The sequence below is a fragment of the Sciurus carolinensis genome, chromosome 2 (genome assembly GCF_902686445.1).
Source record: "Sciurus carolinensis chromosome 2, mSciCar1.2, whole genome shotgun sequence".
NCBI classification, from domain to species: domain Eukaryota; kingdom Metazoa; phylum Chordata; class Mammalia; order Rodentia; family Sciuridae; genus Sciurus; species Sciurus carolinensis.
Genome location: NC_062214.1, coordinates 25,697,661 through 25,758,608, shown reverse-complemented (window position 1 = coordinate 25,758,608; position 60,948 = coordinate 25,697,661). Strand labels below are relative to the sequence as shown.

Here is a 60,948-nt window from a genome sequence, read left to right as displayed (position 1 = left end):
ACATGCCTTTCAGATACTTAAAGACAGAGGCTTTGACTACGCTCAGCTCATGACTGCTTCTCAGGCTAACGAGGCCTCTCCTTCCATCGTTACTCAAACAGAATCCTCTGGGGCACAATGTTCTTTCTGTTTACCTCTGAGGACAGGTAAACCAGATCTGAATTAGACCTCACTTCTCACCTGGCCCTGCACAACCCTGAGCAAATCTCACCTGCCTACCAGGGGTCTTGTGAGGCTCCACGGGACCCTGGACCTAATACCTAGAATAGTTGGTGATAGGGCAAATTCAGTCCTGGACAAGGTCCAGATCCTAAGGTCAAAACCAAGTCTTCCCAACCCCATCAGAGTCCCTGCCGTCTGCTTACAGAAAGAGGGGAGTCCAACAAAATACTGAACCCACAAAAAAGGCATAAAAAGACCAAGAGACAAGACCAAGAACCCCCCTCAAAATCCAGCAGCCCCACAGACAGCTTTCCTAAAGGAAACCAGGTAGTAGCCTCTTCTCCACCCTATTGTTTGGGGATGGAGTGGATGAAAGGCCCAGAAATGGCCAGTATTAAGAATTCAGTGGCACACGTTAGGACGAACATGCAGAGTTGAAAAGAGCAGAACTACAAGCTGGGTAGTGGGGGCTTCCACCACTGTGGTTTCTCTCTTGCCCACCGTGCCACCCCAGGGGACCCTTCTTCACCCCAGGAGTGCCTTCCCTTGGCTGAGAAGAGCCAGCCCTGAGACCTCTGGGGACACGTGTGCACCCCGTGCTCCCGACACTTGCTCGTGGCACGCTCAGGACCTGTAGGAATGACAGCCGTCCCGGCCTTCAGGGGCCTCACTGTTGAAAGTCGTCCCCTTCAGTCTGATGGGAGAATGGACTAGAAAACACTGAGCCCCAAGGCACCGTGAAACACCCCGTGCAGAGAGAAAGGAGCAGACCACTCAGGAGAGGGGCAGGCTCCCCACGGGCGGGGCAGGAACGCCTGGATCTGTTTCCTCCACGGAGACCGTCCCCTTCCAGAGGTCCAGAGCAGGACCCTGGACACCGGCTCATCAGCTGCAGCTCTGGCCTGCAGGCTAACCGTCTGGGTGGTGTAGCTCTGCATTCTCTGATTTATTGTCTGTGACTCAGCCCTACCTCGGTCAATAAAACCCTGAGTGCAAACCCAGCTGCCGCAGCAGGCTCAGCATGCTGCCGGACCGCTCCTCGGCTCCCTCAGGAAACATTAAACTCTTGCTCCTGGCCTTAGCTGTCCTTGTGGTCCTGGCGCAGGCTTCCCCAGGTAACCGGATCTGGGGAGAGAAGGGGAAAGGGAGTAAGAGTGGGGTTCTCCCGAGAATCGTGGGAAAACCCAATGTGTGTAGGAGGAAGGCCGGCCCACAGGGATGGTGTGATCAGGTGGACGGTCTTGGGAGGAACGTGCCCTTGGGATGGGCGGCGTAGTCACTGGTAGAGTGTTTGCCCATCACGCAGGGGGCCCTGGGTCCAATCTCCAGTAACTGCAGAAAAAAAAAAAAGAAAAAGAATCTGCCCTCCTAAGGGAAGCACCGGCCCATACTGATGCTTCTCATCAGGAAGCCTGGAGAAACCCAGCAGAGGCCGGGGTGTCTCATCTGAGGTCCCTGCATATGCCCACCCACCCTAGTGTCCTTAATGCCTCTGACCCAAATGTCAACAGTCTCATCCCACCTACCTGTTGCTTTGATCCCACTTCCTGGTGACAGTATTTCTTGCGGTGACCAATGTCTTCATTTCACTTCTCCATTCTTGTTTGGCTTTGCACGTTCGCTTATTTATTTGTTTATTTTTCTGTGTGTTTTTTCCTTTTTCTTCTCTCTGTCCCCCGCCACACACATACTGGTTGAGCCCAGGGGTGCTTTACCACTGAGTTACATCCCCAGCCCTTTTTAATTCTAATTTTTTTTTTTTTTTTAATTTTGAGACAGAGTCTTGCCAATTTGCCCAGGTTGGCCTTGACCTTGCAATAGCCCTGCCTCAGCCTCCTCCTGAGTTACTGGCTTGAATGCTCCTCTAAAGCAAGCACAGGAAGTATCTTGCTCTTCTCTTAGAATAAATGGTGAAGGAACCGGGGATGTGACTCAGTGGTACAGCACTTGCCTGGCGTGTGTGAGGCTGTGAGTTTGGTCCCTGGCATACAAAAAAAAAAAAAAAAAAAAAAAAAGTGATAAAAAAAATTTAGGTGGATGTTGGGTATCTACAGATTTATACAAATAGGCTCAAGATGTGCATCTGGGTTTGGAGCAGGAGATTCTTCATTATAGACTGAATGTGGTCAAAGCTCTCCAGCAATAAAGCAGGCTTCACAGCTTGGTGGTAAATAACTTTCTAATGGAAATGTTTCCCCTTAGATTTCCCGGAGGCTCCAAAGGTAATGATTTTTAATTCTGTGATTTCCTTTGGGTCACTGCTGTTGGAAGTCAGAGCCTATCCTGCATCAGTTTTACAAGCTGAAAGTCATTGTTAATAACTCAGTTGTTCTAGAATTTTTAAAAAAGGTTATTCTGGGCTGAGTTTGAATTGGTTGCAGCCTGCCTTAAACTCTGGTGAGTGAAATTGGAGTGGTGGATGTGAGAAAGATTTTGGAGAAAGAATCAAGATATTGGCTCATGGAATAATGGAATGGAAAAGCAAGTCAATGTGACTTTGATTTTTCCAGTCTGAATGTCCTGGTGAGAGAGAATTGAGATTATATCTTAGGAGAGGATCTGGCGAAAGGGTCAGTGGAAAGAATCTGTAAAGAAAACCAACTCACCATGATTTCTCAACTGATCTCCCAATGGGCTGGGCCAGCTGGATCTGCGCTCAGCATTTTATTGACCTCTCTAGGGCTAAGTCACAGACAAGAAGTCAGAAAAAGGCAGAGTGTTACACTACCCGGGATGTCAGCCTGAAGGTCAGCTCTGTAAGACCCTCGGGAGCAAGTTCCTAGAACTTTGCCTGGTACACCATAGATTCCCAACACACTGCTGTTGAATGAAGAATGAATGGAGAGGGAAAAGCAGATCGTTGGAAGCTCAGACCCACTCGTTGGCAAGCTCCCAGATTTGGAGAGGAAGGAGAACTAGTTGGTGAGTCTGTCAGTAATAAGAGAGAAGGAAACATCGTCAGCAGGGGAACAAAATTCAGTGTTCATTGTCGGACGGGAAAAAGGACTCATGTCCACCACATGTCAAGACCCGCACTCGGTATTCTCCATGCACAGAATTAGGGCATTTCCAAGGTGCTAGTCGCTGACAAGATCAGTGCTCATGCCAAACGTCACCACCATGGCCACTACCAATGCCTGTAGTGTCCTACTCTCTGCTTTCTTTGTGTACTTACCTATCTCTTTGATTATTTTGATAGACGGATGGCTTAAGAAGTGTGCTTATGGACTGGGCAAATGCAGGAAAGCATGTAAAGCAGACGAGAGGAAGAAAGAAAAATGTGGGAGATCTCTTTCTTGCTGCATCTCTTCAACAAAGGCCAAACTATCACACTCCCCCAAGAAAAATAATGGAACAGGTGAGGGTCTATATCGCTATGAGATTTCTGAATTCAGAAGATTTATCATATGTGTTTATATTTTAAGACTCATTATATATATGCATATTTTTATATATAAAATTTTAGAGTCATTATAATGAGTCAAAGAATGTGTGTCTAGGGCAACTGCATGGTTCTTAGATCCCTTGTGGGGCTTCAGAGGATCCACTAAAATATGTCCATTTCAGTTATCAATATGCCTCTTCAGTTGCCGATTGCCCGACAACTGTCAAGGCTGTCCTGGGATGTGACTCATGGTAAGAGAATGTTAGGGGATCTGGATCCTGGATTCCAGAGCCTTCCTTCCTTCCTTTTTTAAAATTTTTTAAATTGTTTTTTTCTTTTTGGTACCAGGGATTAAACCCCAGGGGTGCTTTGCCACTGAGCCACATCCCAATCCCTTTTAAAATATTTTATTTAGAGACAGGGTCTCAGCGAGTTGCTTAGGGCCTTGGTAAGTTGCCAGAACTGGTTTTGAATTTGTGATCCTCCTGCCTCAGCCTCCAGAGCTACTGAGATTACAGGCATGTGCCAGCATGCCCAGCTTCCTGAGCTTTTGACTGGGTTCCTAATTATAGAATCTTCCTAGGTTAGTGTATACTGTACCTTGGTCACAAACTCGTATGTAATATCTCATCCTGGAAAGTTGAGCTAGGTGGATGGGATCCGGAAGGTCTCCTCTCACCTCTTTATCTCGAGGTTTAACTCTAGGCTCTGTTTATGGCCTCTGTTTTGGAATTTATCCCTTACCCCAGGTCCTAATTACACTTGACTTTCCAAAGCTTGGCCTGTCCGCTGACCCAAAGGGGACCACTCCTGCCCAAACCAAACAGGAGGGAAAAATAGTAAAACAGTAAAAGTCCCCACAGGTATGGAAGACGTTACGTACGAGATCTTGTCCTGAGCACCTTACAGACATAAACTCACTTTGTTCTAACAGATCTACAAGATAGGAGCTAATATTATGTCCCTTTGCCAAAAGAGGATATTAAGTTGTGGAGAGTTTGAGTGACTTGCCCCACGTGGCAGAGATAGCCAGTTCAGCAACAGAACTTGGAACCTCAGTGTCTGAATCCAGACACAGCCCTTCCTCCAAGTGGAAAATAATTGTTGAGTTAGGAAGAACTTCAATTCACTCTTCCCACCTGGAACCAACCTTAATGTGGAAGGTGGGCTGAAGGAAGAGCTTTGTGTGCTCTCTGACATTAAATGGGTGACACACCCAGCCCTACCCCATCTATGCAGGCACTTCAGGGGAAGTGGGTCCCATTTTGCAGACAGCCTCTGTTCAGAGGCCAGTGTCAATCAGGTCTAAAGTTGAAAATTATCCCTAGCCTCTGTCAACAGAATTACCTAGAGAGCACAGTTAAGGTGCTCTCTAGATTTGGGTTTTAACATAAATTTTGGGAGTAGCAATATAGCAATCATCACAAAGATGGCAGCCACTGACCGACCCATTCTCAAAGTACGTTGACATCGGTGCTCTCGTTTCACCGCTGAAAATACTTCAAGGCAGCATTCACGTCCTGAACTTACAGAACGTCCCTGGGATAGCCTGAGAGTGGACCAGAGACAGGGTCACGGCTTATCTAAACCGTGGTTCCAGTCACTACTTCAACGGGAGTCATGCCAATGACTGCAGAATATCTTTAGAAGCACCATGTTCTTGAGTCAAGAGTTTGTATGGACTTTGGCTAGAGAATTTCATCCCAGATGAACCCAGGTGGCTTACAGAGTTGTGTCAACATGACTCCAGCCCCACAGTCCCAAAGAAGCGAGAAGGGTGCAGAGAAAATTCACAGGTATTAATAGGATATGACTAAGTCATGGAGGGAGGCTCCCTGCTCAGCCTCAGTTTGACCACCTCCAAATGGAAGTGTCGGGCTGGATTATCAGCTCCATATGCCTTTCAATCCTAAGACCGCCTTAGTTTTTTAAATTATGGTGTAAATAAATCCATTTCTTTGACTTCAGAAGATGCTCTTAGAGGGTAAAGAGAGGGACGAAGAGAGAGGGAGAGAGAGAGAGAGAGAGAGAGAGAGACTGGGAAATAAGAAAATGGCCTTCAACCTAAGTACTCAAGTCATGACCTTAAGACACACAGCAGAAACTTCCCGTTCCCACTTCCTGTTCCCCATGGCATCTCACACCAGCCCGAGGCCTTCAGGTCTGCCTCCATAGCTCCTGTTCTCCTTCCTGTGTCTTCTATTGTAGTTCAGCCATAATCTTTCCTGGATGATCACAGTGGAGTGAATCTTGTTGCCTACTCCCAAAATTTATGTTAAAACCCAAATCTCCAGTACCTCAAAATGTGAGTGCGTTTGGAGATGAGGCCTTTAAGGAGGTGAGGCTAAAACGGGCCACCTCGGGGCCTAATTCCATATGACTGGCATCCTTGTAAGAAGCTACTAGGACATAATTATTTTTCAAATAATTACAGAGTCGTGTAAACAGCAACCCAAGATGATAGCATCTGCCAGCCAAGGAGAGGGGCCTGGGAAGAACTCAACATGACTGATATTTTGATCTTGGACTTGGAGACTCCAGAATTGTGAGAGAATAAATTTCTGTTGTTTAAGCCACCCACCTCGTAGTACTTTGTTACGATAGCCCCAGACAAGGAATGCAAACCGGCCGTAACACCTGCAGCTGCAAGCTATCCTTAAATCCATGTGTTTTCAACATTTGGGAAATATTTCCAAAGCAATCCAATTTTTCTTTTCAAACTCTTCAAAAGCTATACAACCCCCACCGGAAGCGCTTCTGAGCAACTCTCATTTATAACCCCCGTCCACCTCTGTAATCTCACCTGCACCCCTCCTCCCTTCCCGTTCCCCCCATGGACCACACACACAGCTTGTGTTCTTGGGAAATTATCAATCCAATGTCTTGCCCTTCTTTTTATAGGCTGCTCCTTCTGTCTGGAGGGTTCTTCTCGCAAATCGGTCTATCCCAGCCCCTCCGCTAAGAGGTGACACGGGGAAGAAAATCATATTGATAGAATATTTATTAACAAAGCAAACACTTATGGAACGGGTGTCCCCCCAACACCCCACTCCCGTTACCTTATTATCTTCCTTATTACTCTCTCCCAAGTCCAGAAATCAATGGCTGCATTGGACCGACCGTGAAACTCCAAAATTGCTCTGCAAATTATCACTAAGTGACATCGGAACATATCTTAACAGGCAAGATTTTTCTCCAGATGTTAATAGTCACGTTACCAAGTTGCTCTCATCTCACAGAAAGCCATCGATAATGAGGGCCAGTCAGAATTGTAGTCATTAAACATGGAAGAAGAGAAAATTGGCAAGAATTATGATGCAATAGTTACTTTGAAAACATCGTTTGACTAACAAAACCTAAGTGAAAATCTTTATTTTTAATGAGAAAACATTGGAGGTTAGAATGTTTTTTTTTTTTTGCAAATAATTATGATTATGCAAAACAAGGTAAACCTATGGCGAAGTATTTCATATCATGCTACAAGAGTGCTTTTTAGAAAATTAAAAATACACAAATAAACAATTCCATGCCAGAGTAGTTTGAGTATTTTAATACAAAACATGCATACGGAAGAGTGCCCAAATTACGAATGTAGGTTTCTGTGGAATTTCATCATCTCACACCCCGGCAGGCAAGAAAAAGAACATTACGAGCAGTCTGATGCTCCCTGCACTCTTCACACCTAGGAGCTAACTACGATCCTCACTTCTTCTTATTAAACTCTTTGCTTTTATTTTTGTTGAAGAGGTATTAATTGCACATATTAATGGGGTCCATTGTGGTGTTTCCATGCATACACGTGCACTGATCAAATCCAGCCTTCCTTTGTTCTCCTCCCTGCTCTTTCTCATCTCATGTAATTACTATTCTGCATTCAGGTTGACCTTTATTTTAGCTTCCACAGGGGAGAGAGAACATCTGGTACTTGTCTTTCTGTGTCTGGCTTATTTCACTTAACATAATATCATCCAGTTCCATCCATTTCATTCCTCTTCATGGCTGAATAGTACTCCATTGTGTATATGTTCCACATTGTCTTTATTCATTCATCTGTGAATGGGTGCCCCGGCTAATTCCAACTTTAGTTCTTGTGAATAATGTTACAATAAATATGGGCATGCAAGTGTCTCTTTATGATGCTGATTTAATTTCCTTTGGATATGCACCCAGAAGCGGGATAACTAGGTCATGTGGTAGATCTGCTTTTAGTCTATTGAGAATCCTTGGACCTGTCCCCGTAAAGATTGCATTAATCTACATTCAATGCAGATTAACAACAGTGCATTTGCATTCTTTCCCCCACCCCTTTACTTGTTTGCTAATAGCTGTTCTAACTGGGGTAAGATGGTATCTCCTTGTAGTTTGATTTTGGCTAATAGCAGGAGCATTGTTTCATGTATTTGTTGACCTCTTGGATTTATTCTTTGGAGATGCATCACTTCAGGTCATTTGCCCATTTTTTAATTGGATTTTTAAATCGTCTGTTGTTACTGATTTTTTTTCAAGTGCTTACCTATTCTGGCTTTTAGCTCTGTCCAGAGGAAGAGTCGGCAGACATTGTCCCCCATCCCCCATGTTGTCTCTTCTCCCTGCTGATGCTTCCTGTGTTGGGCAGATGCTTTTCAATTTGATTTCACCCCATTGGTCAATTTTGCTCTTCTTTTCTGTGCTTTTGGGGTTCTAGCTAGAAAATCATCACCTGCACCAATGTCTTGAAACGTTTCCCTTGTTTTCTTCTAATACTTCCAGAATTTCAGATCTGACATCAAGGTCTTCCATCCACTTCTAGTTGGCATCTGTAGAGTTTAGGAGACAGGGGTCAAAGTTCCAGTGTACCCACTTTCCCCACCACCCCATGAAGTCCTTTCTCTGATATATGTTTTTGGCTTCTTTGCCCAATCAGTTGGCTGCAGACGCATGGACTTATTTCTGGATCTTTGTTCCATCCCATTGGTCTGTCTGTTTTTAGCCAATGCCATGCTGTTTTGATTCCTATGGCTCTGTAGTTGTCTTGAAATCGGGTATTGTGACGCCTCCAGCTTTGTTCAAAAAGTTCAGGATTGCTTTGGCCATTGGGGTCTTCTATGCTTCCCTAAACATTTTAGGATTGTTTTTCCTAGCCCTGCGAAGAATTTCATTGGTATTTTGATGGGGATTGCATTGGCTCTGTAGATTGCTTTGGGTAATATGGACATTTTAACAATGTAAACTATTCCAATCCATGAACTGCAGCCAGGAGCCATCGTGAGCTGGGAGCTCTTGTCTGAATCTGACTGTTCATGGAGTCAGAGACCCTGCCATGCTCCCAACTCTGGGAGTCCAGAGACGTTCCCCTGCACTGGCTCACCAACAGTGTGGCCCAGCAGAGTGCCTGTGACTCAAGTCCCCTGGTGCCCTACGCTGTGTGGAGGACTGTGTTGCTGCATTGAGGGGAATGGAGAGCACTGCCCTTAAGTACCCGGAGATCAGGGGCTTGCCCTCTGAGACCAAGGGTGTGGCCCCCCATGTGCGGACTCGGGCAGTACCAGGACTGAAGGTGGCACCCACACAGCGCCACCACCCCGCTCCCTGTTATGCACCTGTTACGAGCAGGGCGCCGAGGGAACACTGCAGCTGCAGCCTCCCCACTACCCACAGGAGCATGCCGAGGGGGACTTAAGCAACTCCGGCAGACCTGGCTGTCACTCCGCCCTGGGGCATGCATGGTACGGTGGCCGACAGCAACTCTGTCCTCCTCTCACTGTTGTGGTCCCACTCCGGTTGGGCGGTACAGCTGAAGGAGTCAGGGGAGAAGAGTCCCTGCCTTTGGCCCACCTCCAGGTATGCACGAAGGTCCGTGCCAGGTGCCGGCTGAGGTGCCACTCCTGGGGCATTGCCACCGAGGCGGCAGAGAGGACCGCTACAGCTCCTGCCACCACGCACCTGTGTGGATCTTGCCACTGCCCTTGACTTTCTGAGTCTGGCTTATTTTGCTTCATATAAAGTCCATCTATTTTCCTGCATTTACATGATTTCATTCTTCTTTATAGATGAACAAAACTCCATGGTGAATACAGATCACATTTTCTTTACCCATTTATCTGTCGATGGATACCTAGGCCGATCCCATACTTGGCTACCGTGAGTTGCTCTGCTATAAATGTGGGCATGCATGTCTCACTATATTTGCTGACTTTAATTCTTTTGGAGAAAGACTGAGGAGTGTATAGCTGGACCATATGGTGGTTCCATTCCTAGTCTTTTGCAGAACCTCCACATTGATTTCCATAGTGGTTGTACTAATTTACAGTTCCACCCACAGTGTGAGTGTTCCTTTTTCTCCACATCCTCCCCAGCATTTATTGTTACTCATATTCTTGATAATTGCCACTCTAACTGAAGTGCAATGAAATCTCAATGTAATCCTCCCCCCAGTAGTGGTAATCAAACTCAGTGAGCTATATGCCTAGCACTTTTTATTTTTTATTTTGACACAAGGTCTCACTAAACTGTTGAGGCTGACTTCAAACTTGCGATCCTCCTACCTCAGCCTCCCAAGTCATTGGAGATTACAGGTGTTCACCACCATGCCTAGCCTCAGTGTAGTTTTGATTTGTGTTTCCCTGATTGCTAAGGATGCTCAACATTTTTTAAATTATTTGTTAGCCATTTCTTATTTCTTGTTTTGAGAAGCATCTGTTTGGTTCATTTGCCCATTTATTAATCGAATTATTTGTGGGGTTTTTGGTAGTAAGTTTTTTGAGTTCTTTAAATATTCAGAATATCAATCCTCTGTCAGAAAAGTAGCTGACAAAAATCATCTCCCATTTTGTAGATTCTCCTTTTATGCTCCTAATTGTTTCTTTTGCTGTGCAGAAGGTTTTTAATTTTAATTATTGTGTTTTTTCCTGATCTTTAGAAATACTATGGAGGAAATCATTACCTGTGACTATGTTTTGGAGTAATGACCCTGTTTTCTTCTAGCAGTTGCAAAGTATCTGTTATAATTCCCAGGTCTTTGATCTGTTTTGAGTTGATTTTTGTGCAGGGTGAGGGACAGGAATTGTTATGGTTTAGATGTGAGGTGTCCCCCAAAAACTCACGTGTGAGACAATGCGAGAAGGTTTAGAGGTGAAATGATGGTTATGAGAATCTTAACCTGATCAGTGAATTAGTCTCCTGGAGGGGATTAACTGAGTGGCAACTGAAGGCAGGTAGGGTGTGGCTGGAGGAGGTGGATCCCTGGGGACCTGCCTTTGGGTTATATATTTGTATCTGGCAAGTGGAGTCTCTCTCTGCTTCCTGATCATGTCCTGAGTCACTTCCCTCCACCACTCTCTTCTGTCATGATGTCCTGCCTCACCTTGAGCCCCAAGGAATGGAGTTGACCATCTATGGACTGAGACCTCTGAAACTGTGAGCCCCAAATAAACTTTTCCTCCTCTAAAATTGTTCTTATCAGGTCTTTTGATCAAGCAGTGAAAAAACTGACTAAAACAGGGATCTAGTTTTATTCTTCTCCTTCTGAATGTCCAGTTTTCCCAGCACCATTGGATAACAGGCTGTCTTTTCTCTAATGTATGTTTTTGGCACCTTTGTCAAAATCAGATGACTATTTGGGTGGGTTTCTCTCTGTCTTCTTTCTGCTTTCTCTTATCTATTGTTGAAGTTGTCAATTGCATTTTTCATTTCATTTATTGAATTCTTCAGCTCCAAGATTTCTTTCTTTTGTATGATACTTATCTCTTTGCCAAATTTCTCGTTCCATTTATGAATAATTTTTCTGGTTTCATTGTTTATCTGCATTCTTTCATATCTCCCTTAGCTTCCTTGAGATCATTATTTAAAATGCCTTTTCTGGCACTTTGTAAATTCCCTTCTTATTGCAGTCTGTCACTGGAGAACGGTTGGGTTCCTCTGGAGGTGTCAGGTCACCTTGCTTTTTCACATTTCTCATGTCACTGTGTTGGTATTTGTGCATCTCATGTGACAGCTCTCTTCACTGATTTTATAGAGTGGCTTTCATTTCTGGTCTCTGTTTTTGCTGTTTGTGGGTGTAGCTTCCTGCACACAGATGCTAGGATGCCGGCTGGCACCGTGCAACGGCTTGGGCTCCAGGCGGAGGCAGCACTGTGGTCTCTGTGCAGCATCTTTAGCTGCGATTCCGGTCAGTCATGTCTGCGTGTCTGTGGCCTAGGTTCCAGGAATCCATGGCAGTTGCAGGAGTTTGTTGAACAAGGAACTGGGCTAGTTCTTGGGTTCAGAGGTTGTGCACAGGGCAGGTTTTCTGGCCAAGGGGGAAGTCACCCGGGATAAGGGTCACCAATCTAGCTCTTGCACTAACGTCACATGTCCACAGTAGGTCAGCTGGCCAAGGGTCGGCTTCCTCCCATGCAGGATCTTCTTTTCTTTGGATGAATTGGAAACTGGGGTCATGGTCACTCTGCTGATCATAGACTTTGAGTAACTGGGGTCAGAGCATTGCAACCACCTGTGTAGGTATGCGGGAATAGTGGGGTGACCTTAGAGATGCACCGTGGGCTCCTTCTCTGGAGCAATACAACCACATGGACTCAGGCAAGTCCCCAAACTGAACTGGAAGCTTTTCAGGAATGCAGGGCTTCCCTGTAGCAGGGACTAAAGCTATCTTCCCTGGGAAAGGGGCTGCCAGGAGCCTCACTCTGGGCCCATCCGCTGGAGAGCTGGGCAGGGCGCATTGCCGCCCCCTGCGTGCCGCCGCCGTTTCACACCCCGCGGGGACTGCATCGCCTCTTTGCTGCCTCCAACACCCTCCTTCAGTCCCTCCAGGGGCACTTCGGTTGTTGATTCGGCGTTTCGGTCCTTCTTTCTGAGGAGCGCCAGGCACCTCCCGTCAGTCATTTTGCTCTTCCTGACATTCTTCTCACTCAACAATTTCTTCTTTAGAGCGTCACAGACTGGATTTCTGGAAAACTTCCTCTCAAGCCATGATCCAGGGGTATGATGGCTTTGCATCATGTGACTCCAACATCTCAGAAAAATTTACTTCACCAGGAAAGAAGCATGTCTCAAAGAAGCAGGCATCGTTCTCCCGCTACCCGGGGTCAGAATTCAATGTATCGCCCCAGCCTAACCACGGGAGAAGGAGGATGTCGCCTTGTAGGTGCTCAGAATAACAAATGGGATTGGCGAGTGACGGTGCGTTGCAGGATATGACCGCTGCAATCTTCAGGTTACAGTGACCCTGATTAGACTCACCAGAGCTTAACCACACCCACCACCACCACCTCCCGCATTCGAAGCAAGAGGAATACTCACCTGACATAAATGATAACGAAGTCCTAATAACACCCATCATGACTGTTTGTGACCTTTTGAAATATGAAGAGATGATCTCTTTTCGCCCTCCAGAAACACCTTTTATTATTTTCATGCTCCTGCTGTGCCAGAACCCTAAGACTATAGTGCACATTGGCATCGAAGCTCTGTTATTTCCATTTGTCTTTTCTTCCTATCCAACAAACGTTAGGGAGAACCTGATAGAACAACAGACGGCTAGGATTGGCATCTGCCTTTTGGTGGAAGTGTATTACCAGGGTCAGAAGCTTGAATTCTTATTTTCTCACCAGACGCTACCAGATCCCCGTATTCATTAGCAACTTCTGTCTTAAATACACACACACACACACACACACACACACACACACACTCCATAAAACATAGAGGCTTGAATCAGTCATTTTATTTAGTTCACAACTCTGTGGACTGATTTGGCAGTTCTTCTGGCCTGAGCGTGTCTGGAGGATCTCTCCTGGATTCTCTCATGTGTTTGCTCAGCCAGCAGGTGACCGCTGGTTGGTTGATCCAGGACAGCCTTGCTCACCTGCCTGGCATTTGGATGTCACACAGGATATCTTAGTTCTCCTTTATACAGGCTAGTTTGGATCCTTCTATTAGTTGATTCAGGGTCATAAGTGCAACACTAGTGGGAGACCCATGCCCAAGAGCTCTTCCAGTTTATGCTTGCCCTCGCTGGCTAAAATCCAGTGGCCTAAGTAAGTCACCTGAGTCACATCAAGGAGTGACAAGAAGGCATTACCTTTTAACGGATCAGCCAGAGTCCACGTCAAGGTCACTGTGCAGAGACGAAAAGAATTTGTAATCCTCTCACAATCTTTGACAGAGTTTTCTTCATCATCATCCTCACTTTAATTGATAGGCTATTTTTATTAATAGATCGTTTGGGGGTCTCAATTCCTGAGGGATAAATAATGAATTTGTTATAATGTCATTGTAGGTTACCTCAGCATAGCCTGGATTGGCCAGAAAGTTGCAGGAGTTAGCCTCCCTCTCCTGGATAGAATGTCTGACTGACATCCACACTGAGAAGCTGCAGAAAGATCATGCCCTTGAAGAACAGGACTGTAACAACAGAGGTCAGCATGTAGGCACAGCAGGGCAGAGTCCTGGCTGCAGTGCTCAGCCCCGCTCCCCCTTTACAACCACATTCATTGAAGTATAACATCTTTAAAAAGTACAAAAATCACAAGGTCATAATCATAAACTACCACAAGATGAAAAAACCCATTTAACCATTGCTCAGGTCAAAAATAGTGCAGTGACAACATTGCGAAGTTCATAATGAGGAAGGAGATTAGCCAAATCATGTTATGTGCATGTATAAATATTGCATAGTGAACCTCACAGTTATGTGTAACTATAAAGCACCAAAAAAAAGGATAAAAAGGAAAAAAAATAGATTTGTTAATGACCTAGAAATTTTTAAAAATTTTACCTCTTTTCCCTTTGTAGAAGTTACCAATATCCTGATCTCTAATTCCACATAACTCTTTTTCTTTTGAAACTATACAGAAAGAAATCATGTCTTTCTTCACTCACAATTCTATTTGTGAGATTGATCCATGTCTCCTGTGGAGAGAGTCTTGTTTTTAAGGCAGTGGAGATAGGTGTCGTCCTGTTGATGTCCTTTATAGCTGAGGTTCACGGTGCTTCTGGGAAGACTCTTGTGCATGCCTTTTGGTGAAAATACACACTGGTTCTTAATGTATATGCTTACAAGTGGATTTTGTGACTCATATTGAAGGCGTATGTACAATGTTTCTTTCAGACACTTTCCAGTCCTATGAGCACGGCAGTTCCAGTCTCTGGCAAAACATCAAATTTCACATGTGCAGCCATTTTGGCATTTTGAGTAATATCTCATTGAGCTTCTAATTGACTTTTCCCTGGTAGCTAATGAGTACTGGCAACCTGTTGTCTGTTTAATGGTCAATTAGATACCCCAATTTTTTGAAGTGTCCACTGACATCTTTTTTCCCTTTGTGCAGACACCAAGGTAAAATATAACCTCCCTCCCTCTGGACTCTCTCCATCTTCTGAGATACCTCAATATTTTATTTTCTTTGTTGAAGACTTCTGAAACAATTTTTATGGTTGTTGCCCACATCTCTCCTTCAATCATGAGTCTTCTTAAATAAGAGACAGATACAGGAGGTGGACACACATTTTATGGTACAGGTATTTGAGAAAGAAGACTTCCTGAAGAAAGGAAAGGGCGGGGAACCCTCAGAAATAAAGTGCGCTTATGGCCTCAGATTCACTTAAGGTGCCAGCATAAGTAACATCGCTAGATGTCTGACTAATGGCAGTGGGGAGCGCGGTCACACAGCATTTTTTGCTATTCACACAGTAGTTCATTTCCGTCTCGTGTTTTCTGCATTTCCATCTGCACGATCCTTGGTTCTCCGCACACATAATCTTGTGCGCCTTCGGTCTTGAGGGGAATTCCTTCATGCCACCTGGGGAAGACATGGCCAAGGTTAGTCTCTATGCAATCATAATAGGCTATGGCATATGAAGCGCAAAAGAAACCGGAGTCGAAATTATCAGAAACCGGGGTTCTGTTGTTTACTATGCACATCTCCCGCTTTGGGGCGCTAACCTTCAGGGGTCTGTTCCTTCACGCACCTCCTCAGTACAAAGGGCATAATAAAAGAGATCCTGACTATTAAATGAGATAATGTAGATAAAGTGTTGGAAATAATGTCTTGCATTTAGTAAGAAGAAACTAAATGACAACCTGTGTTGCTGTTATTCTTGCTGCTTATATTATTAAAGGTCTTTTCCTAAGAGTTCAGAGTTGTAACGGTTGCCTCTGTGAGCACCGTTGGACACGCCATGGACCTGCACAGATGCGTTTCCTATTTTTGACTCATGGGACACAGCCAGGGTCTGCTCCGAGGTGGGACATACACACACCAGTGCACCTGCGTATCAGTGCCTCCGTGCTTTGAAGGAATAAACATGCACCATATTCAACTCCCTGGGCCTTGGATTGCACAGAAACAGGTCCATGAGCCACATTTTGGCAGGGACAGAGGCACAGAGGCACAGCTCAATTCATTCACAGATCCACAATCACAAAAACAAAACAAAAAAAAAAACCTAAAATAGACTAGGTAACTTCATAACAGTGTTCCTGCCAACCACCTAGCAACTTAGGCATACACATGAACACACAAGACCTTTCCTCTGAAAATACTTCATTAATTCAGTTCCTGACCTGTAGTAAGCCTTCTGCACACTCATCATTAGTAATATTTAAGATTCTTTTCAAAAGAAGGTTCTTCCTGAAAGAGAATAATAACTACTATCAAACACTTAGCACCGCTTGTTCCAAGAATTCTTATGTGAACATCAATGAAAACCTACCGCAATCTATCAATAACTCTGTTTTTCAAATAAAAAACAGAGACACAAAGAGAGACCATGTTCCTGCTGTGGTCCCCAAAGGAGTGAGGATGTGAATCTGAGATTTCACTTCAGATCTGCATAACTTGGAATTCTGCCGTGACGTACGTTCTAGGGTGGATAGAAAACTGTGTCATCGTTTGCCAATGAAAACCACCAAATAATCATCCACATAAGGACCAAAGGACCTTGTGGGGCCCTGAGAAGCTGCAGCATCCCGGTGAGCCAGTGGAGGGCATCATGGTGTGTGGAAACCCTGGGGTGCTGAAGACTGAGGGGTGCCAAGAGAGCACAGGGGGAGGAATTCCACAGAACATCTGACGGCTTCAAAAGTAGATGTCAAATATTTTCTTTTCTTTTTTTTTTTTTTTTTTTTTTGCGGAGGTGGTGGTGGAGTATCTGTGAGTGATTGAACTCAGGGGCACTTGACCACTGAGCCACATCCCCAGCCCTATTTAGTATTTTATTTAGAGACAGGGTCTCACTGAGTTGCTTAGCACCTTGCTTTTGCTGAGGCTGGCTTTGAACTCACAATCCTCCTACCTCAGCCTCCTGAGCCGCTGGGATTACAGGCGTGCACCACCTTGCCCGACTAGGTGTAAAATTTTTAAGGAGGTTTTTTTTCTATTTTTGTGGAAAACATAACTGAAATTTTGATAGTGATTGTCTTGAACCTGTAGATTTCTTTGGGTAGTAGGGACATTTTGAAATATGAATTCTCCCAGTCCTTGAACACAGGCTCTATTTCCATTTATTTGTGTCCTTTCTGATTTCTTTCGTCAGTGTTTTCAGTTCTCAGCGTACAGGTCTTCCAACTCCTTGATTAAATTTATTCCCAAGTATTTCGTTTTTTTGGAGCTACTTTGCATGGGCTCGTCTGTTCTTGGAAAGTTCGTTGTTAGCATACAGAAGCACTACTGACTTTCTTAGGCTGATTTTGTATCCTGTCATTTTAATGAATTCGTCTCTTGGCTCTGTGAGTTTCATGGTAGAGTCTTCAGGGTTTTCTACATGTAACATCACTTCGTCTGAAAACAGGGACAGATTTACTTTTTCTTTCCTTCTGGATGCCGGCTCCTGCCTACTCGCTCTGGCTAGGACTTCCAGTCCTCTGGTGAAAGTGGTCATCCTTGACTTGTTTCTCATCTCAGCACAAAAGCTTTTAACTTCTCATTCTCGAGCGTGAAGGCTGCTGTGTCTCGTCATGTCTACCTTTACTGTGTTGAGGCACATTGCTTCTGCAACTGAATTGTTGAGCATTTTTATAATCAAAGGGGGATGAATTTGTCAGATGATTTTTCTGCATGACCTATTGAGATGATTGTATGTTTTGTGTCCTTGATAATGTTAATGTGATCTTGTGCAGTTTTATGTATGTCGAAGTGCATTTGCATCCCTCGGATAAATTCCTCTTGACTGTGGTGAACAGTTCTTTTAATGTGTTATTGAATTTGAGTTTCTAATATTTTGTTGAGGGTGTTTGTATGGAGGTAACTTGATGTTGACATATTATTTATCTTTGTTTTTTGTGATGTCCCTGATTGGCCTTCATATCATGGTAATGTTGGTCTCAGAAAATGAGTTTGGATGTGTTCTCTCCTCTAAATGTTTTTGAGAAGTTTGAGAAGGGCTGGTGTTAGTTTTTCATTAAATCTTTGGTAAATTTGGCAGTGAAGACCTTAGATTCTGGTCTTGATCTTTTGTTTCTTTGATGGGAACTTTTAAACTACTGATTCAATCTCATTATTCATTATGGATCGCTTCAGATTTTCTATTTCTTCACAATTCAGTCTTGATAAGTATATGTTCCTAGGAATTTATTATTTATTTATTTATTTTGTGTTATCTAATTTTTGACTGTATAAATTATTCTCTGTGGTCTCTCTTTTTGCAGAGAATAGGAGGTTTTGGGGATTGAACTCAGGGGCACTCGACCACTGAGCCATATCCCCAGCCCTATTTTGTATTTTATTTAGAGACAGGGTCTCACTCAGTTGCTTAGGGCCTCGCTAAGTTGTTGAGGCTGGCTTTGAACTCGTGATCCTCCTGCCTCAGCTTCCTGAGCTGCTGGGATTACAGGCGTGCACCACAGTGCCGGTCTTAGTAGTTTCTTTTGATCTTTTGTATTTATGTGGTTATTAGTTGTAATATCTCACCCTTATTTTCTAATTTATTTATTTTGGTCTTCTTTACTTACATTGTCTAGCTATGTCAATGTTTTGTTGATATTTTGATAAAAACAACTTTTACTTTCATCCATCTTTTCTATTGTTTTTCTTGTCTCTATTTTATTTGTTTCTTTTGTTTCTAAACACTGTTTTAGTTTTATTGTATTTTATTTTGATAGTAATTTTACTTAACTCAGTATATCCAAAATATCATTTCAATTTTTTAAAAAAATATTTTTTAGTTGTTAATGAACCTTTATTTTATTTATTTATATGTGGTGCTGAGAACCAAACCCAGTGCATCACACATGCTAGGCAAGTGCTCTACCACTGGGCCACGATGCCAGCCCTCATTTCAATGTTAATCAACAAAAAATTATTGGTGAAATATTCTGCAACTTTTTATCCTAACTCATCAAAATCCATATGTTTCACTAATATCACATCTTAATTTGAACTAGCCACATTTCAAATGCTCAATAGCCACCCATGGCTACAGTCTGCCATACTGGACAACATAGTTCTACACGGAAACTTACTTTTATATTCTGGAATACTCTAGGCATCAAATGCAGTAATATTTTTAAGTAAAAATGTGAAATGACTTCTTCAAAGCAACATCTGAAGGTCAGGTCTCTGGCAACAGGAAAATACAGACCCTCTCACCAAGGCAAAGAAAGTCCCCAGATAGCAGGTGTGGTATCAGACAATGCTACTGCATTGGATAGCGCCAACACCTGCTTCAACCCAACATCCAGCCTGTCCACAAACCTGTCTATGCCAGGTCCCATCTCTACCCAGTCTCACTGCCGGCTCCATTCAACCACAAATGCAATCCTCAACTCAATCTGTCCCAAACCATCAGCCCAGTCTAAATCCAAAAGACAGTCTTCATTTTCTGGCTGATCCCTTTTACCTCTACCCCAACCCAACTGTCAGATCTTCTCTGCATTGTAATTCACTTCCTAATCTCCAAAGTAGTTCCTGATTCCCCCTCCAAGTCCTAGACTTGAGCTCAGTGCCTCGTACCTAACCCACACCCCGAACTCTCAACCCAAGGACACTGCAACCCTGCGTTACCACTCTACTCAGGAGCACCAAATGCTTAACTTGATATTGGAAGTACAAAGCCAGTAAGAGATTTAGACAGGCTACAAACCTAAGGGTAGCATTCCCCCCGCCTATACCAGATCACCAAAATTACAATACTATGTGCGGATCCCAGAACTTTGGAAAGAGGTTTGAATTACCTGCAGTCTTATGAATGAGGATCAGAAAGATGGCAATCATTATTACATAGGACTTCATGATGGATGGGTCCTGAAAGAAGGAAGGAGGAGCACAGGGACCGAGCAGAGGTCTTTGTGGCAGGGTGGTGCTCTGTCTTTATGAGTTTCAGGAGGGGGCCAGGGGTGTGGGCAGAAGCGAGGGGGATGAAACCTATGCTGAGGTCAGCCAGGCAGAAGGGTGGCATGGATTGTCTCAGCTGGGCACTCTGGGTAGGAGTTTGGCCTGCACCCACACCAACCTGGCCCTTCCTTCCTAGTAAGAGACACAGCAAAATTAGAACATTTTGTGAAAGACGAAGTAGAATGAATGGGTGGCTCCATCAGTTAAACAATCAACAAACCACTAAATAATCAGAAGAAATGAAGAAACATTAAAAAAACTGATTTCATCCCCATCAGTAGGATATCCCACTAATCTACAGCACTCTGAACCCAGTTCTTTTCTAGTCACTTCAATTCTTTTTTTTTGGTACCAGGAATTGAACCCAGGGGCTCTTAACCACTGAGTCACATCCTCAGCCCTTTTTATTTTTTATTTAGAGACAGGGTCTCACCAAGTTGCTTAGGGCCTCACTAAGTTGCTGAGGCTGGCTTTGAACTCGCGATCCTCCTGCCTCAGCCTCCCAGGTTGCTGGGATGACAGGCATGCACCACCACACTCAGCCATCATCAGTGTTTTAAAGAGGGAAAAAAGATGGGGAAAATTTGAATGAGGGATGTTGGAACAGAGGGGGAAAGAAGGAAGATAATAAACAAAAGTAATATGTACTCTGGTTCTGCTATAGATCAGTCTGTACGTGATACCACAGAACAGACAATTCAAATTTCACCAATTCCCTGTCCATTTATGTAGTAGCATAGATGTACAGGACAAGGAAATTTAGGGAACAAATGGGAATTCAGAGAGGGAATTAAATTTCCTATAGTCACACAGAAGAGTAGAGCCCAGATAGAAATAAATCAGCATTTATGCACATGCTTTTTGTAGGTAGAGAAGTAAAGGATCATATTGGTGAGTGGTGGTGGATGTAAATGGAAAAGCGAATACACAATGAATTCCAGTCTGAGAATTTGGAGCCTCTTCCTATAGTAGCATAATCTTTCTGAGAAAGCTAGGTCGGTTTTTATAAAGATCACTCTGGTGCATGAACTGATCTCCAGTCTTGCGGTCTTTAGCAGTACTTTCTTTTACCTCAACTCCACACCTGACCTCTGTCACTCCATAACCTTCACTGACCTTTGGAAGCCAGTTCCGGTATTAACCCCCACCATCAATCCCCACACAAGGAACAAGAGTACTCTCACCAATGCCATCCTCGAAGGGCAAATAGTAAATCCATTTTCCACCCCTCTCTGCCCAGGCCTTCGGATCTTGGCCAAACTATGTTAAAGAAGTTGCTGCTTTTCCAATTTTTCTTACTATACTAAAACACCATGAGTCTGGATTTGACAGAAATACTCCATAAAACCAGTAGATGTCTTGGCCAGAATATTAACTCTTGAGTTGTAGATGAATGTCCCGTGTCCATACGTTCTCTCTCTTTCCACCTCCCCTCAAACACCCTCGAGACCCACCCTCATGGTGTCTCCCCATCCCTGCCATTACTCCCTGCCAGCATGCTCACCTTGCCTTTGAGATGCTTTGCCTTTTCCCACAACAGAGACTAAACGTCCTGCTCAGCCACACTCAGACCCAACTCTGGCTTTTGATGTGGAGGCACTCCAGAATGGCAGGACACGATCTTGCGAGGTAAATGAAATCATTCCCTGGTACCATGGAAGGAGTAGAGGCTGCTCTCCTCTGGAAAGAAGGAAGGGGACGCTCTGCTATGCAGAATAAAGGAATTTGGAGCTTTAAGATTCTCAGGTTTTCCTCCCCCACTCCCTCCTCCCCGAGTGCTCCCCCCAGGTCAGTGTTCCCTCGAACATTTTCCCTATCAGGATCCTGCCTCTGACATAGGAAATTCATGGATCCTGTGCACTGAGTGTCCCTCGCTGTTATCACATCCTGAGCCTGAATTTCAGTGCAGTGTCTATGATCTATAACTGTGGGGAAGAGTCTACTCTAACCTGCCAGAGAGGACTTCTGCCTTTCAGAACATGCTGTGTGTGGGCCGTTAGTTGCTTTCAGCCTATCATTTTCTTTATCCAAAGGTACTATTTCTGTCAGCAGCCCCACACCACAATGCTGATCACCATCATCCCTGTACTAGTCAAGGACAGCAGCCACTGGATCTTGAAATGTGTTTTCACTTACCTGTATTCCATCCCCTTTAACCACAGCCGGGAAAGACTTAGAAATAGTGATCAGACCAGGGGCTGCTATCATCCTAATCTTTTCACACGGGTGTAGAGCGGACTCCAAATCCCGTCCACTGCCCTGCTTTCCAGGACCGCTCTGGAGACCCGTCCTCTTGCTCTGGATTCCCTCAAACATCTGTTCTCAAAGTGTGCTCCGAGAACCAGTAATGTCAGCATGACCCAGGAACTTAGTAGAAATGCAAGCGCTTGGTCCTGTCCCAGACCTACAGAATCAGACACTGGGAGGCAGGCCCAGTAATCTGGGTTGTAAAAAGTGTGAAGACACCACCGGAGGAAGCAAGTAGAGCCAAAGCTGTGTCCGGCCACTTCCTTTGGTGATCCCAGGGCAGAGTGTCCACAGCGGCACACCAGCCTGAACAGTGAACAGGGCGGGGAGGGGGCGCGCCGCTTTCCTGCTGGCTCCTCCCACCAGGCTTCCCGCTCCTCCGCCAGACGCTCAGGCAGCGGCTGCAGAAAGTCACCCCTTCTGCCAGGAACGTGAAAGCCCCGGACGCCCCACAGATCTGCTCGGGTTGGATCTACGTGCCAAAGCTACATGAAGCAGGCTTGGCACCGGGTCCCCTTCCTCAGGTCGCCGTCCTCATTCCAGAGAGAACCAAACAGCTGGCCGACATGGTGGGGAGGTGGTGGCCTGGCCTCCCTTCTGTGAACACATGACCAAAGACTTGAGAAGCCCACAGGATTGGGGAAATGTGGAGAGACACAAATCCGAGTCCATTCAACTCGGTTCAGTTAAGTGCCAGAATAACACCAGCAAGATCAAGTACACCCAGGATTCTGACTGATGGTACCTCACCTTCGACATGTCCTTTTCTCTGTTGCCTGCAAAAAAAAAAAGGAAAGAAAAAAAAAATCATAGCTTTTGGAACAATCTCATTCTTGGATGTCCCTTCATCATTTAAAATGCATTTAAGAACAAATTTTTAAACAATAAAATGCATATAAATAGCCAGGCACAGTGATCCATGCCTGTAAACTCAGCAATTCAGGAGGCTGAGGCAGGAGGTTCTCAAGTTTGAGGCCAGTCTCAGCAATTATTGAGACTCTAAGCAACTTAGTGAGAACCTGTCTCAAAATAAAAAGGGCTGGGGATGTGGCTCAGTGGTTAAACATCCCTGGGTTCAATCCCTGGTAACATTAAAAAAAAAAAAAAAAAAAGTAGCATATAAGACACCATGAAAATTTCAAGATAGAAAGTTTAGCAGTAGCCTTGGCAATGGTGGATAGGATTATGTTTCTAAACTACCTTTTAAATCTTTTGTAGTGATCTTGACCTCTTTAACAATTTTGGGATTGACAGGACAATTTTAAGGCACAGTATCATGATCTCAACTGTATTCTCAACTTGATTAAGCATATAATTTTCAACTTTTTCTAATATGTGTGGATTAGCAAGGTCCTTAGAACATTGCTAATATAATGTATCCACCTTTCTGAACAGTTAAAATGTGCAAGAAAATATGTGACGGAGAAATAAAGGAAATGGATATATATCAGACCCAGGGCTAATAAACATAACCGTATTTATTACCCACAGCTGTTGATAAATTCACAAATGCCTTGTATTTATTATCACATTATTACTTTTTTTTTTACAATTGATAATTGGTAACTTTGTGTCAATGTGGTTTTCCCTCCTCTTTTCAGAAGTAGAAACTAAAAACTTGCTGGCAGAGACATGGAGACTGCAGAAAATTCTGAAAATTTGGTGAAGAAATGAACGTATGAAAAAGAAAAAATTCTAGCAAGAGCGTCGGTAGGCTGCTGTCAACAACCTCCTTATCTTCCTGGAAACTCCAGCAGAGAGTCCCCTACAGCCTCCCATCCAACAGAAAACTCCTTCGGGAAGCTGTAAATGAAGATGATGTAACATGTGATCAGAACGTGCTTAGAAAGGAATTCCTGAAACACCAGGAATCCTGAGTGGAACAGAAAAGGAGAATTTCTCTGTTCTTTACAGGGATGTGTGGACTATCTCCCTGGGTCATTAGAATCATTAATACTTGCTACTCCAAAAACAATGCCAAAGATCTCATGGGTTCAGTTTTTAAAAGGCCAGTGTCTTACTCATAACACATTCCACCGCTGGTCAACTGACTTGTGAAAAATCAGGATGGTGATACCTAGTAGTGATCCGCTCTCGGTTCTTTCTGCTTGGTGACTGGGCCATCTTTAAGTCCTTTGCTTTCGTTTGCACGAGTGAGGGATGGGAAGAGCTGATAACTCCAGAGCTTTTAAGAGCAAGGCTGGAAAGTGGCACGTTTCATTTTTGCTCCTAATCCACTTATATGGCCTCCAGTTAACCGCCAAGGAGGCTCGAACGTGCAGTCTTAGGAGCCCATGAAGAAAAAAGAGGATTTTAGATTATCCAGCCACTCTTTGCCACTGTCCTCCAGATTTACACTTCACTATTCCTTCAGCTATAGAGAGCATTGTTCATCCCCCGAAGGGACAAGTCTCAGTCTCCTCCAGTCATTGCCCAAAGGTGTAGAGTCCATCCCTGGAGTACAGGAAGGAGGCTGAGGGGACACAGGAGGTTGGGAAAAGGGACGAACGGTGGAATGAATCTGGCCACACTGTCCTATGGACATATGTGAATATACCACAGTGAGCTGCACCTTTATCTAGTCCATCATGCACTAATTAAAATAAAAACTATAAATAAATAGAACCTCAGTAGAGTAAAGGAAAGGGAATGGGGGAGGGAGAAGGGGAGGAAAAGGGGAAGGACCAGGGGCTGAATTGGAGCAAATTATATTTCATGCCTAATAATTATGTGAGAAAGGACCCCAAGCCAGGAGCGGTGGCACACGCCTGTCTTCCCAGCAGCTCGGGAAGCTGAAGCAGGAGGATTATGTGTTCAAAGCCAGCCTCAACAACTTAGTGAGGCCCTAAGCAACTCAGTGAGACCCTGTCTCTAAATGAAATATAAAAAGGGCTGAGGATGTGGCTCAGTGGTTAAGCGCCTCCGGGTTCAATCCCCAGTAGCAAAACAAAACAAAACAAAACATCAATATTAAGTATATCTATAATGAACTAATAAAAACAAGTGCAGGTCTCCAGGTGATCCAAGTCCTCACGGTCATTCCTGAGTGCTCCCCCTCTCGGCACCTCCTCTTAGCCCAGTGGCCCATTAATCAAAGACAAGCTCTCCACTCCCCCGACTCCCTGCACACCCGACTTCAGACAACAGAGACCCCCATAGCCAGGACACCAGTTCAGAAAAGGGGTGTAATGAGACAAGGAGAATAGGAATTGCTATAGCCGTGTGTTATGTAGTGATAATAAGCTGCATTTGTTTTGTCAATTTTTTTAATAGTTTCTTTTGTTTCAATTTCATTGATTTCAGCTCTGATTTTAATTATTTCCTGTCTTCTACTACTTTTGCTGTTATTCTGTTCTTCTTTTTCTAGGACTTTGAGCTGTAATGTTAGTTCATTTAGTTGTTGACTTTTCATTCTTTTCTGGAATGCGCTCCATGCAATGAATTTTCCTCTTAGTACCGCTTTCATAGTGTCCCGGAGATTTCGATATGTTGTATCATCATTCTCATTGACCTCTAAGAATTTTTTAATCTCTTCCCTGATGTTTTTTGTTATCCATGTTTCATTCAATAGCATATTATTTAGTCTCCAAGTGTTGGAGTAATTTCCCTTTTTTATTTTGTCATTGATTTCTACTCTCAGTCCATTATGATCTGATAGAATACAGGGCAGTATCTCTATTTTTTTGCATTTCCTAAGGGCTGCTTTGTGGCATAACATATGGTCTATTTTCGAGAAGGTTCCATGTGCTGCTGAGAAGAAAGTGTATCTGCTCGTTGATGGACAGAATATTCTATATATGTCTATTAAGTCTAGGTTATTGATTGTGTTATTGAGTTCTATGGTTTCTTTGGTTGGATTTTGTTTGGAAGATCTATCCAGTGGTGACAGCGGTGCATTAAAGTCGCCCAGAATTATTGTGTTGTGGTCTATGTGATTCCTGAAATTGAGAAGGATTTGTTTGATGTACAGGGATGCACCATTGTTTGGGGCATAAATATTTACTATCGTTATGTCTTCCTGATTTATGGTTCCCTTAAGCAGTATGAAATGTCCTTCTTTATCCCTTCTGACTAACTTTGGCTTGAAGTCCACTTCATCTGATATAAGGATGGAAACCCCCGCTTTTTTACTGAGTCCATGTGCGTGGTAGGTTTTTTCCCATCCTTTCACCTTTAGTCTGTGGATGTCTTTTTCTGTGAGATGAGTCTCTTGCAGGCAGCATATTGTTGGGTCTTTCTTTTTAATCCATTCTATCAGTCTGTGTCTTTTGATTGATGAGTTTAGGCCATTAACGTTCAGGGTTATTATTGAGAAATGATTTGTATTCCCAGTCATTTGGCTTATTTTTGGTTTTTAAGTTGGCTTGGTTTCTCCTTTGAGTGTTTTTTCTCTAAGGTAGTTCCTCCCTTTACTGACCTCCATTGTTGTTTTTCATTTCCTCCTCATGAAATATTTTGTTGAGAACATTCTGTAGTGCAGGCTTTCTATTTGTAAATTCTTTTAACTTTTGTTTATCATGGAAGGATTTTATTTCATCTTCAAATCTGAAGGTTAGTTTTGCTGGGTATAGGATTCTTGGTTGGCAACCATGTTCTTTCAGAGCTTGAAATATGTTGTTCCAGGCCCTTCTAGCTTTTAGGGTCTGGGTTGAGAAGTTGGCTGCTATCCGTATAGGTCTCCCCCTATATATAATCTGATGCTTTTCTCTTGCGTCCTTCAAAATCCTATCTTTATTTTGAATGTTATGCATTTTCAGTATAATGTGCCTTGGTGTGGATCTGTTGTGATTCTGTGCATTTGGTGTTCTGTAAGCCTCTTGTATTTGATTTTCCATTCTTCATTCTTCAGAAAAATAATTTTCTGATATTATTTCATTGAATAGGTTGTTCATTCCTTTGGTTTGTATCTCTGTGCCTTCCTCAATCCCAATAATTCTTAAATTTGGTCTTTTCATGATGTCCCATAGTTCTTGGAGATTCTGTTCATGATTTCTTACCATCTTCTCTGTTTGGGTCACTTTATTTTCAAGATTAAATATTTTGTCTTCATTGTCTGAGGTTCTGTCTTCCAAGTGGTCTGGTCTTTTGGTGATGCTTTCCATTGAATTTTTTATTTGGTTTATTGTTTCCTTCATTTCAAGGATTTCCATTTGGGTTTTTTTTGAGAATCTCTATCTCTTTGTTGAAATGATCTTTTGCTTCCTGCAGGTGCTCTTTCAGCTTATTGGTATTATTATTCATTGCCTGCATTTGCTCTCTTATCTCATCCTTTGCTTCGCGAATCATCTTAATCATGTATAATCTGAAGTCCTTTTCTGACATTTCTTCTAACATACTGTCATTGGATTCTATTAATATAGAATCTAGATTTGTTTGGATCATTTTCTTCCCTTGTTTTTTCATGTTGTTCATGTATCTTCCCCTCTAGCGGTGCAGATCTGGGGTATTGCAGATTTCCCCCTATAGGTTTATAGTGGCCCTATAGGTTTCCAAAACCCTTTCTTTAAGGGGAGATCAATATTAGCAGTGCCCAAATCAGACACTATGCAATCCTAGGCCAAATAGCCCCTATGGGAACAATAACAAAATTGTCATAATAAACAAAATGAGTTCAAATATTATCTTTGGTAAGACAAACAGGTTTGCAATAAGGTCTGCAGTTTCTAATGGAGGACAAAGAGGATGCAGAGGGATTAGAATGTGGCTGTTAATAGGATAAGAAAGGAATATACAGAAGTTCTAGAAAATAGAAAGGGTGAGAGTGTAATCAAAAGAAATCAGATGTTAGCATGTAAAAAAGGGAGAAAGAGACTCTGAGGGAACAGGTAAACAAAAGGAAAAGAGAGCAAGAAAAGTAAAGAAATAAAAACTTAAATTTTTTTAAAAAGGAGAAAAAAGAAAATCTACTGTATAACAGTCATATACTAATGAAACCTCCCAGTGTTCAGTAGCCTGATGCATGAGAAGTACCTGACAATGAGCTTCAAGCCTCCAGCAGGCGTCGCAGGATGGGATTGGCCCCACCCAAAGATCGGAGCTACGGCTTCCAGGATTATCCAAGATGGCCACTCTGGTTTCCAAATGTGTTGGCAAATGGGGAGCTGCAGCTCAGGGTGTGGCTGTGGTCAGCAGGAAGTCCTGGAGGCGGGATGCAGTTGGTCAGGCAGGGGTCCTGGAGGTGGTGTGTGTTTGGTGTGGTTGTGGGATCCTGGAGGCTGGGTGCAATCAGTCGGTCTGGAGTCCCGGTGATAGGGCAGTCAGTTGGTCTGGGGGTCCTGGCGGCAGGGAGCAGTCAGTCGATGTGAGGGCCCCAGAGGCAGGGAGTGATGGGTCAGGCTGAGGGAGCCTGGAGACGGGGCTCAGTCAGTCTGGCCAGGGGTCCTACGGGGCCTGGCTGTTGTCTCAAAATGGTGGCAGCCACTTGTAACCAAACCTGCAGGTACTGTGAGCAGTGAACTTCCAGGCAACAGCAGGCAGCTGGTGCTCCACTGGCGGTTAGTGATCAGTTTGCTGACTGTTGTCGGACTATCGGGAGGTGAACCTCGAGCAATGGGTGATGGATAGGTGATAGGCGATGGACAGGTGAGAGGCAGGCGAGAGGCAGGCAAGTGGCGGATGATAGATGCCTGACAGTGAGCAATCTGCTCTCAAATAAGGCGTTGATATGCTGGCAGACTGCAGGTCATCACAGCAGACAAATGGGTAAAACACCAGGGGATCGATAAGCAGCAAAAACTGCCCCACCGAGAAACAGATATCCTCTGCTTGAAACCGGTGTTACGAGTGACAAGGAGCGCAGCCTCCCTCTAGTCCGCCATCTTGGATCTCCAAGAAGCTGCATTAGGTATTTGCCTGGACTTGTAAAACTAAAATAAAGGCGCCTGGTGACAAACTTGCTGTGTGGCAGGATGACACTCCTGAACAATGACGATATGAACCTGTATCTGTGATTTGAGTGGTGGCTCCTGGTCTAGTCTGTTCTGGTCTTTGTCAGTGAAGACCAGAGCGTGACTGGGCTGAATCACCACTTAAACCCCTGGACTTTTGGAGCAAACCGTCAGCAGCACCGTGACCAGAGGACTCCACATTGCTCTGTCTCTTGACTGCCCCGGCTGCTGTCCACTCCATCACTGATTGCTGATCGACCCTTGTCACCAGATGACTGACTAACTCTCCCAGGGCAACTACTGCCACCCAGCCTCCAGCTTATGGACACCTGAGGGCATCAGAAGACATCCGGGGAGCTGAGAGAGGCTTCTGCTGAGAAGAATCCCCGCGGTCTTGCTGACTGACTTGTTGGCTAAGAGACGCTGCACTGAGTAAGTCCATGGGGATTGGACTCCAGGTGAACGAGGGAGTGACTCTTCAGTGTATTTGTGACTTGCTATTATTAGGAACGTTGAGTGTGCATGGCATGAATAAAACCCACTTGTTGGAACCAAACTCGATTCCTCTCTTACTGCTCGCGACAAGGGGAAAAACCAGATACAAGGCAGTCATTACCCCAAATTCTAAAATCCATATAAGCAGACATGGTGAAGGCCTCCTTGAGTGGGGGGAGTTTATTTAGGCGATCATGCTCTCTGGGGGTCTCCGGCCCACCTTCTAGTAACTTCCCCCTTGTCTTGCATTCTTGGCTAACTCTGAGGTGAGGGAGCAGAACTCCTGTTGAAAGGGTGCAGCCTTGAAAGCCTGCCCCCTCCCCAAACAGGAGGGAGCAGAAGTTGCTCTTACACTCAGAAAGTCAAGGGATTTTCAGTCAAGTTTTGTGGTTTCTTGGCCATACAATTTCCATCAAGGATAAGAGGAGAGAAACAGCGAATGTCACTTTGGAGTTTGGCCCATTAAAAACCCCATTCTCTTCTCTTTCGTACGTAACCTTGGCAAACCCAGAAGCCAAATCTTGAGATGGGGGTTCTAGAAGTCATAAAGAAATCCTAAATAAGGGCAGAAGGAGTTCATGACCATTGGCCTTAAGATATAATTTTGTAAAGGTATCACTTCTTCCCACATGGGCCTACAGGTTTGATGAATGTCCATCAAAATTCCAACATCTTTATAGAATGCTTAAAGAATGAATAAAAATTACATCAAGTATAAAAGGCCAAAAATTGACAAGAAAATTCTGAGCGCAAATAATGAGGAGGGCGAATGATCCTACTAAATATGTGAACTATTTATACAAATGTGATTGCTAAGACAGAAATATTGATGCAGGGGGGAACATCCAGGCCAATGCCACAAAATAGGAAGCCCGGAGACAGCCCACGTGGGGACTTTTGATACATGATGAACACAGGTAGAAAATCAGCAGGAAAAGAGGGACTCCTCAATTCACACAGTGGGAAAATTTAGCCCAACCTATTGGGAAATGCAATCGTAGTCTTGTTTTTCACAAAAGTAAGTGTGCTCTACATAAAGAATTTAGTATAAAAGTTAAACTTCTGAAAACAAAACAAGGCTGGAGATGTTCATTTCCTTCTTTTCCCTACAAATACATACTCTCTCCTAGGCCTCTGGGAGCAGCTGCCGGTGTTGAGATAAACAAGACTTACTAAAATATTCAGAATATATAGGCTAATACTTCTCTGTCCTCGTTGTAGGAAAAGGTTTCTTTTTTAAAATGCGGAAAGTGTTACCCTTAAATAAAAGACCCATCAACTGGACTATATTAATAGCAAAATGTCTCCATCCAAGGAGGGAACCCTGATCTTGGGTTCCAATTCTTCAGCAGTTCTTGGGATCTGTGACTTATTTGTTTCAGGCCCAAATTAGGATCCTACAGCACTATTAGAAGAAAAGCTTTATTCATCTTAAAACAGTTTATATAACCTTATGTCCAACTAAGATATTCGGCATTACTCTGCTTTTCTTGAAAGAAAAGTCACCAAACCACATATATAAATTCTACACATTTTATACTTTTATTGTTATGTGTCTTTACTGTGATGATGTATAAAATATAAATCATAACATAAAGATGCTAAAGTAAAAAAATGACACATACAAATATAAAATAAACAAGTGACAATGAGTGCATTAAACTTATAAATAATGAAGAAGCCAGTACAATATTGAGACTGATTTTCAGGGCTGGGGTTGTGGCTCAGTGGTAGAGCACTTGCCTAGCATGTGTGAGGCACTGGGTTCAATCCTCAGGACCACATAAAAATAAATAAATAAAATAAAGGCATCGCGTCCATCTACAACTAAACAATTTTTTTAAAAGACTGGTTTTCAGAGAAGCAATGACAATATAAATGATCAAAAAGGATTCTGGGACAAATTTGCAAACAGATGTAAATCTGTTCAACATCCCAGAGGGTAAGGACCTTCAAGGATATCTGTCCTGCCAGATAGAAAAGGAGGGGATTCAACTGCATGGATTCCACCTTGTCCCTGTGCAGCTTTATGTATGGGGACAGTTTGCATGACTCTTCAGATTTTTTTCAAGCCATTAATTTTCTAATTTGTTAGCCTCTACCTCTACAAATTTTTAAAATAGCCTAGTGAGTGTCAAATTGGTCAAAGGAGCACAGTCCTAGTAGAATAATATAATCCTAGGAAGATCGCTAGATTTTGTCCAGCATTCTATTAAAAAGACACCTAGTTATATTTTTTTTTACTTATTTTCAAATTTTGAATCATTTTTCTTAGCAATTATTTGATAGAATGATCCCTTTCCAACAAAATTTTGGTTAAAAACTTAGAATGCATGTGTAATACTTTTATTTGGGGATGATGCTTTATTATATAGATAAATGAATAAATCCCTTTTATCTATAAAGTCAGATTACCTGACATGTTAACACAGAATTGCTTAATGTTGCAAGGATTTATGTTAGAGCCTATTAGAGATAAAAAATAGTAAGTTAAAATAAAATAAATTCCTCTATCTCCTTACCACTCGTAATCCTAAACATAATCTGAGGGGAGTATTCTCTACTGCTCTATTTTATGTTTTGGAGAGCAGAAGAGTCTTTTGTTTTGTGTTTGCAGTGCTGGGATTGAACCCAGAGCCTAGCACAGCGAGGCAAATGCTCTACCACTGAGCTACACCCCCAGCCCTTTTAATTTTGATACAGGGTCTCACTAAGTCGCCTGGGCTGGCCTTGAACTTGCAATCCTTCTGTCTCAGCCTCCTAAGTAACTGGGACTACAGGTGTGCAAGATAGTGTCTGGTTAATTTGTATAAAATGAGTGAATCTGGTGAAATATCATTGGGGTATTTGATCCAAGTAGCATAGTTTGTATTTGTCATTATTTCTAAGGTGTGTTCTTTTAAACACTAAGATATTTTAAGTAAGACTGCTTTAAGGGCTCACTCTTATATTGAGGCTATTTAATAGACATTATAGACTCTCCATAGAAAATCTGGAGGTATACTAAACTCTGAGACCAGGTTGGTTTTCAATTGTGAAAACAAAAACAAATGTTTTTTTTTCTTTCTCTATCTCTCTTTCTTCTTGTTCTTCCCTCCCTCCCTTTCGGTCACCTACCCTCTTTGTCCCTCCCTCTCTTTCTCTTTCTAGTGGACTTTTACATGTATCTGCAAAGACTTCGAGAGTCTTTTTTCCCTTTGAGGTTCATTAATGTTTTTCAATCTCTCAAAGGCTTTATACCTGGAATTCCATGGTCATCTTTCCTCTCCAAATACTGCTGAAGTCTAGAAATGCTGTATCTCAACTACTATGCAGAATCCAGGACCAATATTTTATTCGGAATATTAAAGGCTTACCTGCAAAGGAGAGATACTAGAATTTTTATTTCCTTTGTGAGGCTCTTTTTATCCCTCACAAATATCATGACTGCTTTCTGGCCAAAATGAGAGATTTCTAGATTTTCCTATTAAATATTTTGGGATTTCCTACCCTCAGAATAAAGCAGGAAAAAATATCACTAGTTTGGGACTTACCTCTGGTCACCAATTAAGTGATAACACAGGAGTCTGAATGAAATAAGCCAAATAGATGTGAATTTTTTTTTCTTAACCATTTTCTTAACCATTTGGTTCCGCCACAGAGTGGGGTGGAACTAAACAAAAGTAATCTGATTTTCCTCAGCTGTAGGCGGTAGAAGTTAACATACGACCAGCCTCAGTTACTAAGCTGTACTGCAGTGTCTCTGAGCCCAAGTCGGCGGCCAGGTTCCCTCTGGGCAGCAGAAGGTAGATGCAGAAGAAGATCTGAAGGTAAAGCCAGGTGTGAAATCAGTTCACATCCTGTACTCCACCTCCATCCTTCCTAGTCTCTTACAAACCATGCCAAATTGTTTCACAAGAATGATCAGACTCAAACTTTTCAAATAAGCGTTTGCCATTTAGTAGAACTGGTTTTCAGGAAGGAAGGAGAAAGCGCCTATTAGCAGGGACTGGGAACCAATTCACTTCCACTGCTTAACACACCCAATCAAAGGATTTAATTTATGACTTAACATGCCCCCAAATCCCTGTAAGATTTGTACTGAACCATGTGGGGTGGCACTCGCCTATAATCCCAGCGACTCAGGAGTCTGAGGCAGGAGGACGGCAAGTTCAAGGCCAGTCTCAGTAACTCAGCAAGGCCCTACGCAACTTAACCAGACCCTGTCTCGAAATAAAACATAAAAAGGGCTGGGGATGTGGCTCAGGGGTTAAGTGACCCTGGGTCCCATCCTTGGTACAAAAAAAAAAAAAAAAAAAGATCTGTGTTGATGAGAAGTGGAGAAAATGAACTTGAGAAGGAAAAACTGATGCTGCACTGGAAGAAGACAGACCTATGAAACAGCAGACCTCAAAGACGCTCTTCGGTACGAGCTCTGAAAACAACAACGATGAAGATAGACAAGTGTTGTTTTTTTTTTTTTTTTTAAAGGAATCACATGATTTGTTGAGGAGAACATGACATCAGCAGGCACCTAAAGGAACAAAAATGTACATTTGAGGGAATAAAACAATCAGTTGAGATTTTTCATGTTATCTGTAGTGAGTCCTCTATTTTTAATTACACAAGTGCCAATTTCATCATTAAGTTGAGATCAGGTTAACAGGAGGGTCTAAAAGCACATTTAATGGTTCTGACTCGATGACTTAAGATGAGTTGGGGGGACAAGGGTGACTTCCAAGTGTCTGAACTGAGCCACTGGATAAATTGTAGATGCTCATTACTAGGGAAGAGAAGATGATCAAAGGCCGGGGGAACAGATTTGGGGTTCATTTGAGAACATTTTGAGTACAAGGTGGCTAAGACATGCTGGAGAATATAATAAATACATGATTCGATATGAGTCTGGACCTCAAAGGTGTAATCTGAGGAAGACAGAATTTGCTCAAGATTGCATAGTGACTAGGCAGTGATACAGGAAGGGGAGGGATCCTCTCAACTCTGTATTCACACGTCTTTGTCTGACACATGGAGACCAGGGAAATGGAATTTGAGCTTTAAACTTGGAATTCCATGGTCATCTTTCCTCTCCAAATACTGCTGAAGTCTAGAAATGCTGTATCTCAACTACTATGCAGAATCCAGGACCAATATTTTATTCAGAATATTAAATTATATTTCTTTTTATCATGCTACATATGCCAGCAAATTTCTGTGTCCTGCCTTAAAAGCCAGCTTCTGCTAAACCTCTGCCCTCTGTCTCACAAGTGTGTCTGAATGTCAGTGAGTCTCAAAGATGTAAACAAAACTAAACTTTCCCACCAGATTGCTAAACCACAAGCAAAGTCAAAGGCAATTACATATTCTGGTACATGTCCTTCAATCCATTGGCTTGGATGGGAATGTCAATTGTCTAATAATGAGCAATGTGGGGTGTGTTAGGTATAAAGCCACCTTTCTCTCCCGTTATAGGAACCCAGCCTCCCAACCCACCTGTCAATCTGCCAGTTACGCCCGCCTCTCCAGTTACAGGAATTTCCGGCTTACGACGCCATAACCTTCCTGCCTCCCACATTACGTTCCAATATGTCATTGGTCCATCAGTCAGTCTGTAATAATTCTCCTCCACGATTGGTTCCTCCCAGCCCACGAAATTCCAATATCTGACAAGACCCTGCGCCATCCTTCTTCTTTCCCTTTCCCCTTTCCCCCGAGCGGACACATTTTGTGGGACCTGTATCTGCGGAGCATTTTTTCTGGGAGTTATCGATGAACCAAAACTGCCCCTTACATCAACCTAACAGGGTGGGGAAGGGAGAGAGAGAAAGAAGAGAGGGGTGGGGAGGGAAGAAAATGACCAGTAAATATCATGGAGCAGATGACTGGAGAAATCCTAAAAATAACTAAGGAAGAGGACCCAGAAGTCAAGGCAAACAAGAACTTCAAGAAAGGACTGAGAAATGCTGTAAAATGCAAAGAATGCTTAAATTTTCAACAGGGAAGGCAGTGGTAACCAAAACCCAGGCCATTTTAGTGGAGTGATCAGCACAAAAGCCAGGTTTCTCTTAGCCGAGGTGAGCCTAGGAATCTAGAGCTTGGAGACCTTACTCCATTTTTTTTTTTTTGGTGGAACTGAGGATCGAACCAAAGGCCTTGTGCATGTGAGGCAAGCCCTACCCACTGAGATAGATCCCCAGCCCCGAGACCTTACTTGAGAACAATAGTTCTAGAAGTTCAGAGCCAAAGTGAAGGGAAAATGCAGCGTTAGCTACTGAAGAGCACATGTAGCACGGTACGAGAGCGAGAAGCCTATTTACTCCACTCTTCCACATTGTGCCAGTTAGAAAGTTTTAGCCTGATTTGCCCAACAAATTCCTGTAGTCAATTGCGTCCATCCTTGAGGTTCTGGTTCCTTCTGAGATCGCTGCCTCATGCCAGACTGAACAGGTTAGGTCTACGGATACCACAGGCGGCCCTGTCCCCCGTTGATGTTTTCTCAGAGGATTGAGAGTCTGGATCATCCAGACTCTATCCAGTTGTCACGTCCCCTCTGCGACCTCAGAAAGGCACTGAAGCAGAGCAGAGAGGGGATCCCCTGCTTTCTCAGTACCCTCTACACCCGCCCAGCTATCCCGGGCACCTTTCCTATCCTGTGTGGCTTCCCAGCCCCCAGCCCAACCTCTGCCGTCCAACCATAACGGCTCCCAGATGAAAGACACACACAGGAGAGAGAATGCGTTTTTATGGGGCAAGTGTTCCAGAACGGGGGAGGGAGGACTAGAGGAAGGGGGTGACGGTGGTCTTCAGCTCGGGGCATAGCTGGACGTGTTCATGACGGACAGGCTGGAGCTGAGGTTGGAGCTGAGGCTGGAGTCTTCCTTCCTGGAGTCGGAGTCCGCTCCGGCTACATCAGAAGACAATTTCAGGCAGCACTTGAGGTCAGGTAGGCAGGAAAAGTACCGCACCTCGTAGTTTCTGCAGGTGTTTCTGCACTTGCCCTGGTAAAGCTCACATGGATACCACATCTCTTTCTTCTTGTTATTGTTGGATCTGAACAGGCCACCTGGGAAAGACACAGCCGCGTTCAGTTTCTGTGCAGCAATGATAACAGAGATGAGGAAACGTGATGGAGAGAGAGCAAGCCCTAAGCACACCAAGATCACAGCACCTGCAGTCAAAAGCACCTGGATTCCACCCGGGGCTCAGTCACTGACGAGCTGCATCCTTATAACTGCCTTCAGCCCTGGGCCCTCTATTGCACCAGCTGCTCAATGAGATAACAATAAAGCCAGTTCCCCAAGCTTTTGTCATGACTAAATGAGTGGGTATGGAACGCTCAGAAAGCCATCTGGCATGTAAGAAGTAATTAGGAATTAGATGGTGTTGACAGGCATGTCTTTCCCGAGGATCCAGCACTTCAGTGACTTCGCTGTGAGCCCTATTGGACATGTTCCCAAGTGTCTACAGAGATGAGCACTCCTCACACAGCTCATCAGAGGCAACCGGGGTCTACTCAGGGACAGGACACACATATCTGAGCCCATATGCATGCAAGTCTTTACGGTTTAAAACATTGGCACAGACATGTTCCACACTCGTCCCTTTTTCTATATTGGTCCAGTAGAAACAGGTCCCATGCACACAAGAGCGGCACGGTAGTACACACAGGAACATATGTGCAGTTCGGTTCCTTTCACGGATTCACACTCACACATAAATGTGCTCACTGTACAAACCTCTACCACGCGCTCTCCATATATGACTAAAGCCCACCTTGACAGCGACATGTCACTTATCTGGGTGTGTGGGTGTGTATACAGCTTCTGCTGAAAAATACCCAGTGACAAAATCCTGTCACTTAGCCAGAATTTTACAAACACGAGTCACCAGTATTCGTTAGCTCTTCTTTTCCAAAGACAAAGGAGCTATTAGAAAATATTAACCACCTATCATGATATGATCCAGGATCTACTAGGTATCAGGCATTTCACAAATGAGATCTCACTAAACGTTTACCTCATAAAAACCTGTTGTAAACTCCATTCTTTAGATGAAGACCCTGAGGTTCAGAGAGAGACTCTGTTCTGTCCACATTCCTGTGGCTCATTCTCCACCAAGCCAGGATTCAATTTCTGGTCCACCTTCCATCAAGACCATGTCCTTTCCTTTGTGACACATTCGTTCCCTATGCTAGAACTTCATAGGTAACATCTCTCTGCGTCAGGTCTGAAAGTCACCAGGCCTTCTACAGCTTTCAACAGACAATCCCAAGCCCTTAGTTCAACATTCAAGGACTTTTCCAAACATCCACCTGCCCTGTCACCCGCCTCGCCCATTCATGACACAGACGCTGTGCTAGGCCAAGAACTCATTTCTAACCACACTGAGGGCTCCAGTTAACAAATGCAATGAATTCACTATTAACATTAATAAAAGTGGGACAAAGGAAGTTTGATGTTATTACCTGCATGAAAAGAGGAACACTGTGTCAATTTTTTTTTTACAAAAAAAAAAAAAAAAGTAGAAGTTTCCAAATTCAGGTGAAGTTGGAGAACAGGAAGGGTGATAAAGAAGAAAAGAAAAATACCTTGGTGGCAGACACACCGTAGCATTTGGGTGCTGGCATATATATAAACCGCCCCCCCAAATCCAGCTGAGGCACTGGGTTATTACAACATCAGCCAGTCCACTAGATACTCAGAGGGAGTCAAAAATGTCACCAGTCACTGATTCCCCAGCCTCAGGGTACCTCTGTGAGCCCCACCTCAGTCCTCACCCTCCCCGTGGGGCCTGCTCTTCGCCCCTCCCCCGCTCTCTCTTTGCTTATGGGAGAAGATCTGCCAGGGTCTTTCCTAGAGTGACACCACGTTTTCCTGCTACCACCTGACTTGCAGGACACAAGGCATGGAAGTCAGGACACCCAGGATCTCCTCTCTGAAGTTGCCAGAAGGGTGGGACTTAGACAGCAACACCGATGACCAGGCAAGTGGCCTGCTCCTTGCCTCTCCACAAGCCCCCAGAGGGTAGCACCTACCGTGGTATAAAAAAAAAATTTTAATGAAGTTTTTGTCACAGCCATGTATACCTTCTCACTCTTTTGGCAGTTCTAAAGCTACATGGCCCTGCATTGCCACAAATTTCAACACCCACATGGTAGTAATGTCACCCTGATGATCCCTCCATCTTCAAATGGAGGTCACAGGAGACCTCTTTTCGAGTCCCAGCGTTGCCCCTGGTCTTCCGTCCCGTGTTCAGTTTTCGCTCTCTGAACTTGATATCCCCGGCTGAGCACTGGGAATGGGGGAGTTTGTATCTGCTGGGAAATCTCAGCTGTGTCTGGAAGGAGGAGGTTGACCTTCGTGCGACGTGCTACTCTGGGGAATTTTTAAGTGGACGCACACCCTGTCTCTAGGATTTCTGATTCAGTCTCCGGAGAGGCCAGAGTAAGGCTTTGCAAGAGGTCCTCAGAAAACACTCTGGGCTTCTGCTTGAAATGAGAGCCACATCCTGCAGGGCCTTCTTACGTTCAGCCACAGACATGGCCCAACGGAAGTGTTTTGGGAGCACACTAAAACATCATCACTCAAAACCACAAAAGATATACCCTGGACCTTCTTAACAACTCTGTCTGGACCCCAAACCAATGTGAGACATGATTTCTGTGCTACCTGGGCCCCCAGACATGATCCTCCCCCACCCAACTTCTACAGCTTTTCCTACCCAGGTGTGTTTAGGAAGTCATTTATATATTCATTGATTTGATAAACATTCATTAAAATCAACTCTGTGAGAAGAACTCAGCCCAATACCAGGATGACATAAATTTAAAACCGTTCAACTTCATATGCATGTGTTTGGGCTGATGAAAGGAAAAAATGACTTTGATTGTCCTGGTAGAAAAGATCGTCCAGAACAGTGCCTGCCCATAACTTCTGCCAGGTGATTGCAGTAGGGAGTTATTAGGGAAGCAACACGATGTTCTGCTTCTGAAACCTGCAGCACTGCCTTCGTTTTTGTGGTGGTGTTTTTACAAATCCACCTGAGGTATCGATACCTGTCCACCGTGGAACTGAGCTTACTGAGCCTGAGACCAGTGTCCCTCAGTAAAGGGGATGGGAGAAGCCGAGACCTTAGTGGGTAGAGAATATGAAGTAGGAGGAAGAAGGAGAAGGAAGGAGGAAAGGTTAAGGGAGAAGAAAGCAGAGGAGTTTTTAAAAAGAAGGAAAGAAAAAGAAAAACTCTCGACACAATGACCCTGAACTCACTTTCAAGAAAGCAGCAGCAGCCTGGGTCTTCCTCAGGGCTGGGTCGAGGCTGCTCCCATACCTTTCTCTACATGCAAGCTTTGAGAGGAGACGCTGAGAACATGCCAGTTACTTGATTCCATTGATCTTCACTTCCTACGGTTGTACTGTCTACTGCGCTTCAGTGACTCTGACCATCACACTGGAGAAATGTCCTCAGAACTGGAAAACAATGCTGGATATTTTTCCATCAAGCATTTACTCTTTTCATTTCTTTTTTTAAAAATGTTTTGTTGGGGGCTGGGGATATAGCTCAGTTGGTAGAATGCTTGCCTTGCAAGCATAAGGCCCTGGGTTCAATCCCCAGCACCTCAAAAAAAAAAAAAAAAAAAATCAAAAATGTTTTGTTGGGTGTGGTGGCGCACACCTATAACCCCAGCCACTCAGGAGGCTGAGGCAGGAGGATCACAAGTTTGGGGTCAACCTCAACAACTTAGCAAAGCCCTATGCAACTTAGTGAAACCCTATCCCAAAATAAAAAATTAAAAAGGGCTAGGAATGTGGCTTAGTGGTTAAGTGTCCCTGAGTTTAATCCCTGATACCAAAAAAAATATTTTTAATTGAGGCATAATTGATATACCAAAAAAACTGTACAGATTTACTTTAACCATCTTGATGAGTTTGGAGATAGTCAACCATGAAACCATCTCCATAATCTATACCATGAACCCATCTGTCCATCACCTCCAAAAGTTTTCTCTTGTCCTCTTATTTAATTTTTTTTTGTTGTTGTTCATCAAATCTCATGTTAAGATCTAGTCTCTTGGAAAATCTTAAACATACCATACAGTATTGTCAACTATAAAACTATGTTGTATAGTAGATTCTGAGCATGTATCCATGAAAGCTACTCTCTCCAATGAGTGCTGCTGGGATATCCACACGTGAAAGAATAAAATTGGGTCCCTATCTTACACCACACACAGAAATCAACTTGAAGTGGATTAGAGACTTAGGAGACCTGCAACTGTAAAACTCTTAAAAGAAAACCTAAGGGAAAAGCTTCCTGACATTGGTCTTGGGATGATTTCTTGGATAGGACCCTAAAAGCACAGACAACAAAGGCAAAAATAGGTAAATGGGATTGTATGTGTATAACTTCTGCACATCTAAGGCGATTATTCAAAAACAAAAAAACAGCCTCAAAATGGGAGAAAATATTTGCAAATTATGTATCTGATAAAGATACATCTCCATTTCGATAGCCATAACACTGCGGGGATGAATTCGACTTTCTCACTCAAGCTAAGCCACCCCAAAACCCAGGATAGGCAACCCCAACCCAGATAAGCCCCACATAGACCCTGCCTGCATAAGTCACCTGCTTGAGTCAAACACCTAACTTCAATTCCAGCCTCTCTCTTCTGACCTAATTATAAAACATAACACAAACACACCACCATAAAACCCCCTGATACCAGGCCACTATCCACTGTCCCACTGCCCTTTCTTCCTCCCACAGCCCCCAGCTTGTACCCCATCTCTCACACTAGCCCAGGAACCAAGCTCCCACCCCAACAGCACTACCTAAAGTGACTCATGCTTCCGTGCTCCACTATGCCAGGAACAGCAGGAACAACGGCCTCTTAGATTTGCCTTGGCAGAGAAGAACCAGAGATCTCAACATGTGCTGAGGCTTGGGGGTGGCATCTGCAACCTGAGGCCAGAAAAGGCTTTCAGTGGCAACTCCTACACATGCGTTGGCGTCACCTCAGAGGCCACCAAGATGCCGATTCTATAGGCAAGACCCCAGAACCTTCGAGCAGGTCTGTTACCTGGAGTCTTTTGAACCAGAATCAGAAGGATGGCAATGGTCATTAAATAGGGCTTCATGACTGACATGTCCCAAGAGAACAGAGGGCAGCGTTGCAGGTGACCGAATAGAAATCATTGTAGCCGGACAGTGCTCTGCCTTTATGAGTTTTGGAAAGGGGCCAGGATAGTGTGCAATGAACTAAAAGGGACGGAGACACTAAGTCAGTCAAGCAGAAGGATGACATGTATTGCCCATCTCAGCTGCACACACTTTTTTTTTAATTGGAGTTTTATAGCTATACTTAGTAATGGGGTTCATCCTGACAAACTCCTGCATGCTTGGGATTCCATCTCAGGTCATGATCCTCCCCTCTCCCATTCTCCTTCCTCTTCTCCACTTCCTTTCACTCATCTATTAATGTATATTTGTTTGGTTCTTTATATTATTCTATCCTTCCTTCCCCCCTTTCCTTTATTTTACTCTAACTTCCACATATGAAAGAAAAGATTTGACCCTTGATGTTTATGGGTCTGGCTTATTTCACTTAGCATGATGCTCTTCATTTCTAGCCATTGCAAATGCTATGATTTCATACTTTTTTAGGGCTGAGTAGAACTACATTGTACATCTATACCACAACTTCTCAATGCATTCATCTACTGATGGACATCTAGTTTGGTGTCATGATTTAGGTCTTGTGAATTGTGTTGCAATGAACATGAGGGAGCTGGTTCACTGTAGTATGCTGGTTTTAGATCTTTTGGGAAAATATCAAGGAGGGGATATCTGTACCATGTGGTGATTCCATCCCTATTGTTTTGAGGACTCTCTCTACTGCTTTCCAGAGTGGTTGCACTAGTCTGCAGTCCCACCAACACATGCAAGTGTACCTTTTCTCCCACAACCTCTCCAGCAATTTTTGTTGTTCATATTCTTGATCATTGCCATTCTGACTGGAGTAAGATGATCTGCATTTCCCTGGTTGCTAGAGATGTTGAGTATTTTTGCATGGATTTGTTGGCCACTTGTGTTTCTTCTTTTCAAAAGTTTCTGTTTCGTTCTTTTGCCCATTGATTGAGATTGATTGGGTTATTTGGGGGGTTTTATTGTTATCATTTTTGTTTTGTTTTGTTTGTTGTTGTTGTTGTTGTTAAGTTTTTTGAGTCCTTTGTGTATTTTGGATATTAATCCCCTTTCAGAAGGGTAGCTACCCAAGATTTTCTCCCATTGGGTAGACTCTTTCTTCCTTCTCTTAATTGTTTCCTCTGCTGGGCAGAAGCTTTTCAGTATGATGGCATTTCACTTATTGATTCTTGATTTTATTTTTTGTGCTTTGGGGGTCTTGTTAAAGAAGTCAGTGTCTGCACCTTTATGATGGAGTGTTGACCTATATGATGGAGAGTTCTTCTAGCAGTTGTAAAGATTCTGGTTTAATTCCTGTCTTAGATCCATTTCTACTTGAGTTTTGTGCAGGTTGTGAGAGAGAGGTCTAATTTCATTTTTCTACCATATATCTATATAGTTTTCTCAGTCAGCTACTCACTCTTAATAGTGGAGATTTCCCAGCAACACATGTGCTCAAGTAGGCCTGCCCTCTCCGGGAGAAACAGAGGCAAGTTACAACCAGTTGGCATTTTGTGTGAGATAAATTTGAAAGAATGAAAAATTCAGCAAATGAACAATGAGAAAAGAAATGATATAAGGAAAAGGATGACATAAAAATATAAAAAAAAAAGTATGACAATCCTCAGGGGAGCAAACACACAAAAGAAAAAGAAGAAAAGAACCAAGCCTTATCAATATAAACCACAAAACCATGAAGACAAACAAAAAAAGAAAAAACAAAGGATGTGTAATACAAGCAGGAAAATTTTACCAAAATCATAGAAGTAAGTCCTTACCTACCAATAATGTCCTTGAGTATAAATGGATTAAATTACTCAATTAAAAATTTTATCCTGGATGAATGTATTTGAGAAAAAATAAGACCCAATAAAATATGCTGTCTACAAGAAACTCACTTTAGCAATAAAGACACACAGAGAAGTTAAAGTAAAAGAATAGAAAAAGATATTCCAAATAAAGGGGAACCAAAAGTAAGCAAGAGTAGCTATGCTTATCTCAGGTAGAATAGACTTTAGATCAAAAATTGTAAAAAGAGAAGTCACTATATAATGATAAAGGAATTAATTCAACAAGAGGAAATAACAATTTTAAATATATGTGCACCCAATGCCAGGGCTCCCAATTATATAAGGCAACATTATTAGGCCTAAAGGAAGTGATAAATCCCAAAACAAGACTACTTGGAAATTTAAATGCCCCACTTTCAGAAATGGGTAGATAATTCAGACAGAAAATCAACAAAGAAATACAAAATTAAACTATACTATAGGCCAAATGGACCCAACAGACATTTACAGAACATTTCATCCACCAATTACAGAATTCTCATCAGCAAGTGAAATCTTCCCCAGGATAGACCCTAAAGGACATAAAACAAGTCTCAATGAATTTCACAAAATAAAAATCATAGTATGCATCTTTTCTGACCATAATGAAATAAAACTAAAAACCTAGAAGAGGAATTTTAGAAACTACAAAAACATGGAAATTAGATGTTCCTGATGACCTAGGAGTCAAAGAATAAATCAAAAGGGAAATTAAGGAATTTCTTGAAACAAATAAAAATGGAAATAAAACATGCCAAAAGCTATGGTATAGATAAAAAACCATATTTAGAAGGAACTTGTAACAATAAGCACCTACATTTTAAAGGGAAGAAAGAGAGAAAGAGCAGCATTGAGCACCCAGAAATAACTCAACGCATCTCTGGGGCAGTCTTTAAAACAAATGACTAGGAAGACCGAGTATTCATATGCTGAAGAGTAAAACTAGACTGCTATCTCTCACCAATCACAAAAATGAAGTCAAAATGGATTAAACACTTGAAGCCTGAAACTATGAAACTACTAGAAGGAAACAGGGGAAATACTTCAGAATATTGGAGTGGGTAAGGATACTTTGGATAAGACCCCAGAAGCAATAGAAACCAAACCAAAACAGACAAATGGAATTACATCAAAGGAAACAAGAGTAAAGAGAGAGTAAAGAGATAACACACAGAATGGCAGAGAATATTTTCAAACTATACATCATTTACAGGGTTGATATTCAGACTATATAAGGAACTCAAAAAACAAGAACAAAAGAAGGAGAACAAAATATAAAAAATGACATAACCCAATTTAAAAATTGACTATAGTCCTAAATAGATATTTCTCAAAAGAAGTCATATAAATTGCAAGAGATCTGTGGGAAAAAATGCTAATCATCATCACTAATCATCAGGGAAATGCAAATTGAAACCACAATTAGCTATGACATCATTGCAGTAAGAATGATTATTATCAAAATCACCAAAGATAATAAGTACTGATGAGGATGTATAGAAAAGGTAACACTTTCACACTGTTGGTAGAAATGTACATTATTATAGTTCTTATGGAAAACAATATGGAGATGCCTCAAAACATTAAAAATAGAACTATTATCCAGGAATCACACTATTATCCCACTACTCCTGGATAATAGTTCTATTTTTAATGTTTTCTGGGTATATATCCAGAGAAAATAAAATCAGAATGCTGAAGAGACATCTGCACTCCCATGTTTATTGCTGCAGTAAGCATAGTAGCAAAGAAATGGAATCAACTTAAGTGTCCATTAACAGATGAGTGGATAAATAAAATGTGGTACATATACACAATGGAATACTACTCAGCCATAAGAAGAAATGGAATCCTGTCAATTGCAACAATATGGCTGAAACTCGAGCTCATTAAGATAAATAAGCCAGACACACAAAGACAAGTAACGTGATCTCACTTGTACGTAGAATATAGAGAAAGTTGATCTCATAGAAGTTGAGAGTAGAATGGTGGATACCTGGGGCAGGGGAGAGTACAGGAGAGGAAGGGATGGGAAAAGACTGATCAATGGGTACTAAGTTGCAGTTAGGTAAGAGTAAGAAGTTCTGCACAACAGGGTGACTGCAGAGAGCAATTATGTGCATGTATCTCAAAAATCTAGAAGAAATGATCTTGAATGTTTTCTTCATGATAGACTGTTGAGAAACAACATTGCACAACGTATACATGTATTGAAACATTGCATGGTACCCCATGGATTTGTATAAGTCTTATATATCTGTTAAAATAAATGATAAATATGTTTAAAATACTGCATTACATACTTTAATTTTGCTAAGAGCATAGACTTAAGTGCTTCTGTCTCACACACACACACACACACACACACACTCACAAAATGATAATGGATATGAGGGAATGAATATGTTAATTAGCTTGGTTTTGGTGATTTTATATATATATATATAAAAATATTATATATATATATTATATATATATATAACCATTAGGTTAAATGTTTTCTATATCTATGTATCTCCTAAATATTTTCAATCTCTATTAGTGAATTATACCTCAATAAAGCTAGGGTGTAGAAATGGGCAAAGAACTTGAACAGGAATTTCCCCAAAGATACATACATCAGAAAATCTAACAACTTAACTCTACCTGAATAACTGAGAAGATTCCTATGATGACCTCAAGTGATACAAACTTACAAATTCAAAAACCAGTAATAGCAGAATATCTTACCTAATTGAGAAGTGACAAGAACTCAGTAAACGTGCTCAAAATTGAATGCCAAAATCTTGTGGTAAACGTTACATTTAGTCAAGGAACTATATATTCCCTTTGAAACTGGAAAGAAGTTCTCTCTCTCTCTCTCTCTCTCTCTCTCTCTCTCTGGGGGTGGGGTGGGGGTTGCTTGTTTCAAGATGGCAGAACAGAGGAGGTCAATTTCCTGGCAGCTCCATGGCTTGACTCCAAGAAAGCAGACAGGCTGCTTGTCAGCGAGGTGGGTGAAAAAAAGGAGGGAGGACTTTACTGGGAATTAATTCTGGACATTAAAGGGACTCAGGAGGCTGGATATAACAAAATAAGGAAGAAATCCCTAGTACCACCACTGTCACCACCAGCACCAGCCAAAGCAGTCCCTCCACAAGCCAAGTGGACAGATAATGGAATTAAAGGAACCCACATTTTTAGGAGGTCTGTGGCATGTCTGGGTGTGGAGAGGTCGGAGATCAAAGACACTGCCAGACTAACCTGAAAGGCCTGCCGCCCAATATCCCTGTGGGGGACGGGGGAGCGCATCTTCCCCCGCAGCCTGTGGAGCGCGGAGGAAGGAAGTGTTTCGCTGCTGTGCTGTGGCCACCAGCAGCTGTGAGAGCTGATTCCTGGCAAACGTGAGCTGGCCCCAAAATACAGGCCTGGCAAATCCACACCACATGACACAGAGAGTGCCTGAGTGACAGGGAGAAAATCAAACGCAGAGAGGGGCTGACACAGGGGGTACGGGTTGTGGAAACCCGGGGCGGCTCGCACCTGGGAGAGATGCCTCCCGCCAGGAACTGGAAAGGGCGGGGGCGGGAGTGACTGAGTTTTGGAGACTGACCCAGGAGATCAGGAAACATGGGGTTCATGGGTGACAGAGGGGACATAGGACTGGCTCCTCTGCTGCACAAGTGGAACCCAGGGGAGATTCCTGGGGCGCAGTTCCCCCGGCGTGGCCTAGCAACTGCCGGGCCCTGGAGGTGCACTGAGTTACAATCTTTAGATCAATCACCATTCAACAAGGCGCCTGGAGCCTACCTAGGCCTAAACCCCACCTCCAGGGGCTCCGCCCAGAATATCCTCTCACAGTCCAGCAGCCCCACCCTCAGGGTGGAGAAGACGTCGCACTCCAGCCCACCCCACCAAACACTGCTCAGAAGGGAAGCCAAGGATTTTTTGAATTCCAATGGAAACAATTCTTTTAAAAAAATTTTTTTTATGGTGCTGGGGGTTGAACCCAGGGCCTGTGCATGTAAGGCAAGTTCCACCAGCTGAGCTATCTCCCCAGCCCTGGAAACAATTCTTCAACTTTTCATTGAAATTCTTTTTTTTTTTTTCTCTCTCTCTGTTTAATTGTGACCTTAATGGTTCATGAACACTTATACATATTTGTCTCTTTTTTCTCATTTCTAGCACTATTTGAAGTCAGTTATTTTTCAAGGCTCAGTATTTTGAGGGCTAGGATGTTCGATTAGTATATTTTGGTTTAGTTTTATATTCTTTTATTTTTATTTTTTAAATTGTATTTTTTATTTTAAAAAATTTACTTTATATAATTTTTCTCTCTCTGATCTGTTTCCCCTGATTCACTTTCTCCTTTTATTTCTACTAACAGCTGAACTCTATTGTTCTCTCTTTCACTCTTCCTTTAATTTTTTACTTCTGTTTTCTCTCCTCCCCCCTCATAATCATCACATCCTACATCTCTTCTGTTCTCTCCCTGTTAACCATTTGAAATTGTAAACCTTTTGCAAACTTACTAATTTACTTTGGGCAATAACTAATCACATCATTTCTGTCTATTGTGACAATTAACATTGAATACGTCATAGCTGGAACTATTTGGCCTAATACTGTATATAGTTTGCATTGGTTGTTCTTATTTGTCTCCCCCGCTAAACTGTAAGGTAGTAGAAACCTTCAGGAACACTATTAGCACTATTGTCTAAGATCCATACTGTTAGATGGTAGACCCACAAACAACATGAGAAAGCAAGGAAGCAAACAGCCCAAACAAACCAAGATATTTCAACAACAGAATCCATCAACGCCACAGGGAAAGAAATGTCTGAGAAGGTGTTTAGAAAATGCATAGTTAAACTGATCTGTGAGGTAAAGGATGGTATAAGGAGTAAAATCAGAGATAAAATACAGGAAGTGAAAGATCACTTCAATAAAGAGATAAGGATTCTGAAAAAAAAATCAAGTGGAAATCTTCAAAATGAAGAATCAATAAACCCAATTAATAATTCAGTGGGGAGCATTGCCAGCAGATTAGAGAGTTGGAAGACAGAGTTTCAAGCCATGAAGACAAAATAAATAATCTTGAAAATAAAGGTGACCATGGAGAAAACAATGTTCCATAAACAGAACTTCCAAGAAATATGAGATAACATGAAAAGATCACATTTAAGATGTATTGAGATAGACGAAGGCTTGGAGATACAAACCAAAGGAATGCACAATCTTTTCAATGAAATATTAGAAAATTTCCCAAACTTTAAGAATGACATGGAAAATCAAATGCAGAAGACTTACAGGACCCCAAATATACAAAATTACAAAGACCCACACTGAGGCACATTATTGTGAAAATGCCAAATATACAAAATAAGTATAGAATTTTAAAGGCTGCCAGAGATAAATGACAGGTCAGATTTAGAGGAAAACCAATTCATATCTCAGCTGATTTCTCAACTCAGACCCTAAAAACTAGAAGGTCTTAGAATAATACATCCTAACCTCTGAAAGAAAATGGATGCCAGTCATGAATACTCAACCCAGCAAAATTAAGCTTCAGAATGGAAGATGAAATAAAAACTTTCTATGATCAAAAAAGTTAAAAGAATTCACAACTAGACAGCCTGCACTACAGACCATACTCAATAAAATATTTCATGAAAAAGAAATTAAAAATAAAATTGAAATGAGCAAAGGGAGAAACTCCCTTGTCTAGAAGAGTAGACAAGTAAAGGAGAAACCAAGTCAAATTAAAAATGAGAAATAAATAAAAATGACAGGGAATAAAAGTCATTTCTCAATAATAACATTTAATGTAAATGGTCCAAACTCATCAATCTAAAGACAGGCTGGCAGATTGGATTAAAAAACAAGACACAACAATATGCTATCTCCAGGAGACTCACCTCATAGACAAAGACATCCACAGACTGAAAGTCAAAGGATGAAAAAACATATCATTCACATGGATCTTGTAAACAAGCAGGGGTTCCATCCTCATATCAGAGAAAGTGGACTTCAAGCCAAATTTAATCAGAAGGGACATTTCATACTGCTTAAGAGAATTAGACATCGATAAGACATAACAATCACAAATATTTATGCCCCAAACAATGCAACATCTATGTACATCAAACAAACCCTTCCCAATTTTAAGAATCAAATAGACCACAGCATAATAATACTGGGTGACTTTCACACACCTTTCTCACCAATGGATAGATCCTCCAAAGAAAAACTAAATAAAGAAGCTACAGAACTAAAAAATACAATTAACAATTTAAACTTAACAAACATATGTAGAATATTTTATCCATCAATGACTGAACACACTTTCTTCTCAGCAGGACACGGATCCTTCTCTAAAACAGATCATATCTTAGACCACAAAGCAACTCTTAGCAAATACAAAAAAAAAATAGAGATAATAACCTGCATTCTATCAGATCTTAATGGAATGAAGTCAGAAATCAACAATAAAATTAAAAATAGAAGCTACTTAACACCTGGAGACTAAATAATATGCTATTGAGTGGCCAATGGGTAGCAGAAGAAATCAGGGATGAAATTAAAAAAAAAATACTTTGAGGTAAATGAGAATACTGATACAAAATATCAAAATCCCTGGGACACTAGGAAGGCAGTGCTAAGAGGAAAGTTCACTGCACTGAACTCATTCCTTAAAAGAATAGAAAGTCAACAAATATGTAACCTAACATTACATCTGAAAGCCCTAGAAAAAGAACAAATCAACACCAAAAGCAGTAGAAGACAGGAAATAACTAAAATCAGAGCTGAAATCAATGAAATTAAAACAAAAAATTCCAAAAAATGTATAAAACAAAAAGCTGGTTCTTTGAAAAAATGTATAAAATTGATAAACCCCTAACCAATCTAAACAAGAGAAAGTGGGAGAAAACTCAAATTACTAAGATCCATGATGAAAAAGGAAATATCATGACAGACACTACTGAAACACAGACAATAATCAGAAACTATTTTGAAAATTTATACTCTAGTAAAATAGAAAGTCTTGAAGACATCAACAAATTTTTAGACATATGACCTATCTAAATTGAATCAGGAGGACATAGAAAATTTAAACAGATCAGTTTCAAGCAATGAAATTGAAAACGCCCTCCAAAGCCTACGAACAAAGCAAAACCCAGGATCAGACAGATTCTCAGCCAAGTTCCACCAGATCTTCAAATAAAAACTAGCACTAATGCTCCTCAAATAATTTCATGAAACAGAAAAGGAGGGCACCCTGCCAAATTCATTCTATGAAGCTAATATCACCCTGATACCAAAACCACACAGACACTCAAGGAAAGAAAACTTCAGACAAAAGTCCCTGATGAACAGAGACACAAAAATTCTTAATAAAATACTGGCAAATTTCACAAGAAAACATATTTAAAAGATAGAGCACCATGATCAAGTGGGTTTTATCCCAGGGATGAAAGTTTAGCTCAACATACAGAGATCAATAAATGTACTCATCACATTAATAGACTTAAAGACAGGAATCACACAATTATCTCAATAGGTGCAGAAAAAGCATTTGACAAAATACAGCACCCCTTCATGTTCAAAACCCTAGAAAAACTAGGGATAGTAGAAACATACCCCAACATTGTAAAAGCCATATATGCTAAACCCAAGGCCAACATTATTCTAAATGGATAAAAATTAAAAGCATTCCCTCTAAAAACTGGAGCAAGATAGGGATGCCCTCTTTTACCACTTCTATTCAATGTCGTTCTTGAAACTCTAGCCAGAGCAATCAAGCAAAAGAAAGAAATTAAAGGGATATAATTAGGGGGAAAAAAAGAGCTCAAACAATCCCTGTTTGCTAATGACATGATCCTATATTTAGAAGACCCAAAAACTCCACCAGAAAACTTCTAGAACTCATAAATGAATTCAGCAGAGTAGCAAGATATAAAATTAACACCCATAAATCAATTGTTTTCCTTTGCACCAATGAGGAATCAGTTAAAAAGAAATTAGGAATACTATCCCATTCACAATAGCCTCAAAAAAATAAAAATACTTGGGAGTCACTCTAACAAAAGAGGTGAAAGACCTCTACAATGAAAAACTACAGAACACTAAAGAAAGTAATTGAAGACCTTAGAAGATGGAAAGAAGTCCCATGTTCTTGGAGAGGCAGAATTAATATTGTCAAAATAACCATATTACCAAAAGTACTATACAGATTAAATGCAATGTCTATTAAAATTTCAAAGGTGTTCTTCATAGAAATAGAAAAAGCAGTCATGAATTTCATTTGGAAAAATAAGCAGACCAGAATAGCCAAAGCAATTCTCATCAAGAAAAGTGAAGCAGGAGGCATCACATTACCAGATCTTTAATTATACTACAGAGATACAGTAACAAAAACAGCCTGGTATTGGCACCAGAACAGACATGAAGACCAGTGGAACAGAAGAGAAAAAACAGAGACAAACCCACATAAATACAGTTATCTCATATTGAACAAAGACACCATAAACATACATTGGAGAAAAGATAGCCTCTTCAACAAATGGTGCTGGGAAAACTGGAAATCCATATGTAGTAGAATAAAATTTAATCCCTATCGCTCACGTTGCACAAAACCCCACTCAAGGAGAATCAAGGACCTAGGCATTAGACCAGAGAACCTGCATCTACTAGAAGAAACAGTGGGCCCAACTCTCTATCTTATCAACTTAGGAACTGAAGTCCTCAACAAGACTCCTAAAGCACAAAAAGTAAAATCAAGAATCAATAAATGGGATAGTATCAAACTAAAAAGCTTCTTCACAGCAAAGGAACAAGAACATGAAGAGAGATCTACAGAATGGGAGAAAATCTTTACCACCTGCTCTTCAGATAGAGCATTAACTCCAAGATATATAAAGAACTCAAAAAACTTAATCTCCCCCAAACATATAACCAATCAGTAAGTGGACGAAGGAACTGAAAGGCACTTCACAGAAGGAATACGAATGATCAATAAATATATGAAAAAAGATTCAGTATCTCTAGCAGTTAGAGAAATGCAAATTAAAACTACACTGAGTTTCCATCTCTAGTCAGAATGGCAATTATCAAGAATATAAGTAACAATAAATGCTGGCGAGGATGTGAGGGGAAAGTTTCACTCATACATCGCTGGAGGGATTGCAAATTGGTGCAACCACTCTGGAAAGCAGTATGGAGATTCCTCAGAAAACTTGGAATGGAACCACCATTTGACCCAGTTATCCCACTCCTCAGCATACACCCAAAGGACTTAAAATCAGTATTCTACAGTGACACACTCACATCAATATTGATAGCAGCTCAATTCACAGTAGCTAAACTATGGAACCAACCTAGATGCCCTTCAACAGATGAACAGATCATGAAAATGTGGTACATATACACAATGGAATATTACTCAGCCTTAAAGAAGAATGAAATTATGGCATTTGCCAGTAAATGGATGGAACTGGAGACTATCATGCTAAGTGAAATAAGCCAATCCCAAAAAAACAAAGGTCAAATGTTCTCTTTGATATGCAGATGCTAACACACAACAAAGTGGGAGGGGAAGGACGGAATTTCATTGAATTAGACAAAGGGGAATGAAGGGAAGGGGGTGTGGGAATAGGAAAGACAGTGGAATGAACTGGACATAACTTTCCTATGTTCACATATGAATATATGACCAGTGAAAGCACATTATGAATTCAGCAAAGCAGCAGAAAGGGAGCCTAATCAGAGTAAGTCATACTCCATGTATGTTTAAAAGTCAGAATCCACTCTACTGCCATGTGTATCTAAAAAGAACAGATTTAAAAAAAAAGAAATTGAAGGAAAACAAGAATTCCCACTAATAGTGCAAATATTCCCATAAATATTGCAGAGTTGAACAAGGCCCAGGCCATAGGCAAAGCAGGAGTTGCTTCTTTAGCTCTTTCAAAACTGAGAAGATAATTTAAAGATTTATGGAAACAAATAGACAAAGAACAGCTAATGGTGGGATTTGTTGTTGCACATTTCTAACACACAAAACATAACACTGTAACATGGACAGTATCCCTCCTCAGCACTTCCACCCTCCCTCCACAACTCCTTCAGGTCCCCTTCCTCCTTTCTACTGACTGCCCTTGGATACCAAGATCATTTTCAAGAACAAAATTATAGAAGTTAAATTTCTGAATACTGAGATGTATTAGGAGGTCACAGCCATGAGGAAGATATGCTTCTGATGCAAAGATCAGTAAACCAAGAAAACAAAATAGTCTGGAAATAGGACTAGTCCTGCATGATTACATGAGACAAGAAGCACATGGAGTAGAAGGAGAAAGCGGGTGACTTGTCAATGAATGGTTCCTTATCAGTTGAGTGGCAGCACCCGTGTGCCTGTCTCCCTGAAGGACAGCACCCATCCAGCCTATTTCCTCCATGTCGGTATAGGAGAACACTTAAGTCCTCCGGTCAATGCCAGTGTTCGGTTCACACCTCTAGTGGAGTCATCCTTTCCTAAATCCTTCCTTGAACTTTTCACCGGATAGCACCATGTCCAATACCTAATTCCGATGCAAAGGGCTTCTTGTTTCCCTGGGCTCCTTCCGCCATCGTGTGGCCAGATTGTGGAACAACATCCTCGAGGAGGTGTTTTACCAGGCTGCAAATCCAGGAAGTTTCCAGGGTCAGGCTGGATTGTCCTCATGGTGGGAAAGCACTTACCACGAGTTGCTGATAACTCACACACCATCACATTGAAGGAGCAACAATACAGGGACATATACTCACGCAGGGACCAGCATCAGCTGTAGCTTCTGTTAGGGTCTACAAACAAACTAGGAATGATGTACAAATGCTGAAGTCTCTAACCAACCGGTAGCAACATAAATGGACTGCTGATACTTTCTGTTTAGTTAACCTGATCATTAAACTTAATATTTTGTCTCGTACCAGTTCAAATGGCAGCTTATAATTTTATTCCTCTTTTTAAAAAGTAAATCTCTCAACCTCATGGAATTTTATACTGTCGATTATTTCAAATATGGAGAAAAGGCTCCAGAAATCCTTTTACCTGTCTCTAATACTTCAGAACTACTGACTGGGTGGTTTAAATATAAAGAAAGTGGAAAGTTTTAAATAGTCCCACAGACAGAAATCAAATATTACCCAAATATTAAATAAAACGATTTGAAATGTCACCTACTGTTGGGTTCCCAAATCTAGTAACTGGAAAAAGTTGTTAATTAATCAAACCAAGTATGATTATGCTCAAATTTCATCCCCTAAGATTCCAACTGCCCATTATCTTTTTTTTTTTTTTCTTTCTTTGTACCACCGAGGTACATTCCCCAGCCCTTGTTTTATGTTTATTTTGAGACAGGGTCTCCCTAAGTCCTTAGAGTGCACTAAGTTGGTGGTGCTGGTCTCGAAGTTGCGATCCTCCTGCCTCAGTCCCCCGAGTCACTGGGATTACAGGTGTGCGCCACTGTGCAAAGCATCCATTATCTTTTATAGCTGTCAGGACCTGGTTTAACAAAACTCAAGACGGATATAAGGATAAGGAAGAAATAGTCAAGCCCAAACACTGGAACTGGTTTCTCTAAAATCCAAATTATATTACCCCATAAAAATGAGTCCATCCTGTTTATAAATTCGGAATCCACATTTAAGGTCTCTTCAAGAATTAAATGAATCACATCTCTTAGGATTACTGCTGCTGACGTGAGTTGATTTTCCTTATACACAATAGGTTTTACCATCATGGAGAATTTTTACTGAGGGAACAAGCTAGGGTCTATGTTAGAAAAGATCAGAAACAAGGCTACCTGTGTCAACTCTTCTGATACAAAAATGCTGACAACCTGTGTTTTGAAATAACTGCAGAAACATGTAATTCTTATGAAATCAAAATTAGAATTAGAGTGGGGGATAATTTGGAACGAGACAGTTTAAAATTTTGTTGCAACAAAATACAGATGAAAATTTGCCACAAGCCCTCACCTCTGTACACTAACAGGAAGTAGCTATTAGACAGGTACAGAATATGCTTACTAGTACCAAACTACAGGATTGAACCTAGTTATGGGAACATTCAGTATTGGGCATGGTACTGTCTATGGAAAGGCTAAAGAAAGATATAAAACAAAAAAAAACGATGACTTCATTGTAGATGTGAAATCTGAATTTCGGTATTGCAGATCAAAACTCCTGGTAACTGAACCAATAAAATAAATTTACCTGAAGGATGTAAGTGTTCTGTACCAACATGGAAGAAAGAGGTTGGATGGTTGCCTGTCCTTCAGCACATTGGTGCTGTCTCAACTGATAAGGACGGTTATTGAAAAATCACTGTCTTTCTCCTTCTATTCCATTGTGCTTCTTTGTCTCATGTAGTCACTAGTCACTATCTCCAGACTCCTTTGTTCTCCCGATTTATTGATCTTTGTATCAGAAGCACATCTTCCTAATCAATATGGCTTTCTAACAAATCTCAGTATTCAGAAATCTACCTTCTATAATGTTGTTCTTCAAAATGATCTTGGCTATTCTTCACCCATTTGTTTCCATTAAGCTTTGAATTAGCTTGTCAATTTCGAGAGAACTGGAGAACCAACTTCTACTTTGCTAATGGCACGGGCCAAGCTCTCCGCTGCAATATTAGTGGGAATCCTTGTTTAAAGGGGATACCAAGTTCCTTTGATACCTATAACATTCACCACAAAATTTTGGCATTCAGTTTGTGACATATGGAGTGAGTTCTTGCCTTTTCTCAAGTAGCTATTTGCTCTAACCAGTGTTTGAAATTTGTAAGTTTGCATCATTTGGGGTCGTCATAGAGTCTTTTCATCTACTCAGGTAGTTACATTGGTAATGACATCATCACATATTTTTCAGTGCTATCCTGAGTGACTTCCGTCTATTATTAGATTTGTTTACTGACAACTGCATTTGGCGCTGTAGCATATGCATCTAGATGTGGACGATTGCTTTCTGATCTTTATTGCTCTTCTCCGTGTTTGGAATTGGTAACACCGATCTCCTAAAATCACTTCCACAGAGTTTACATTTCCTCTATGTTCTGGAACAACTTGCATAATACGGGAATTAACTCTTCCTTCAAAGTGTGCTAGATCCAAGATCTATCCGTGATGTACTTAAGTAGAGCACATTTGAGAATAAAGGGGGTATTATTAAAATTGTGCCAGGGCAAAAGAGCATGGATGAGAAGGATTCTGAGCAGGTGGAGTGGAATTTGGCGTTAACACTTCGAGGGGGGGGAACTGAAGGGGAGGGGAGGCCTCGGCCGCTTCTCAGCATCTTCACGCCCTGCTGACCTCTACCGCTTTGCCCTTCTTCCAGGGCAATCTCCATGGGTTGTTTTTGAAGTTTTGGAGTTTATTGTTGTTGTTAGTACCATGAATTGAACCCAGGGTGCTTAACCACTGAGCCACTCCCCAGCCCATTTTGTATTTTATTTAGAGACAGGTTCTCACTGAGTTGCTTAGTGCCTTGCTGTTGCTGAGGCTGGCTTTGAACTTGCTGCCCTCCTGCCTCAGTTTCCCAAATTGCTGGGATTATAGGTGTGCACCACTGTGCCTGGCTGAAGTATTTTTGTATTTGTTCTGCATAGTTGCTCATGGTAGAGTTTTATTGCTCTTAACCTCTGTTGTGTCTGTAGTTGCTTCAGGTTTTCTGATTGCTTTTAATCCCATCTTTATTTTCTTCTTGATGAGATGGTCAGAAATCTACTTATTGATGCTTAGCATGATTTAAGATTCCAGTTTGGTCATTTCTAATCTAGGGTCTTTGTCATTATTGTCTGTTTCTGTTCCACTGATTTGGATTGGATTAAAGTGAAGTGCCTAAACTTCATTATATCTTCTTTCTTCATCTCTAGATTTCCTCTTGTCTTTTTCTAACACCTGAAACTGAATCCTCAGCTCACTTTAAAACTGTAAGAACAACAGTGTATTTTCATGGTATCTTGAAACTACAAAAAAGCAAAAATGGAACAATAAGAACGTCACACTCCTTTCACCCAGAGACTGCCACATTTGCATATTAACTGGACCACCTTCTGTGCGTAGATTTTATTAAAGTGAAATCACACTACACGTGCTCTTTTGTAATCTCCTTTGTGTAATCAAGGGTTGTCTTTCCATTCAAATACATTGTCACCTCACTTCATAACCAGCACATATTCAAATTTCCCAGATGTACCAAAGATGTCGTATAAGCCTGATGTGCCCAAACCGTTGCACGTGATTTCAGATCCCTGCGATCTCTTCAACCTAGCACAGTCCTACTTTGTCACACACAGGTTTCTTGGAAACTGGCCCCAGGGTTCTTCCGATGACCACTTTCTGACGTGCCGCGGTTCCTTTGCTTGTTCACCAACACATCACCTACACGGGAGGTGAGTTCCAATGGTCTTATTGAAGTTCACATTTTTGGCAAAGAAAAATGCATCAGAGGTGAAGCTGTGTCCTGTTCATCGCCCCACAGCAGAGGTCTCTTAACATCCAGATGTCACTCAGCATGGCTCTACCTTTACCCATTCCAACATCCAGGTCCACATCAATCACACTGCATGGTTTTAACCCAAATTACAGTTCTTGCCTGAGTTGATGAATTCTTTAAGAGTCACAGGCTATAATTCAGTAAAATAGAGCTTTCCCTCCTCGACCAGGGCTATCTGATTACTAGAAATAGAGCTCTCCTGGAGAGACAAGATAAATGCTTCATTTTTTTCATCCTAGTGACTGGATTTCGGCAGAAGCAGCTTGTTTGGTGGCTGCTTCGATGACACTTGAGTTTTTCCTGATTATTCCATCTCTGGGTATCATTAAGCAACCTGCTCTTTTCATTGATTCAATGTATTTAAATCTATCATATTTGGTATTATTTTGGATGCTCAAGTCATCACAGCTAATCAAGCAGAGATTTCCTCTAGCTGGATTATGTGTTCTTTGATATAACCCATTGCTTTTTAAAATCTTCCACCATTTCTGCACAAGAAAATGTCCTAGGCTCACCTTGTTAGTCCCCAGCATCAGACCAAGATCAGCCATTGCTCTCGAGAGCCCCAACTCTTTTAGTGAAAAGTGGAGACCAAAATCTGAGTATTTGGGTTAATTACTAATAGGGTATGTTCCTTCTAGTTAACTTAAGGTGGTAAAAACAAGACGTTTACATTTTAATGTTTATGAGATATTTGAATTCTTCTTAGCTACCTACATTTGGAACTCTCTACAACCCTCCAAAAAACACATATAGATTAATAAGGAGGGCAAATAAAATTACCCTTAATTCATGGCTACAACATAATCAAAAGACAGAGATTCCACATGTAATTATAATTTGTTGATTAACAGTAAAAATTGAAATGACAGAGGCTCCTGTTACTAGTCCATTGATAAATGTTGAGCCTTTCTGTATCACCCAGTATGTTGTTTTAGTTTATGAATATTCTGTATTTGAGAATGATTTGCATTATTTGGATGCAGCGTTCTATGTACACATATTAGCTTAATCTTATTAATTGGTGTTTACTGATTGCATTGTCTATATCATCTATCAGAAAGGTAGTTTTTAAATCTCCCACTCGAATTGCAGATTCATCTATTCCTTTGTTTATTTCTGACTATTTCTATATACACATTTTCCATGCTAGGTTGTTTGGTATAAAAACATGCTTAGAAATATATCTTTTTAATGAGTTAAACATTTCATCACAGTGAATTGATCCATTCATGGGGAGCAGTTATTGGGAATTGAACCCGGGGGTGTTTTAGCACTGAGCTATACTCCCAGACCTGTTTATTTTTTATTTTGAGAGAGGATCTCACTAAGTTTCCCAGGATGGCCCAGAACCTGTGATCCTCCAGCCTCAGCCTCCCAAATAGCTGGGTTACAAGCATGCACCACCATGCCTAGGTGCAACGATGCTTTTTCTCTAGAAGTCTATTTTGTCTAGTATTAAATTAAACAAAGGAAAGAAAATGGTGACTATATGAGCCAATTAATATGCTAATTACATTGATTATGGTAATCATTCCACAAAATATATGTATATATATATATATATATATATGTCAAGTCATACAACTTAAATTTATATTTTGTCAATTTTGCCTCAGTAAAGCTAAATAATATATTTTTCATTATTATTCAAAAAATCCATTTGTCTTTTTGCATGAGACACAAATAAAATAATGGAAAGTTTTGGGTAACTTACTCTTTAACTGACAGATAAAAACATACAAATTGTCCAGATTTATGGGGTACCATAACGTGTCTACATTGTGTCGTGTTTAAATCGGGGTGAACATATCTATCTTCTCCACCATTTAACATTTCCTAATGGTGAAAACAGTCAAAATCCTTTCTTCTTTTTGAAATATATAGATTATTGTTAAAGAAATAACATTAAAAGTAATACACTGTCCTGGTTCTCCTGCGGTGAAGGAGGTATTAGCCTGCACCACTGTTGAGACCGGAAAGCAGATGGGTGGGAATAAGAACCCAGGCAGAAGAAAGTCAGGAAAGCAACGTGGGAAAGGCCTTCGCACCAGTCTCTATTTTAATAACAGCAGGTGCAGCCATTACAGACACAGCCGTGGAAGAGGAGGCTCAAAAGGGAATCGTGCTAACCCTCCCAAGCTATGCACCTCCTGAGAACAAGGGTGGGAACAGATCTATCTGAAGTATTGGGCAAAGATTTTGCGTTTTCTTCACAAAGACCGGGAGTAAAATGATACGGTTGAATCCACGTTTCATTCATGGCCATCCTTGATTCAAATGTGTCCAACTTTTGGTTTAGATAACAAAGTGCTGGGGTCATTCACTTGCTTAGCCTAGTTCATGGGAGGAGTTGGAAGATCCCCTCCCTGAGTCCTTTGGGACTTTCTGATCTCTGAGATGAGATAAAAGATGAGTGGTGTGACAGATACGACAACCAACTGCCATCACAGACTCATGGAAGGTAAGGAGAATGTCACAGGACACCCTGACGCCTTTCCCGAGAACCGTGTTATGCACTGAGTCGTATCTGCCTTCCTGACAGACTGTGCGGGAGGAGGGAATGTTTATCCCTGTTGAAGTTTATTTCACCCACAGTGAGTAGGATGTATGCTCTCAAGAAAAAATGACAGAATACCAATGCTTCCTAAGAGGAGGCAGGAGATGCAAGCTTAAGACTTACAATACAGTAGGAAACAAAAGAGAGATGTTAGGAAATCAAAAATGGGGTGTGTAATTTAACAAGCCATCGCCTGTGTTCGGAAAGAGAACTGCAGAGCCTCATTCTGAGGACTGATTCCTGCCGTTCATCTTCCAGCCTCGCCGACAGCACAAGCCTCGGCCACTCTGGCTACACACAGTTTTTTCAGACGTCCACTGGATCAGAGTGCTCAACATCACGATGCTTCCAGGAAGGCCTCCAACTCCACGTCTCATGTGATGTATGGGGGTGCACCTCC

General features: G+C 41.9%; 2 protein-coding genes across 3 annotated transcripts; one reads left to right on the top strand and one right to left on the bottom strand.

Annotated features, from left to right (window-relative positions):
- Positions 1-1,101: 1,101 nt before the first annotated feature.
- LOC124977661 (beta-defensin 115-like) lies at positions 1,102-6,123 on the top strand. Of its 2 annotated transcripts, none has more exons than XM_047541371.1 (3): positions 1,102-1,277; positions 3,362-3,520; positions 5,982-6,123. In XM_047541371.1, exons 1-3 carry the CDS (start codon positions 1,184-1,186, stop codon positions 6,053-6,055), a joined length of 327 nt encoding a protein of 108 aa, XP_047397327.1. In that variant the 5' UTR covers positions 1,102-1,183; the 3' UTR covers positions 6,056-6,123. The 2 variants fall into 2 exon arrangements, with proteins under 2 accessions (XP_047397327.1, XP_047397328.1); XM_047541372.1 differs by lacking the exon at positions 1,102-1,277 and adding an exon at positions 2,880-3,084.
- Positions 6,124-36,265: 30,142 nt separating this feature from the next.
- Defb116 (defensin beta 116) lies at positions 36,266-41,608 on the bottom strand. The gene is made up of 2 exons (XM_047539233.1): positions 41,542-41,608; positions 36,266-36,525 (listed from the first exon to the last, which is right to left on the bottom strand). The coding sequence occupies exons 1-2, from the start codon at positions 41,606-41,608 to the stop codon at positions 36,266-36,268; spliced, it is 327 nt and encodes a 108-aa protein (XP_047395189.1).
- Between the last annotated feature and the right edge of the window lie 19,340 nt (positions 41,609-60,948).

Excerpts from the sequence above, each read along its gene's own strand:
- LOC124977661 (XM_047541371.1), top strand. The coding sequence starts at position 1,184 with ATGCTGCCGGACCGCTCCTCGGCTCCCTCAGGAAACATTAAACTCTTG. Across the intron at positions 1,278-3,361 it reads CCTGGCGCAGGCTTCCCCAG|ACGGATGGCTTAAGAAGTGT; the intron begins GTAACCGGATCT and ends TTATTTTGATAG. Across the intron at positions 3,521-5,981 it reads CAAGAAAAATAATGGAACAG|AGTCGTGTAAACAGCAACCC; the intron begins GTGAGGGTCTAT and ends AAATAATTACAG.
- Defb116 (XM_047539233.1), bottom strand. The coding sequence starts at position 41,608 with ATGTCAGTCATGAAGCCCTATTTAATGACCATTGCCATCCTTCTGATT. Across the intron at positions 36,526-41,541 it reads TCTGGTTCAAAAGACTCCAG|GTGGCCTGTTCAGATCCAAC; the intron begins GTAACAGACCTG and ends TGTCTTTCCCAG.